Raw genomic sequence first — 71,702 nt, 5'->3', positions numbered from 1 at the left:
GTTATCCACAAACCGTCCTTATTAGGACAAAGGCAAAATGGAAAAAGAATTTAATTAGAAAGTTTCTTTTATTAACTAGTATTAAGTTTGCGCTTGGTAATTCTGTACTTTTACCAGTGAATCATAAGAAAATGTTTTTCCAATCTACAAACCCGAAGGTTTTTGCAAATCCAAGAAAATCAGTGAATCTGGCAACTCTGCCACTAAGCGAAAGCTACACCAAAACGAATGATGAAAATATTTTCATTTATCGAACAAAAGGACGTCCTTCCATCTGCATTGTAAAGTCAATAAATAGGAACAGCTTGATGAAAAGTGTGCTCATTCGGCGTGAGCTGCGAAAGGGGAAAGATCGTACGGATGTACGCAGTAAAAACAATCGTCTGCAAGGTTTGAATTGTTTTAAAAGATTCCCGTCTTGAATCAACATAGTTATCCACAAACCGTCCTTATTAGGACGAAGGCAAAATGGAAAAAGAATTTAATTAGAAAGTTTCTTTTATTAACTAGTATTAAGTTTGCGCTTGGTAATTCTATACTTTTACCAGTGAATCAGAAAATGTTTTTCTAATCTACAAACCCGAAGGTTTTTGCAAATCCTTCCAAAAAAATCAGTGAATGTGGCAACTCTACCACTAAGCGAAAGCTACACCAAAACGAATGATGAAAATATTTTCATTTATCGAACAAAAGGACGTCCTTCCATCTGCATTGTAAAGTCAATAAATAGGAACAGCTTGATGAAAAGTGTGCTCATTCGGCGTGAGCTGCGAAAGGGGAAAGATCGTACGGATGTACGCAGTAAAAACAATCGTCTGCAAGGTTTGAATTTTTTTAAAAGATTCCCGTCTTGAATCAACATAGTTATCCATAAACCGTCCTTATTAGGACAAAGGCAAAATGGAAAAAGAATTTAATTAGAAAGTTTCTTTTATTAACTAGTATTAAGTTTGCGCTTGGTAATTCTGTACTTTTACCAGTGAATCAGAAAATGTTTTTCTAATCTACAAACCCGAAGGTTTTTGCAAATCCTTCCAAAAAAATCAGTGAATGTGGCAACTCTACCACTAAGCGAAAGCTACACCAAAACGAATGATGAAAATATTTTCATTTATCGAACAAAAGGACGTCCTTCCATCTGCATTGTAAAGTCAATAAATAGGAACAGCTTGATGAAAAGTGTGCTCATTCGGCGTGAGCTGCGAAAGGGGAAAGATCGTACGGATGTACGCAGTAAAAACAATCGTCTGCAAGGTTTGAATTTTTTTAAAAGATTCCCGTCTTGAATCAACATAGTTATCCACAAACCGTCCTTATTAGGACAAAGGCAAAATGGAAAAAGAATTTAATTAGAAAGTTTCTTTTATTAACTAGTATTAAGTTTGCGCTTGGTAATTCTGTACTTTTACCAGTGAATCATAAGAAAATGTTTTTCCAATCTACAAACCCGAAGGTTTTTGCAAATCCTTCCAAGAAAATCAGTGAATCTGGCAACTCTGCCACGAATGATGAAAATATTTTCATTTATCGAACAAAAGGACGTCCTTCCATCTGCATTGTAAAGTCAATAAATAGGAACAGCTTGATGAAAATCGTGCTCATTCGGTGTGAGCTGCGAAAGGGGAAAGATCGTACGGATGTACGCAGTAAAAACAATCGTCGGCAAGGTTTGAATTGTTTTAAAAGATTCCCGTCTTGAATCAACATAGTTATCCACAAACCGTCCTTATTAGGACAAAGGCAAAATGGAAAAAGAATTTAATTAGAAAGTTTCTTTTATTAACTAGTATTAAGTTTGCGCTTGGTAATTCTGTACTTTTACCAGTGAATCATAAGAAAATGTTTTTCCAATCTACAAACCCGAAGGTTTTTGCAAATCCAAGAAAATCAGTGAATCTGGCAACTCTGCCACTAAGCGAAAGCTACACCAAAACGAATGATGAAAATATTTTCATTTATCGAACAAAAGGACGTCCTTCCATCTGCATTGTAAAGTCAATAAATAGGAACAGCTTGATGAAAAGTGTGCTCATTCGGCGTGAGCTGCGAAAGGGGAAAGATCGTACGGATGTACGCAGTAAAAACAATCGTCTGCAAGGTTTGAATTTTTTTAAAAGATTCCCGTCTTGAATCAACATAGTTATCCATAAACCGTCCTTATTAGGACAAAGGCAAAATGGAAAAAGAATTTAATTAGAAAGTTTCTTTTATTAACTAGTATTAAGTTTGCGCTTGGTAATTCTGTACTTTTACCAGTGAATCAGAAAATGTTTTTCTAATCTACAAACCCGAAGGTTTTTGCAAATCCTTCCAAAAAAATCAGTGAATGTGGCAACTCTACCACTAAGCGAAAGCTACACCAAAACGAATGATGAAAATATTTTCATTTATCGAACAAAAGGACGTCCTTCCATCTGCATTGTAAAGTCAATAAATAGGAACAGCTTGATGAAAAGTGTGCTCATTCGGCGTGAGCTGCGAAAGGGGAAAGATCGTACGGATGTACGCAGTGAAAACAATCGTCTGCAAGGTTTGAATTGTTTTAAAAGATTCCCGTCTTGTATCAACATAGTTATCTACAAACCGTCCTTATTAGGACGAATACAAAATGGAAAAAGAATTCAATTAGAAAGTTTCTTTTATTAACTGGTATTAAGTTTGCGCTTGGTAATTCTGTACTTTTACCAGTGAATCATAAGAAAATGTTTTTCTAATTTACAAACCCGAAGGTTTTTGCAAATCCTTCCAAAAAAATCAGTGAATGTGGCAACTCTACCACTAAGCGAAAGCTACACCAAAACGAATGATGAAAATATTTTCATTTATCGAACAAAAGGACGTCCTTCCATCTGCATTGTAAAGTCAATAAATAGGAACACCATGATGAAAATCGTGCTCATTCGGTGTGAGCTGCGAAAGGGGAAAGATCGTACGGATGTACGCAGTAAAAACAATCGTCGGCAAGGTTTGAATTGTTTTAAAAGATTCCCGTCTTGAATCAACATAGTTATCCACAAACCGTCCTTATTAGGACAAAGGCAAAATGGAAAAAGAATTTAATTAGAAAGTTTCTTTTATTAACTAGTATTAAGTTTGCGCTTGGTAATTCTGTACTTTTACCAGTGAATCATAAGAAAATGTTTTTCCAATCTACAAACCCGAAGGTTTTTGCAAATCCAAGAAAATCAGTGAATCTGGCAACTCTGCCACTAAGCGAAAGCTACACCAAAACGAATGATGAAAATATTTTCATTTATCGAACAAAAGGACGTCCTTCCATCTGCATTGTAAAGTCAATAAATAGGAACAGCTTGATGAAAAGTGTGCTCATTCGGCGTGAGCTGCGAAAGGGGAAAGATCGTACGGATGTACGCAGTAAAAACAATCGTCTGCAAGGTTTGAATTGTTTTAAAAGATTCCCGTCTTGAATCAACATAGTTATCCACAAACCGTCCTTATTAGGACGAAGGCAAAATGGAAAAAGAATTTAATTAGAAAGTTTCTTTTATTAACTAGTATTAAGTTTGCGCTTGGTAATTCTGTACTTTTACCAGTGAATCATAAGAAAATGTTTTTCCAATTTACAAACCCGAAGGTTTTTGCAAATCCTTCCAAGAAAATCAGTGAATCTGGCAACTCTGCCACGAATGATGAAAATATTTTCATTTATCGAACAAAAGGACGTCCTTCCATCTGCATTGTAAAGTCAATAAATAGGAACAGCTTGATGAAAATCGTGCTCATTCGGTGTGAGCTGCGAAAGGGGAAAGATCGTACGGATGTACGCAGTAAAAACAATCGTCGGCAAGGTTTGAATTGTTTTAAAAGATTCCCGTCTTGAATCAACATAGTTATCCACAAACCGTCCTTATTAGGACAAAGGCAAAATGGAAAAAGAATTTAATTAGAAAGTTTCTTTTATTAACTAGTATTAAGTTTGCGCTTGGTAATTCTGTACTTTTACCAGTGAATCATAAGAAAATGTTTTTCCAATCTACAAACCCGAAGGTTTTTGCAAATCCAAGAAAATCAGTGAATCTGGCAACTCTGCCACTAAGCGAAAGCTACACCAAAACGAATGATGAAAATATTTTCATTTATCGAACAAAAGGACGTCCTTCCATCTGCATTGTAAAGTCAATAAATAGGAACAGCTTGATGAAAAGTGTGCTCATTCGGCGTGAGCTGCGAAAGGGGAAAGATCGTACGGATGTACGCAGTAAAAACAATCGTCTGCAAGGTTTGAATTGTTTTAAAAGATTCCCGTCTTGAATCAACATAGTTATCCACAAACCGTCCTTATTAGGACGAAGGCAAAATGGAAAAAGAATTTAATTAGAAAGTTTCTTTTATTAACTAGTATTAAGTTTGCGCTTGGTAATTCTGTACTTTTACCAGTGAATCAGAAAATGTTTTTCTAATCTACAAACCCGAAGGTTTTTGCAAATCCTTCCAAAAAATCAGTGAATGTGGCAACTCTACCACTAAGCGAAAGCTACACCAAAACGAATGATGAAAATATTTTCATTTATCGAACAAAAGGACGTCCTTCCATCTGCATTGTAAAGTCAATAAATAGGAACAGCTTGATGAAAAGTGTGCTCATTCGGCGTGAGCTGCGAAAGGGGAAAGATCGTACGGATGTACGCAGTGAAAACAATCGTCTGCAAGGTTTGAATTGTTTTAAAAGATTCCCGTCTTGTATCAACATAGTTATCTACAAACCGTCCTTATTAGGACGAATACAAAATGGAAAAAGAATTCAATTAGAAAGTTTCTTTTATTAACTGGTATTAAGTTTGCGCTTGGTAATTCTGTACTTTTACCAGTGAATCATAAGAAAATGTTTTTCTAATTTACAAACCCGAAGGTTTTTGCAAATCCTTCCAAAAAAATCAGTGAATGTGGCAACTCTACCACTAAGCGAAAGCTACACCAAAACGAATGATGAAAATATTTTCATTTATCGAACAAAAGGACGTCCTTCCATCTGCATTGTAAAGTCAATAAATAGGAACACCATGATGAAAATCGTGCTCATTCGGCGTGAGCTGCGAAAGGGGAAAGATCGTACGGATGTACGCAGTAAAAACAATCGTCTGCAAGGTTTGAATTGTTTTAAAAGATTCCCGTCTTGAATCAACATAGTTATCCACAAACCGTCCTTATTAGGACAAAGGCAAAATGGAAAAAGAATTTAATTAGAAAGTTTCTTTTAATAACTAGTATTAAGTTTGCGCTTGGTAATTCTGTACTTTTACCAGTGAATCAGAAAATGTTTTTCTAATCTACAAACCCGAAGGTTTTTGCAAATCCTTCCAAAAAAATCAGTGAATGTGGCAACTCTACCACTAAGCGAAAGCTACACCAAAACGAATGATGAAAATATTTTCATTTATCGAACAAAAGGACGTCCTTCCATCTGCATTGTAAAGTCAATAAATAGGAACACCATGATGAAAATCGTGCTCATTCGGTGTGAGCTGCGAAAGGGGAAAGATCGTATGGATGTACGCAGTAAAAACAATCGTCGGCAAGGTTTGAATTGTTTTAAAAGATTCCCGTCTTGTATCAACATAGTTATCTACAAACCGTCCTTATTAGGACGAATACAAAATGGAAAAAGAATTCAATTAGAAAGTTTCTTTTATTAACTGGTATTAAGTTTGCGCTTGGTAATTCTGTACTTTTACCAGTGAATCATAAGAAAATGTTTTTCTAATTTACAAACCCGAAGGTTTTTGCAAATCCTTCCAAAAAAATCAGTGAATGTGGCAACTCTACCACTAAGCGAAAGCTACACCAAAACGAATGATGAAAATATTTTCATTTATCGAACAAAAGGACGTCCTTCCATCTGCATTGTAAAGTCAATAAATAGGAACACCATGATGAAAATCGTGCTCATTCGGTGTGAGCTGCGAAAGGGGAAAGATCGTACGGATGTACGCAGTAAAAACAATCGTCGGCAAGGTTTGAATTGTTTTAAAAGATTCCCGTCTTGAATCAACATAGTTATCCACAAACCGTCCTTATTAGGACAAAGGCAAAATGGAAAAAGAATTTAATTAGAAAGTTTCTTTTATTAACTAGTATTAAGTTTGCGCTTGGTAATTCTGTACTTTTACCAGTGAATCATAAGAAAATGTTTTTCCAATCTACAAACCCGAAGGTTTTTGCAAATCCAAGAAAATCAGTGAATCTGGCAACTCTGCCACTAAGCGAAAGCTACACCAAAACGAATGATGAAAATATTTTCATTTATCGAACAAAAGGACGTCCTTCCATCTGCATTGTAAAGTCAATAAATAGGAACAGCTTGATGAAAAGTGTGCTCATTCGGCGTGAGCTGCGAAAGGGGAAAGATCGTACGGATGTACGCAGTGAAAACAATCGTCTGCAAGGTTTGAATTGTTTTAAAAGATTCCCGTCTTGAATCAACATAGTTATCCACAAACCGTCCTTATTAGGACAAAGGCAAAATGGAAAAAGAATTTAATTAGAAAGTTTCTTTTATTAACTAGTATTAAGTTTGCGCTTGGTAATTCTGTACTTTTACCAGTGAATCAGAAAATGTTTTTCTAATCTACAAACCCGAAGGTTTTTGCAAATCCTTCCAAAAAAATCAGTGAATGTGGCAACTCTACCACTAAGCGAAAGCTACATCAAAACAAATGATGAAAATATTTTCATTTATCGAACAAAAGGACGTCCTTCCATCTGCATTGTAAAGTCAATAAATAGGAACAGCTTGATGAAAAGTGTGCTCATTCGGCGTGAGCTGCGAAAGGGGAAAGATCGTACGGATGTACGCAGTAAAAACAATCGTCTGCAAGGTTTGAATTGTTTTAAAAGATTCCCGTCTTGAATCAACATAGTTATCCACAAACCGTCCTTATTAGGACAAAGGCAAAATGGAAAAAGAATTTAATTAGAAAGTTTCTTTTATTAACTAGTATTAAGTTTGCGCTTGGTAATTCTGTACTTTTACCAGTGAATCATAAGAAAATGTTTTTCCAATCTACAAACCCGAAGGTTTTTGCAAATCCTTCCAAGAAAATCAGTGAATCTGGCAACTCTGCCACGAATGATGAAAATATTTTCATTTATCGAACAAAAGGACGTCCTTCCATCTGCATTGTAAAGTCAATAAATAGGAACAGCTTGATGAAAATCGTGCTCATTCGGTGTGAGCTGCGAAAGGGGAAAGATCGTACGGATGTACGCAGTAAAAACAATCGTCGGCAAGGTTTGAATTGTTTTAAAAGATTCCCGTCTTGAATCAACATAGTTATCCACAAACCGTCCTTATTAGGACAAAGGCAAAATGGAAAAAGAATTTAATTAGAAAGTTTCTTTTATTAACTAGTATTAAGTTTGCGCTTGGTAATTCTGTACTTTTACCAGTGAATCAGAAAATGTTTTTCTAATCTACAAACCCGAAGGTTTTTGCAAATCCTTCCAAAAAATCAGTGAATGTGGCAACTCTACCACTAAGCGAAAGCTACACCAAAACGAATGATGAAAATATTTTCATTTATCGAACAAAAGGACGTCCTTCCATCTGCATTGTAAAGTCAATAAATAGGAACAGCTTGATGAAAAGTGTGCTCATTCGGCGTGAGCTGCGAAAGGGGAAAGATCGTACGGATGTACGCAGTGAAAACAATCGTCTGCAAGGTTTGAATTGTTTTAAAAGATTCCCGTCTTGTATCAACATAGTTATCTACAAACCGTCCTTATTAGGACGAATACAAAATGGAAAAAGAATTCAATTAGAAAGTTTCTTTTATTAACTGGTATTAAGTTTGCGCTTGGTAATTCTGTACTTTTACCAGTGAATCATAAGAAAATGTTTTTCTAATTTACAAACCCGAAGGTTTTTGCAAATCCTTCCAAAAAAATCAGTGAATGTGGCAACTCTACCACTAAGCGAAAGCTACACCAAAACGAATGATGAAAATATTTTCATTTATCGAACAAAAGGACGTCCTTCCATCTGCATTGTAAAGTCAATAAATAGGAACACCATGATGAAAATCGTGCTCATTCGGCGTGAGCTGCGAAAGGGGAAAGATCGTACGGATGTACGCAGTAAAAACAATCGTCTGCAAGGTTTGAATTGTTTTAAAAGATTCCCGTCTTGAATCAACATAGTTATCCACAAACCGTCCTTATTAGGACAAAGGCAAAATGGAAAAAGAATTTAATTAGAAAGTTTCTTTTAATAACTAGTATTAAGTTTGCGCTTGGTAATTCTGTACTTTTACCAGTGAATCATAAGAAAATGTTTTTCTAATTTACAAACCCGAAGGTTTTTGCAAATCCTTCCAAAAAAATCAGTGAATGTGGCAACTCTACCACTAAGCGAAAGCTACACCAAAACGAATGATGAAAATATTTTCATTTATCGAACAAAAGGACGTCCTTCCATCTGCATTGTAAAGTCAATAAATAGGAACACCATGATGAAAATCGTGCTCATTCGGTGTGAGCTGCGAAAGGGGAAAGATCGTATGGATGTACGCAGTAAAAACAATCGTCGGCAAGGTTTGAATTGTTTTAAAAGATTCCCGTCTTGTATCAACATAGTTATCTACAAACCGTCCTTATTAGGACGAATACAAAATGGAAAAAGAATTCAATTAGAAAGTTTCTTTTATTAACTGGTATTAAGTTTGCGCTTGGTAATTCTGTACTTTTACCAGTGAATCATAAGAAAATGTTTTTCTAATTTACAAACCCGAAGGTTTTTGCAAATCCTTCCAAAAAAATCAGTGAATGTGGCAACTCTACCACTAAGCGAAAGCTACACCAAAACGAATGATGAAAATATTTTCATTTATCGAACAAAAGGACGTCCTTCCATCTGCATTGTAAAGTCAATAAATAGGAACACCATGATGAAAATCGTGCTCATTCGGTGTGAGCTGCGAAAGGGGAAAGATCGTACGGATGTACGCAGTAAAAACAATCGTCGGCAAGGTTTGAATTGTTTTAAAAGATTCCCGTCTTGAATCAACATAGTTATCCACAAACCGTCCTTATTAGGACAAAGGCAAAATGGAAAAAGAATTTAATTAGAAAGTTTCTTTTATTAACTAGTATTAAGTTTGCGCTTGGTAATTCTGTACTTTTACCAGTGAATCATAAGAAAATGTTTTTCCAATCTACAAACCCGAAGGTTTTTGCAAATCCAAGAAAATCAGTGAATCTGGCAACTCTGCCACTAAGCGAAAGCTACACCAAAACGAATGATGAAAATATTTTCATTTATCGAACAAAAGGACGTCCTTCCATCTGCATTGTAAAGTCAATAAATAGGAACAGCTTGATGAAAAGTGTGCTCATTCGGCGTGAGCTGCGAAAGGGGAAAGATCGTACGGATGTACGCAGTAAAAACAATCGTCTGCAAGGTTTGAATTGTTTTAAAAGATTCCCGTCTTGAATCAACATAGTTATCCACAAACCGTCCTTATTAGGACGAAGGCAAAATGGAAAAAGAATTTAATTAGAAAGTTTCTTTTATTAACTAGTATTAAGTTTGCGCTTGGTAATTCTATACTTTTACCAGTGAATCAGAAAATGTTTTTCTAATCTACAAACCCGAAGGTTTTTGCAAATCCTTCCAAAAAAATCAGTGAATGTGGCAACTCTACCACTAAGCGAAAGCTACACCAAAACGAATGATGAAAATATTTTCATTTATCGAACAAAAGGACGTCCTTCCATCTGCATTGTAAAGTCAATAAATAGGAACAGCTTGATGAAAAGTGTGCTCATTCGGCGTGAGCTGCGAAAGGGGAAAGATCGTACGGATGTACGCAGTAAAAACAATCGTCTGCAAGGTTTGAATTTTTTTAAAAGATTCCCGTCTTGAATCAACATAGTTATCCATAAACCGTCCTTATTAGGACAAAGGCAAAATGGAAAAAGAATTTAATTAGAAAGTTTCTTTTATTAACTAGTATTAAGTTTGCGCTTGGTAATTCTGTACTTTTACCAGTGAATCAGAAAATGTTTTTCTAATCTACAAACCCGAAGGTTTTTGCAAATCCTTCCAAAAAAATCAGTGAATGTGGCAACTCTACCACTAAGCGAAAGCTACACCAAAACGAATGATGAAAATATTTTCATTTATCGAACAAAAGGACGTCCTTCCATCTGCATTGTAAAGTCAATAAATAGGAACAGCTTGATGAAAAGTGTGCTCATTCGGCGTGAGCTGCGAAAGGGGAAAGATCGTACGGATGTACGCAGTAAAAACAATCGTCTGCAAGGTTTGAATTTTTTTAAAAGATTCCCGTCTTGAATCAACATAGTTATCCACAAACCGTCCTTATTAGGACAAAGGCAAAATGGAAAAAGAATTTAATTAGAAAGTTTCTTTTATTAACTAGTATTAAGTTTGCGCTTGGTAATTCTGTACTTTTACCAGTGAATCATAAGAAAATGTTTTTCCAATCTACAAACCCGAAGGTTTTTGCAAATCCTTCCAAGAAAATCAGTGAATCTGGCAACTCTGCCACGAATGATGAAAATATTTTCATTTATCGAACAAAAGGACGTCCTTCCATCTGCATTGTAAAGTCAATAAATAGGAGCAGCTTGATGAAAATCGTGCTCATTCGGTGTGAGCTGCGAAAGGGGAAAGATCGTACGGATGTACGCAGTAAAAACAATCGTCGGCAAGGTTTGAATTGTTTTAAAAGATTCCCGTCTTGAATCAACATAGTTATCCACAAACCGTCCTTATTAGGACAAAGGCAAAATGGAAAAAGAATTTAATTAGAAAGTTTCTTTTATTAACTAGTATTAAGTTTGCGCTTGGTAATTCTGTACTTTTACCAGTGAATCATAAGAAAATGTTTTTCCAATCTACAAACCCGAAGGTTTTTGCAAATCCAAGAAAATCAGTGAATCTGGCAACTCTGCCACTAAGCGAAAGCTACACCAAAACGAATGATGAAAATATTTTCATTTATCGAACAAAAGGACGTCCTTCCATCTGCATTGTAAAGTCAATAAATAGGAACAGCTTGATGAAAAGTGTGCTCATTCGGCGTGAGCTGCGAAAGGGGAAAGATCGTACGGATGTACGCAGTAAAAACAATCGTCTGCAAGGTTTGAATTGTTTTAAAAGATTCCCGTCTTGAATCAACATAGTTATCCACAAACCGTCCTTATTAGGACGAAGGCAAAATGGAAAAAGAATTTAATTAGAAAGTTTCTTTTATTAACTAGTATTAAGTTTGCGCTTGGTAATTCTGTACTTTTACCAGTGAATCAGAAAATGTTTTTCTAATCTACAAACCCGAAGGTTTTTGCAAATCCTTCCAAAAAATCAGTGAATGTGGCAACTCTACCACTAAGCGAAAGCTACACCAAAACGAATGATGAAAATATTTTCATTTATCGAACAAAAGGACGTCCTTCCATCTGCATTGTAAAGTCAATAAATAGGAACAGCTTGATGAAAAGTGTGCTCATTCGGCGTGAGCTGCGAAAGGGGAAAGATCGTACGGATGTACGCAGTGAAAACAATCGTCTGCAAGGTTTGAATTGTTTTAAAAGATTCCCGTCTTGTATCAACATAGTTATCTACAAACCGTCCTTATTAGGACGAATACAAAATGGAAAAAGAATTCAATTAGAAAGTTTCTTTTATTAACTGGTATTAAGTTTGCGCTTGGTAATTCTGTACTTTTACCAGTGAATCATAAGAAAATGTTTTTCTAATTTACAAACCCGAAGGTTTTTGCAAATCCTTCCAAAAAAATCAGTGAATGTGGCAACTCTACCACTAAGCGAAAGCTACACCAAAACGAATGATGAAAATATTTTCATTTATCGAACAAAAGGACGTCCTTCCATCTGCATTGTAAAGTCAATAAATAGGAACACCATGATGAAAATCGTGCTCATTCGGTGTGAGCTGCGAAAGGGGAAAGATCGTACGGATGTACGCAGTAAAAACAATCGTCGGCAAGGTTTGAATTGTTTTAAAAGATTCCCGTCTTGAATCAACATAGTTATCCACAAACCGTCCTTATTAGGACAAAGGCAAAATGGAAAAAGAATTTAATTAGAAAGTTTCTTTTATTAACTAGTATTAAGTTTGCGCTTGGTAATTCTGTACTTTTACCAGTGAATCATAAGAAAATGTTTTTCCAATCTACAAACCCGAAGGTTTTTGCAAATCCAAGAAAATCAGTGAATCTGGCAACTCTGCCACTAAGCGAAAGCTACACCAAAACGAATGATGAAAATATTTTCATTTATCGAACAAAAGGACGTCCTTCCATCTGCATTGTAAAGTCAATAAATAGGAACAGCTTGATGAAAAGTGTGCTCATTCGGCGTGAGCTGCGAAAGGGGAAAGATCGTACGGATGTACGCAGTAAAAACAATCGTCTGCAAGGTTTGAATTGTTTTAAAAGATTCCCGTCTTGAATCAACATAGTTATCCACAAACCGTCCTTATTAGGACGAAGGCAAAATGGAAAAAGAATTTAATTAGAAAGTTTCTTTTATTAACTAGTATTAAGTTTGCGCTTGGTAATTCTGTACTTTTACCAGTGAATCATAAGAAAATGTTTTTCCAATCTACAAACCCGAAGGTTTTTGCAAATCCAAGAAAATCAGTGAATCTGGCAACTCTGCCACTAAGCGAAAGCTACACCAAAACGAATGATGAAAATATTTTCATTTATCGAACAAAAGGACGTCCTTCCATCTGCATTGTAAAGTCAATAAATAGGAACAGCTTGATGAAAAGTGTGCTCATTCGGCGTGAGCTGCGAAAGGGGAAAGATCGTACGGATGTACGCAGTAAAAACAATCGTCTGCAAGGTTTGAATTGTTTTAAAAGATTCCCGTCTTGAATCAACATAGTTATCCACAAACCGTCCTTATTAGGACGAAGGCAAAATGGAAAAAGAATTTAATTAGAAAGTTTCTTTTATTAACTAGTATTAAGTTTGCGCTTGGTAATTCTGTACTTTTACCAGTGAATCAGAAAATGTTTTTCTAATCTACAAACCCGAAGGTTTTTGCAAATCCTTCCAAAAAATCAGTGAATGTGGCAACTCTACCACTAAGCGAAAGCTACACCAAAACGAATGATGAAAATATTTTCATTTATCGAACAAAAGGACGTCCTTCCATCTGCATTGTAAAGTCAATAAATAGGAACAGCTTGATGAAAAGTGTGCTCATTCGGCGTGAGCTGCGAAAGGGGAAAGATCGTACGGATGTACGCAGTGAAAACAATCGTCTGCAAGGTTTGAATTGTTTTAAAAGATTCCCGTCTTGTATCAACATAGTTATCTACAAACCGTCCTTATTAGGACGAATACAAAATGGAAAAAGAATTCAATTAGAAAGTTTCTTTTATTAACTGGTATTAAGTTTGCGCTTGGTAATTCTGTACTTTTACCAGTGAATCATAAGAAAATGTTTTTCCAATTTACAAACCCGAAGGTTTTTGCAAATCCTTCCAAGAAAATCAGTGAATCTGGCAACTCTGCCACGAATGATGAAAATATTTTCATTTATCGAACAAAAGGACGTCCTTCCATCTGCATTGTAAAGTCAATAAATAGGAACAGCTTGATGAAAATCGTGCTCATTCGGTTTACGTTCGTCGTGTGGCGCAGACGTCAAGCGCAGTAGTTTAGTTTTCGTTTTAGTTTGCAGTTCCGCGTATTTTTTCTCTCGCGTTATCTTTCCCTCTCCGCAAATGGGAAAGCGGAAAAAACCGGGCCGTAGCCCGAAAATTTACCGTAGGCGATCGGCCAACGCTACCGTCAGCACTGTTAAGTCTGTTAATGTATCTGCTAGCACGCCGGGGCAACCGTCGAAAAAAGCTCGCGAGGATGACGAATCATCATTATTATCGGCCAACCAGTACAGTGTATTAAGTGAACATACAGCTGTCAACGTTAGTGATCTACAAGGATTCGGTCAGGAACAGGATAATTGCCAGGATGGTCCACCAACCAATGTCACTGTCAAATTGCCCCCGCTGATCGTGAAGTCTATTCCGCTGGAGCAGCTGCAGAAGGTCCTGCATGCGAAGGGCATCAGTGCTCAATTTAAGCTTACCAGAATGGGCATCAAGGTGATGCTACAGACAATGGACGAGTTCATTAAAGCCAAAACATATCTGAACCAGCATAAAGCGCAGTTTTTCACCCACGACATGCCTTCAGAAAAACCTTTCAAGGCTGTCGTTAGAGGTCTACCAGTGATGCAACCTGAAGACATCAAATCCGAGCTGGAGGAGCGGTACAAACTACAACCCTTAGCAGTGTATGTAATCGCTAGGAAGAAGAAAGAAAATTACGAGTACAGGGATTGTCTCTACCTCGTACATTTTCGAAAAGGCACAGTGACTCTTGGTGCCCTGAAAGCAGCGAAATTTATCGGCAATGTCGTTGTCTCGTGGGAACCGTACCGTGGCATTTACAAAGATGTCACGCAGTGTATGCGGTGTCTCCACTTCGGACATGGAACACGAAATTGTCACCTGGCAGCTAGGTGCAACTATTGTGCCGGGAAGCACGAATCATCCAGCTGTCCTATTGAAGGAGCGGTGCGGTATAAATGTGCTAACTGTGGAAAGCATCATCGTGCAACGGATCGAATTTGTAAATCACGTGAAGACTATAAGAAAATCCGGAAGGAAGCGTCAACGAAAAATCAACCCGGTCGTCACCCGAATAAGGTTCCAGCGTATACAGCAGCGAACTTTCCAAATCTTCCAACGATCGGAAAAGATCGTGAAGAAGTTCCACGAGTCGGAACACCCCCAGGATTCCAAAGAAATAGCAACGTTGCAGCCCCAGCTTGGAATCAATCTTCCCATCAACCGAATCCGAACCCGGATTGTTCGCAGTCAGCCCCCAAATACTCTTCAGCAGAACTTTTGCCGATTTTCACCACCATGTGGACCCAGCTTCAGCAGTGCAACACACGTGCTGACCAAATACGCGTACTAGGTGAGTTTATTATCCAGTATGGGTAGCTACGAGCTAAAAGTCATGCTCTGGAATGCCCATGCTGTCAAACCAAAACACATGGAATTCATCGATCTGGCATCAAGGGAGGAAGCCGATATACTAGTGGTCACCGAAACCTTTTTAAAACCGCAAACAAACTTCAGTATACCAGGATACAGCTTAGTACGACTCGACCGCACGCACTCCAATGGGGGAGGAGTGGCTATCGCTATCAAAAAGCCCATCAAGTTCAACATACAACCTCACTACCAAACCTCTGTCATCGAAGCGATAGGAGTTGAGATAACAACCAGCAGCGGACCACTGTTAATCATAGCAGCCTACTGTCCTCGACAATGCTACGACGGCAACGGGATGGCCAGAAAATATAAAAATGACTTAGTCAAATTAACACGGCATCGCAAAAAATTCATCATTGCTTGCGATCTCAATGCTCGTCACGAGCTGTGGGGAAACTACCGGCGCAACAAAAATGGGACTATGCTGTTCGACGAAGCACAACTCGGATACTTTGTTATCAACGCTCCTGATCAACCAACATATCTGTCTGCAGCTGGTGTGACCTCTACAATAGACCTCTTTTTGACGAATCTGAATTTGTCGAAACCCATCACCATCACCGAGCTGAGCTCCGACCACTACCCGGTGGTGCAGCGCATCGATGAAACTGCTGTTCGTGGTACCAGACAACTACGAAAAGATTACCATCACGTCAACTGGATTGAATTCCGTCGCAGAGTGGACCATCGACTCAACTTCGAAGCTCCGATTGTGACAACCGAAGATATCGACTATTGCATTGAGCAGCTTCAGCGTGCCATCCTCGCTGCCGAAGACGAGTGCGTCCGCAAGGTACCAGTTGTAGGTAAGGTTATCAATCTCGATCCCACCATACAAAGCATCATTCGTGCAAGGAACGTCTTTCGGAGACAATTCCAACGAACCGGTGACCTGACTAAAAAAAGTGCAGCACAGTATCTCACCAAACTTATAGCTCTTCATGTTACCCAGTTAAAAAATGACAGATTCAGCAATGATATTCAAAATTTAGATCCATACTCTAGACCCTTTTGGAAAGTGGCAAAAATTCTAAAATCTAAACCCCAGCAAATACCCCCACTAAAAACAGACAACACAATTCTAGTTACTCCAGAGGAAAAAGCTAATGCCATAGGAAACCATATCTTGAATTCCCATAATCTTGGTATCTCTATAACTAGCCCTATGGAGGGAGCAGTCCGAGAAACACTAGTCACCTTGAACAATACCTCTTGTTACGTCCCAGCCAACAAAAAAATTACAACCGAGCAAATAACATCTGCCGTCAAACGCTGTAAAAATATGAAGGCTCCGGGGTTCGATTCCATCTTCAACCTCGTGCTAAAAAAGCTGAGCACTGAAGCCTATACTTTCATTGCAAAAGTATTTAACAAATGTCTTGATCTTTTGTATTTCCCGTCTTGTTGGAAAATGGCAAAAGTTATTCCGTTGATAAAACCAGGAAAAGATCCCACCAGCCCCACTAGCTACCGTCCAATAAGCCTGTTGTCGGCGATAAGCAAACTCTTCGAGAGAATGCTGTTGGACAGAATTCTCGAACATGTGAACAACAACAATATCCTTCCTCCTGAGCAGTTCGGATTCCGAGCTGGCCATTCGACAACTCAGCAGCTATATAGAGTCATGCAAATTATTCGAAGAAATAAAGCAGTATCCAAATCCACGGCGATGGCCTTACTGGACATTGAAAAGGCCTTTGATAGCGTCTGGCATGATGGCCTCGTCTATAAGCTCTACCGGTATAATTTCCCAAACTACTTGATCAAGATCATTCAAAGCTACCTCTCAAACCGTACCTTTAAAATCTCGCTGAACGGTGTTCTCTCCGAAGATTTTCGCATTCCTGCAGGAGTTCCGCAGGGCAGCTTGCTGGGCCCAGTGCTATATAATATATACACGGCGGACATCCCACAACTCCCAAACGACTGTTTCCTCTCAGTCTTTGCAGACGACACAGCCATCTTATGCAAGGGAAGATTAACCAGACACATCACCAAAAAACTCCAAAGTTGCCTTGACAATTTCTGTAACTATCTGAACATATGGAAAATCAAAGCTAACTGCAGCAAAACGCAGGTAATACTATTTCCCTACCGTAAATCCCCAAAATTAGCTCCACCAAATGACTGCAAGATTGTGCTGAATGGTACTACCATTGAATGGTCTACCGAAGCGGTATATCTAGGGTTGACTGCCGACTCTAAGTTATTATTCAGAAGCCACATACAAAAAACTTATAATAAATGCTCCATGTTGATAAAACGATTATACCCACTAATTAATAGAAGATCGAAAATGATCACGAAAAACAAAATAGCAATTTACAAGCAAATAATCGCACCAGTAATATGCTATGCAATGCCTGTCTGGGCTACATGTGCAAACACCCATAAAAAGAAACTCCAAGTATTACAAAACAAGTGCTTGAGAATGATTCTTAACCTACCTTGGCGAACACGGATAGCGGATATACACAGATTAGCGAATGTGGAAACGATCGAAGAAACAATAAGAAAATCTTATGAAAATTTTACCACCAAATGTGAAAACTCAGAGTATCGAATGATACAAGACTTAGTATTGTAGTTAGAATAGTAGTTAGATTAGTAGTTAGTTTAGTGTAAGGCACTCTATCATTCAACATAAGTTGAAAATAACCGATTAGGCTATGCTAATAACGAAACCAAATGTAAATAACCAAAAACAAAGATGAAAAAAAAATAGTTATATTTTGAATCACTTGAAATGTAAAATATTCAGATATGTAAAAAGGAATTGAAACAATAAATGATTGAACGTGAAAAAAAAAAAAAAAAAACGAAAATCGTGCTCATTCGGTGTGAGCTGCGAAAGGGGAAAGATCGTACGGATGTACGCAGTAAAAACAATCGTCGGCAAGGTTTGAATTGTTTTAAAAGATTCCCGTCTTGAATCAACATAGTTATCCACAAACCGTCCTTATTAGGACAAAGGCAAAATGGAAAAAGAATTTAATTAGAAAGTTTCTTTTATTAACTAGTATTAAGTTTGCGCTTGGTAATTCTGTACTTTTACCAGTGAATCATAAGAAAATGTTTTTCCAATCTACAAACCCGAAGGTTTTTGCAAATCCAAGAAAATCAGTGAATCTGGCAACTCTGCCACTAAGCGAAAGCTACACCAAAACGAATGATGAAAATATTTTCATTTATCGAACAAAAGGACGTCCTTCCATCTGCATTGTAAAGTCAATAAATAGGAACAGCTTGATGAAAAGTGTGCTCATTCGGCGTGAGCTGCGAAAGGGGAAAGATCGTACGGATGTACGCAGTAAAAACAATCGTCTGCAAGGTTTGAATTGTTTTAAAAGATTCCCGTCTTGAATCAACATAGTTATCCACAAACCGTCCTTATTAGGACGAAGGCAAAATGGAAAAAGAATTTAATTAGAAAGTTTCTTTTATTAACTAGTATTAAGTTTGCGCTTGGTAATTCTGTACTTTTACCAGTGAATCAGAAAATGTTTTTCTAATCTACAAACCCGAAGGTTTTTGCAAATCCTTCCAAAAAATCAGTGAATGTGGCAACTCTACCACTAAGCGAAAGCTACACCAAAACGAATGATGAAAATATTTTCATTTATCGAACAAAAGGACGTCCTTCCATCTGCATTGTAAAGTCAATAAATAGGAACAGCTTGATGAAAAGTGTGCTCATTCGGCGTGAGCTGCGAAAGGGGAAAGATCGTACGGATGTACGCAGTGAAAACAATCGTCTGCAAGGTTTGAATTGTTTTAAAAGATTCCCGTCTTGTATCAACATAGTTATCTACAAACCGTCCTTATTAGGACGAATACAAAATGGAAAAAGAATTCAATTAGAAAGTTTCTTTTATTAACTGGTATTAAGTTTGCGCTTGGTAATTCTGTACTTTTACCAGTGAATCATAAGAAAATGTTTTTCTAATTTACAAACCCGAAGGTTTTTGCAAATCCTTCCAAAAAAATCAGTGAATGTGGCAACTCTACCACTAAGCGAAAGCTACACCAAAACGAATGATGAAAATATTTTCATTTATCGAACAAAAGGACGTCCTTCCATCTGCATTGTAAAGTCAATAAATAGGAACACCATGATGAAAATCGTGCTCATTCGGCGTGAGCTGCGAAAGGGGAAAGATCGTACGGATGTACGCAGTAAAAACAATCGTCTGCAAGGTTTGAATTGTTTTAAAAGATTCCCGTCTTGAATCAACATAGTTATCCACAAACCGTCCTTATTAGGACAAAGGCAAAATGGAAAAAGAATTTAATTAGAAAGTTTCTTTTAATAACTAGTATTAAGTTTGCGCTTGGTAATTCTGTACTTTTACCAGTGAATCAGAAAATGTTTTTCTAATCTACAAACCCGAAGGTTTTTGCAAATCCTTCCAAAAAAATCAGTGAATGTGGCAACTCTACCACTAAGCGAAAGCTACACCAAAACGAATGATGAAAATATTTTCATTTATCGAACAAAAGGACGTCCTTCCATCTGCATTGTAAAGTCAATAAATAGGAACACCATGATGAAAATCGTGCTCATTCGGTGTGAGCTGCGAAAGGGGAAAGATCGTATGGATGTACGCAGTAAAAACAATCGTCGGCAAGGTTTGAATTGTTTTAAAAGATTCCCGTCTTGTATCAACATAGTTATCTACAAACCGTCCTTATTAGGACGAATACAAAATGGAAAAAGAATTCAATTAGAAAGTTTCTTTTATTAACTGGTATTAAGTTTGCGCTTGGTAATTCTGTACTTTTACCAGTGAATCATAAGAAAATGTTTTTCTAATTTACAAACCCGAAGGTTTTTGCAAATCCTTCCAAAAAAATCAGTGAATGTGGCAACTCTACCACTAAGCGAAAGCTACACCAAAACGAATGATGAAAATATTTTCATTTATCGAACAAAAGGACGTCCTTCCATCTGCATTGTAAAGTCAATAAATAGGAACACCATGATGAAAATCGTGCTCATTCGGTGTGAGCTGCGAAAGGGGAAAGATCGTACGGATGTACGCAGTAAAAACAATCGTCGGCAAGGTTTGAATTGTTTTAAAAGATTCCCGTCTTGAATCAACATAGTTATCCACAAACCGTCCTTATTAGGACAAAGGCAAAATGGAAAAAGAATTTAATTAGAAAGTTTCTTTTATTAACTAGTATTAAGTTTGCGCTTGGTAATTCTGTACTTTTACCAGTGAATCATAAGAAAATGTTTTTCCAATCTACAAACCCGAAGGTTTTTGCAAATCCAAGAAAATCAGTGAATCTGGCAACTCTGCCACTAAGCGAAAGCTACACCAAAACGAATGATGAAAATATTTTCATTTATCGAACAAAAGGACGTCCTTCCATCTGCATTGTAAAGTCAATAAATAGGAACAGCTTGATGAAAAGTGTGCTCATTCGGCGTGAGCTGCGAAAGGGGAAAGATCGTACGGATGTACGCAGTAAAAACAATCGTCTGCAAGGTTTGAATTGTTTTAAAAGATTCCCGTCTTGAATCAACATAGTTATCCACAAACCGTCCTTATTAGGACGAAGGCAAAATGGAAAAAGAATTTAATTAGAAAGTTTCTTTTATTAACTAGTATTAAGTTTGCGCTTGGTAATTCTGTACTTTTACCAGTGAATCAGAAAATGTTTTTCTAATCTACAAACCCGAAGGTTTTTGCAAATCCTTCCAAAAAATCAGTGAATGTGGCAACTCTACCACTAAGCGAAAGCTACACCAAAACGAATGATGAAAATATTTTCATTTATCGAACAAAAGGACGTCCTTCCATCTGCATTGTAAAGTCAATAAATAGGAACACCATGATGAAAATCGTGCTCATTCGGTGTGAGCTGCGAAAGGGGAAAGATCGTACGGATGTACGCAGTAAAAACAATCGTCGGCAAGGTTTGATTTGTTTTAAAAGATTCCCGTCTTGAATCAACATAGTTATCCACAAACCGTCCTTATTAGGACAAAGGCAAAATGGAAAAAGATGGATTGGTAATGTATATGACATAACAGGGGTGTCGTGACCACACTTCGAAGCTATTTCAAATCTTGCAAAGCATAAATTGACATAATTTCAATGCTTGTTCCTTTATGAATGAAATGACAAATTTTCAGGTCAACGCGGCAATAACTTTGCAATTTATAGAACAATTTTATATTTTTAGTTATCATATATTAACTGTCATCTCTTCCAAACAACTTAACCCTCTGCTGCCAACCACGTGGTTGTGCAGGGTTAAGGAGAATCATTGTAAAATGTCCAATACATAATTTTATGTTGTTACCTCCACTAAAACCACTTCAGAACACTCCCACCTGTCATACATGTACATTGTCTGCATGTTGAAATCATTATATGAAATTATTGACCTGTATTCAACGCGGAGAACTCGGTAATAAAATTGTTTTGCTGAATATACTAACGAACGGGATCCCCAGGAAAATTTCGCTGAGCCCGGTGAATCGAACTTAATGCGCAAAATTTAGCCATTTGAAGGAGATACAAGCAGAATTTTAAGAATATGAGCATCACGGTTATGTCCCGGACATTACCCGCCCCTAGTTTTTCGCTAAGCGTGTTCATTTCTGTACGGAAAAGATTCCGATGGCTGTTTCGAGAGATTTTAACATTGATATTTCAAAGCAAGAAAATTGTTCATTTCATGAATGAATGTCTCAACGAGCTTAGAATCCAGCGCATCCCCTATCAACGCAGACGCCAACAACAAAGGTTCTTTTCAGAACCACCATAATTATTATAAAGAATAACTTGAAACATTCCCACATATTTCATTGAGTATCATTCGATTTGAATTACAAGTCAAACGAGTAGTCACGACACTCCGGTTATGTCCTAGACATTACCCACCCATCTTTTTTTTCTTTCTCCTGAGCTTGCGTATCATGGGACAAAACTGCTCGTTTCTCGATAGCAACGAACCGCCGACCGACTCTTTTTTTCGCGCGCGCGTTTTAGCTTACCACGCTTTCACCTACCTGTCTACCTATGAATTTGCGTACCTTTAACTGGTCTGAATGATAAAAGTAAAGTTGATGGCTGGTGAGTTAGTACTGTATCAATCAGGAAGCAATTACAACACACACACACACACACAGGAAGAGAGAGATTGAGCAACCGTAAAAAAAGTCCAGCTTGTGATCTGTGTCGGGGGACAATCGTTCCCATCGATGCGTGCGCTGAATGAAGCACCTGGGTGTGATGGTCGACGCGTGCGGTTTATCAGCTCACAGCCATGTCGACGACTATGTATGCGAGAAGTCTGCTACACAACGATGTAGCGAGTTGATCAGTACATACTAAATAATAGAATTTTGAGTTAGCCAAAGCAATTCGAAATAACACTGATGATTAGAGCACTAAAATCCAAATCCGCAACTAAAATGTTGGATTTTTTTCGAGGTATTTCTCTCTGTCTGTCTCTGCCGTCGAAACAAGAAAGCATTTCGCGAGCGCGTTGTACGGTTCTACGAGCAACACAAGAATCTCGGCGAAAAGTGCACGGTACAATATTTCAAAGGGGAAAACGTTGCGCCATCGACTGTTTACAACACCTTTCGACGCTGCAATCTCAATGCCGCTTGCCGGTTGATAAAAATTATTTTGGGTAAATATTTTGTTTTGCACGAAGCAAGTTACTTCCCTCGCAAAAAAAGCAAAAAAAAAAAGAAAAAACACACAATCGTTCCCGAATACCCATTCGATTCCATTTGTACCCTAAAAAGCACAACCCGCTTCACAATTTGCTTCAGTGTTGCCCAATCGCAGATTTCTTCCGGATTTCGTTTTGAGAGCCACGAATTGCAAACAAGTGGACTGGTAGAAGATCACGAAATGTATTAGCAAAGTTGACATAGACGCCGTACTACGCGCCTGTTCCGACATCAAACGGAAGCTTCGCCGAACAGCATCCAATTACGGATCGGTTTGAAATGTTCACTAATTTTTGGCCAACAATGGAGAACGTATCTTCTAATTTCAATCAAATCGTTTGTCTTTTTTTTTTTTTTTGACAGGTTGAGAAAAAAAAATCCAAAATTTGTGTTGCCACCCGTTAACTTTTTGTGTTTTAGTAATTTTAATAACGAAAGTTTTCAGCAAAGGACCAGCCGACCGAAACGTTTTCCGCAGGTCGCCAAATTACGAGCACTTCCGCTCGAGCAAATATGTACAAAAATGAAATAATTTTATATAGAGAGAAGTTTTCTTTCGATTGGATAGCACCGAAAAGGTTTTCCAATTGCTAGAAGGTTCAAATTAACCTATTTTCCACAATTCAATTTGCACGTGCCGCCATAGTCGGATACATGATTTGATAATATTCGGCCATACGCTTAACACAGAATGTTCAGCGGGTGTTAGTTTGGACGGTGCGGACAGTGCAGTAAATTGAATGCAAACTTCCAGTGTACTTTTCACAAGCAGTAATTCAATTTTGGTTGATTTAAAACAACAGTCCGTAAAATTTTACCGGCACCGATCGAATAGTAACTTTCAACCGTCATCTACGCGTTCCCAAACAGAGCCGATGAATACGATCCTAAACAACAGACACCGGACCCCCGGTTATCATATTCGCAGACTTGCATCATCGTGCATCCATCAACTCGTCGTCTACAACTGTGTGTGGAAGAAAACCAAACCAAACGAACGCGCAATGGCTGAAACTGCTATCGACGTTGCTGCCACGGCCCCTGCCGTCGTCGCCTCTCCGCCAGCTGCCAAAGCACCACCGAAGCAGGCGGCCAAGGCTAGCAAGAGTGACGCCAAGAAACCGAAAAAATCTTCAACCCATCCACCAGTGAGTGAGATGGTTCTGGCTGCCATCCGGACCCTGAAGGAACGGAGCGGATCATCACTGCAGGCGATCAAAAAGTACATCGCCGTCAACTACATGTGTGACGTCGCCAGGCTGGCTCCGTTTATCCGGAAGGCTTTGAAAACGGGTGTCGAGAAGGGAAACATCACCCAGACCAAGGGTACCGGTGCTTCCGGATCGTTTAAGGTGACGGTCGAAGCAAAGAAACCGGCTGGCGATAAGAAACCACCATCGGGTGCAGCGAAAAAACCGAAGAAATCGGCTACTAAATCCGGGGAGAAGAAAAATCCGCCGGCTGGTGGTGGTGAGAAGACCAGCAAGCCCAAGGCGGCGATCGCGGCCGCTAAGAAATCGGCTACGAAGAAAGCGAAAGCTGCTGCCCCTGCAAAGGCGGTAACGGCTGCCATTAAACAGAAAGCCACCAAACCATCGAAGGCTGCAGCGAACAAGCCGAAGGCACCTAAGCCAAAGAAGGCCGCCACCGCCCCGAAGAAGGTCACCGCCGGCAAGAAGTAAATTCCCGACAACGTGCGCGTCCTCCCAAAACAACAGTCCTTTTCAGGACTAACAAAATTGTAAAGAATTGATTGATGCTTATTTTCCGTCAATGCTCCGTTCCCCCCATGAGTTTTCTAGCTTGAGCAGCACACCCGCATTCAACTGGCCCGCCGATTGGCAAGATAAATCAGTCGTTAGTTTGATTAAACAAATCACTATAGTAAATAGGCGCGGTTTCTTGCTCAGATAAACGTACGTACAGGTAAATTAATAGCAGGCCGTGGTTTTCTGTTGCCTTAACAAACAAACAAACAAACAGAGCAAGTATAATATTACTCTGATTAGCAAACAACGCGCTTATTTTGGCTATAATAAAACAGAGAAAAATTGGCTGGCACAATAAACAAACGAACGAACGATAATTACCGATTTTTTAGCCTAAATTGGCGAACGTATTGTATTGATCGATCAACTTTGAGATTACAAATTGTGTTGGGTACGGTTTCTACGAAGATCAAAAGTTTGAAGACTGGGAAGTTTATTGTATTAACAAGTATGATCCAGAAGTGTGTTCTTTTTGCGGCAGAATTTTCTCACACGCTGGGGGTCGGTCATATAATGGGCTGTTTTAAACTGAATAGAATAGACGACAAAAAGACCGTTTTCCGTCTTAACGAAAAACAGTCAACTAGCGCGGTAAGGGGAAAGACTACTTCCACAAACTACAGCAAAACACATTTGATTAGAAAAATGGACAGAGAAAAAAATGACAACCTTTTTAGCTCTAATGAAACAAACAAACAACAACAACTAATGTTTATATAAACTATGTGTACATTTCAATTCAACTCTTTACCAGAACGTGTTTTGGTGGCCCTGAAAAGGGCCGATGACGATGGTGTGTGACATCCGGCGGCGGGGCGGGCGACGATTTACTTCGAGCTGGTATACTTGGTAACGGCCTTGGTACCTTCCGATACGGCATGTTTGGCCAGCTCGCCCGGTAACAGCAAACGAACGGCGGTCTGTACCTCGCGGGAGGTGATCGTCGACCGTCGGTTGTAATGGGCCAGACGAGATGCTTCGTTAGCAATACGCTCGAAGATGTCGTTCACGAAGCTATTCATGATGCTCATCGCCTTCGACGAGACACCGGTGTCCGGATGGACCTGCTTCAGCACCTTGTAGATGTAGATAGCGTAGCTTTCCTTGCGGCGTTGCTTTCGCTTCTTCTTCTCTCCTCCTCCTGCTTTTGTGGCGATGTTCTTCTGTGCCTTGCCACCGCCGCCGCCGGATTTTTTCACAGCCTTTCCGCTGGCTTTCGGTGCCATAGTAACGACGTGGTTGTGCTGCTGTTAACGCTCTCGATGCGAACTGCGCTGACTGATTGGTAGCAAAAATCACTACATATCGCTTATATACGATCGTGTAGCGAGACGAAGGTTCGTCCTTTTTTGTGTTTAGCGCGTTTCGTTCGTTCGCTACTCCGCCCCTTTGGCGAACGATGTGCAATGAAGCGAATGCATAACAAGGGGTGCTGTGTGCGCGAGTGGCATCAGTGTTACTCGTATTGTCTACGTGACTACACACGAACGCGCACAGCGATAAACCTACGACAATGTCTGCACGCGGTAAAGGAGGAAAAGTGAAGGGAAAGCCAAAATCCCGCTCAGTTCGTGCCGGTCTCCAGTTCCCTGTTGGCCGAATTCACCGTCTGCTGAGGAAGGGAAATTATGCTGAACGTGTCGGTGCCGGAGCACCCGTCTACTTGGCAGCTGTAATGGAATATCTTGCCGCCGAAGTACTGGAGCTGGCAGGAAACGCTGCCCGCGATAACAAAAAGACCAGAATCATCCCCCGTCATCTGCAGCTGGCCATTCGAAATGACGAAGAGCTGAACAAACTGCTCTCCGGTGTGACCATTGCCCAGGGTGGCGTGTTGCCTAACATACAGGCCGTACTGCTGCCGAAGAAGACTGAAAAGAGGGCCTCCGCAGCAACTTAAATCCCGCTTCGCCCGAGCTGAAAAAAAAAACGCCCTTTTCAGGGCGACTATTTTCTTCTGATAAAAAGAGTTAATTTGATTTTCACTCCGATAATCATCAACGTACATTTCTGTGAGCATTGCACAAGTTTTTGTCGTGACTAACGACTTACCTTTCAATATAGGGGCCCCTTTTCAAAATTTCGGAAGAAAAATGATGTAAGATTTTGAACGCTTATATCTTTTGTTGTACTGAATGGATTTAATCAATTTCTTCGGCATTTTGTCGAAAATATTTGTACCAATGTTGTATTAAATTTTGGAATATGTAGGACATTCATTATCAACGGAAACATAGTGTTTTGAATAATCTTTCGAAAACGACTCGGAAAAGTGAAAATTTTCAGCCCATCCCGCACACAGCCGTCAATATTGTGCAGCAACCGAACAATAAAATAATGAAAAGTTTATATATAGGTCCACTACATGTTTGTTCCTATGATTATTCGTATTGGGTTGCTTGACGAGAGCAGTTGGCGGGGGAAAGCCGGCATATTAGTTTTGGTTATGCCATTAGAAGCCGGACGGAAAGGAAAGGCCCATGCACGCCATGAGAACGAGCGAGACAGCGATAGTAGTGAATATTAGCGAAAGCGTTACGTACAATTTGAACCTTAATAACTTATCTTCTACTAAACGGATTGCCAATCTTGTTTCATAAATCGGAAGGAAAACGTTCAACGCTTGCTACCGATACGTTGTTTGCTATATAAAATTTGTTTAAATAGTTCAAAAACTACTTTAAATGAGAATCAACATTAATGATAAAACCTATAAATAGGGGTGTCGCAGCTTTTCTCAAAGCCAGACGTGTGTAAGACGCAGTGCATAACAGACGTGCGTGGTCGTGAGAAGCTGCATCGGACGACCAATCAAATTGGCTACCACCGGAGAGAGGAAAAACGGTGGTGGCGGTGAGAAGGCCAAAAAGCCAAAGGCTAAGAAACGCAGTCACTGAAAAGGCGGTAGTAACTGCCACTAAAAATGCTACCAAAACATCGAAGGCTGCAAAGCGTACTCATTCGGTGTGAGCTACGAAAGGGGAAAGATCGTATGGATGTACGCAGTAAAAACAATCGTCGGCAAGGTTTGAATTGTTTCAAAAGATTCCCGTCTTGTATCAACATAGTTATCTACAAACCGTCCTTATTAGGACGAATGCAAAATGGAAAAAGAATTTAATTAGAAAGTTTCTTTTATTAACCAGTATTAAGTTTGCGCTTGGTAATTCTGTACTTTTACCAGTGAATCATGATAAAATGTTTTTCTAATCTACAAATCCGAAGGTTTTTGCAAATCCTTCCAAGAAAATCAGTGAATGTGGCAACTCTGCCACTAAGCGAAAGCTACACCAAAACGAATGATGAAAATATTTTCATTTATCGAACAAAAGGACGGCCTTCCATCTGCATTGTAAAGTCTATAAATAGGAACACCATGATGAAAACTGTGCTCATTCGGTGTGAGCTGCGAAAGGGGAAAGATGTATGTACGCAGTAAAAACAATCGTCGGCAAGGTTTGAATTGTTTTAAAAGATTCCCGTCTTGTATCAACATAGACAAACCGTCCTTATTAGGACGAATGCAAAATGGAAAAAGAATTTAATTAGAAAGTTTCTTTTATTAACCAGTATTAAGTTTGCGCTTGGTAATTCTGTACTTTTACCAGTGAATCATGAGAAAATGTTTTTCTAATCTACAAATCCGAAGGTTTTTGCAAATCCTTCCAAGAAAATCAGTGAATGTGGCAACTCTGCCACTAAGCGAAAGCTACACCAAAACGAATGATGAAAATATTTTCATTTATCGAACAAAAGGACGGCCTTCCATCTGCATTGTAAAGTCAATAAATAGGAACACCATGATGAAAACCGTGCTCATTCGGTGTGAGCTGCGAAAGGGGAAAGATGTATGTACGCAGTAAAAACAATCGTCGGCAAGGTTTGAATTGTTTTAAAAGATTCCCGTCTTGTATCAACATAGACAAACCGGCCTTATCAGGACGAAGGCAAAATGGAAAAAGAATTTAATTAGAAAGTTTCTTTTATTAACTAGTATTAAGTTTGCGCTTGGTAATTCTGTACTTTTACCAGTGAATCATGAGAAAATGTTTTTCTAATCTACAAACTCGAAGGTTTTTGCAAATCCTTCCAAGAAAATCAGTGAATGTGGCAACTCTGCTACTAAGCGAAAGCTACACCAAAACGAATGATGAAAATATTTTCATTTATCGAACAAAAGGACGGCCTTCCATCTGCATTGTAAAGTCTATAAATAGGAACACCATGATGAAAACTGTGCTCATTCGGTGTGAGCTGCGAAAGGGGAAAGATGTATGTACGCAGTAAAAACAATCGTCGGCAAGGTTTGAATTGTTTTAAAAGATTCCCGTCTTGTATCAACATAGACAAACCGTCCTTATCAGGACGAAGGCAAAATGGAAAAAGAATTTAATTAGAAAGTTTCTTTTATTAACTAGTATTAAGTTTGCGCTTGGTAATTCTGTACTTTTACCAGTGAATCATGAGAAAATGTTTTTCTAATCTACAAACTCGAAGGTTTTTGCAAATCCTTCCAAGAAAATCAGTGAATGTGGCAACTCTGCTACTAAGCGAAAGCTACACCAAAACGAATGATGAAAATATTTTCATTTATCGAACAAAAGGACGGCCTTCCATCTGCATTGTAAAGTCTATAAATAGGAACACCATGATGAAAACTGTGCTCATTCGGTGTGAGCTGCGAAAGGGGAAAGATGTATGTACGCAGTAAAAACAATCGTCGGCAAGGTTTGAATTGTTTTAAAAGATTCCCGTCTTGTATCAACATAGACAAACCGGCCTTATCAGGACGAAGGCAAAATGGAAAAAGAATTTAATTAGAAAGTTTCTTTTTTAACTAGTATTAAGTTTGCGCTTGGTAATTCTGTACTTTTACCTGTGAATCGTAAGAAAATGTTTTTCTAATCTACAAACCCGAAGGTTTTTGCAAATCCTTCCAAGAAAATCAGTGAATGTGGCAACTCTGCCACTAAGCGAAAGCTACACCAAAACGAATGATGAAAATATTTTCATTTATCGAACAAAAGGACGGCCTTCCATCTGCATTGTAAAGTCTATAAATAGGAACACCTTGATGCGAAGCGTACTCATTCGGAGTGAGCTGCGAAAGGGGAAAGATGTATGTACGCAGTAAAAACAATCGTCGGTAAGGTTTTAATTGTTTTAAAAGATTCCCGTCTTGTATCAACATAGTTATCTACAAACCGTCCTTATTAGGACGAATGTAAAATGGAAAAAGAATTTAATTAGAAAGTTTCTTTTATTAACTAGTATTAAGTTTGCGCTTGAGAATTTTGTACTTTTACCAGTGAATCATAAGAAAATGTTTTTCTAATCTGCAAACTCGAAGGTTTTTGCAAATCCTTTCAAGAAAATCAGTGAATGTCGCAACTCTGCCACTAAGCGAAAGCTACACCAAAACGAATGATGAAAAGATGGGTTGGTGATGTATATGACATAACAGGGGTGTCGTGACCACACTTCGAAGTTATTTCAAATCTTGCAAAGCATAAATTGACATAATTTCAATGATTGTTCCTTTATGAATGAAATGACAAATTTTCAGGTCAACGCGGCAATAACTTTGCAATTTATAGAACAATTTTATATTTTTAGTTATCATATATTAACTGTCATCTCTTCCAAACAACTTAACCCTCTGCTGCCAACCCCGTGGTTTTGCAGGGTTAAGGAGAATCATTGTAAAATGTCCAATACATGATTTTATGTTGTTACCTCCACTAAAACCACTTCAGAACACTCCCACCTGTCATACATGCACATTGTCTGCTTGTTGAAATCATTATATGAAATTATTGACCTGTATTCAATGCGGAGAACTCGGTAATAAAATTGTTTTGCTGAATATACTAACGAACGGGATCCCCAGGAAAATTTCGCTGAGCCCGGTGAATCGAACTTAATGCGTAAAATTTAGCCATTTGAAAGAGATACAAGCAGAATTTTAAGAATATGATCATCGCGGTTATGTCCCGGACATTACCCGCTCCTAGTTTTTTGCTAAGTGTGTTCATTTCTGTACGAAAAAGATTCCGATGGTTGTTTCGAGAGATTTTAACATTGATATTTCAAAGCAAGAAAATTGTTCATTTCATGAATGAATGTCTCAACCAGCTTAGAATCCAGCGCATCCCCTATCAACGCAGACGCCAACAATAAAGGTTCTTTTCAAAACCACCATAATTATTATAAAGAATAACTTGAAACATTCCCACATATTTCATTGAGTATCATTCGATTTGAATTACAAGTCAAACGAGTAGTCACGACACTCCGGTTATGTCCTAGACATTACCCACCCATCTTTTTTTTTGCAATGCTCGTCAGACGCTTAGTAATAGTTTCCCTCATATCATGGCATTGACGATTTCACCCAATCTCTCAAAAGTTCACTCATCGATTTGGTGCTAAATCACAAATCGGCCGCGCAAGATTTCCCTCAATGGGTCTTGTTTTTCACACGCTACTACTGTCGATCGGTACGAGGTGGTGCTGCTGGCAAAAAATCCCCCCATCGGCGTGCTTTCTAACAAACACACACAGCCACCCGCCTGAGCATTTTTGGAGGGAAACGGAAAATTTCTGCTAATAATTCTTAGTAAAATATGATTGGTTGTGGTCCTGAAAAGGACCGTTTGTTGCTGTTTCGTTCTGGGGGGTGATGGGCACACACCAAATTTAGGCCCGCTCCCCACGGATCCGGCGAGCCAGTTGGATGTCTTTCGGCATGATGGTCACTCGCTTGGCATGGATAGCGCACAGATTGGTATCCTCGAACAAACCAACCAGGTAAGCCTCGCTGGCTTCTTGAAGGGCCATGACGGCTGAGCTCTGGAAGCGCAGATCGGTTTTGAAGTCCTGCGCGATCTCACGAACCAGACGCTGGAAGGGCAGCTTGCGGATTAGTAGCTCTGTCGACTTCTGATAGCGACGAATTTCTCGCAGCGCGACAGTTCCTGGTCTGTAGCGATGGGGCTTCTTAACGCCACCCGTAGCTGGGGCACTTTTACGGGCAGCCTTCGTTGCCAACTGTTTGCGGGGAGCTTTCCCTCCGGTGGACTTGCGGGCGGTCTGTTTCGTACGGGCCATGGCGCGAAAATGCTGCTCTACTACTGCTACCACTGTGGTGCTGTTCAAACGACGAATGATGACCAAAACAGACCGACCGATTTTTTGTCGTGACTAACGACTTACCTTTCAATATAGGGGCCCCTTTTCAAAATTTCGGAAGAAAAATGATGTAAGATTTTGAACGCTTATATCTTTTGTTGTACTGAATGGATTTAATCAATTTCTTCGGCATTTTGTCGAAAATATTTGTACCAATGTTGTATTAAATTTTGGAATATGTAGGATATTCATTATCAACGGAAAAATAGTGTTTTGAAAAATCTTTCGAAAACGACTCGGAAAAGTGAAAATTTTCAGCCCATCCCGCACAGAGCCGTCAAAATGGTGCAGCGAATGAACAATAAAATAATGAAAAGTTTATATAAAGGTCCACTACATGTTTGTTCCTATGATTATTCGTATTGGGTTGCTTGACGAGAGCAGTTGGTGGGGGAAAGCCGGGATATTAATTTTGGTTAAGCCATTAGAAGTCGGACGGAAAGGAAAGGCTCATGCACGCCACGAGAACGAGCGAGAAAGCGATAGTAGTGCATATTAGCGAAAGCGTTACGTACATTTTGAACCTTATTAACTTTTCTTCTACAAAACGGATTGCCAATCTTGTTTCATAAATCGGAAGGAAAACGTTCAATGCTTGCTACCGATACGTTCTTTGCTATATAAAATTTGGTATAAAATTTGTTTAAATAGTAAAACTACTTTAAATGATGATTTCATTAATCAATTCAATAATCATTCATTAATGATAAAACCTATAAATAGGGGTGTCGCAGCTTTTCTCAAAGCCAGACGTGTGTAAGACGCAGTGCATAACAGACGTGCGTGGTCGTGAGAAGCTGCATCGGACGACCAATCAAATCAGCTACCATCGGAGAGAAGAAGAAAAACGTTGGTAGAGGTGGTGGCGGTGAGAAGTCCAAAAAGCCAAAGGCTAAGAAACGCAGTCACTGAAAAGGCGGTAGTAACTGCCACTAAAAATGCCACCAAAACATCGAAGGCTGCAAAGCGTACTCATTCGGTGTGAGCTGCGAAAGGGGAAAGATCGTATGGATGTACGCAGTAAAAACAATCGTCGGCAAGGTTTGAATTGTTTTAAAAGATTCCCGTCTTGTATCAACATAGTTATCTACAAACCGTCCTTATTAGGACGAATACAAAATGGAAAAAGAATTCAATTAGAAAGTTTCTTTTATTAACTGGTATTAAATTTGCGCTTGGTAATTCTGTACTTTTACCAGTGAATCATAAGAAAATGTTTTTCTGATTTACAAACCCGAAGGTTTTTGCAAATCCTTCCAAAAAAATCAGTGAATGTGGCAACTCTACCCAGGGTGGCCAAATAGAATTCCTTAATATCGGTAGGGTCACTAAAAGTTTATCGGTAGTTATCGGTAGGCCGGGTTGTTGTCCCAAAAACGTAGTATTGACATAGAATTGTAAAATACTGACAACACAGATCTCAGACCAAATCCAACCCAAAAAATGAATGTTGGATGTGTCCACAATCAATAAAAATCGGTAGTTTTCGGTAGGAATAACAAAATATCGGTAGTTTTACCTTGGTCGTCTGTGAATCGGTAGGGAAGACCAAAATCGGTAGGACTACCGATAAATCGGTAGGTCTGGCCACCCTGACTCTACCACTAAGCGAAAGCTACACCAAAACGAATGATGAAAATATTTTCATTTATCGAACAAAAGGACGTCCTTCCATCTGCATTGTAAAGTCAATAAATAGGAACACCATGATGAAAATCGTGCTCATTCGGTGTGAGCTGCGAAAGGGGAAAGATCGTACGGATGTACGCAGTAAAAACAATCGTCGGCAAGGTTTGAATTGTTTTAAAAGATTCCCGTCTTGAATCAACATAGTTATCCACAAACCGTCCTTATTAGGACAAAGGCAAAATGGAAAAAGAATTTAATTAGAAAGTTTCTTTTATTAACTAGTATTAAGTTTGCGCTTGGTAATTCTGTACTTTTACCAGTGAATCATAAGAAAATGTTTTTCCAATCTACAAACCCGAAGGTTTTTGCAAATCCAAGAAAATCAGTGAATCTGGCAACTCTGCCACTAAGCGAAAGCTACACCAAAACGAATGATGAAAATATTTTCATTTATCGAACAAAAGGACGTCCTTCCATCTGCATTGTAAAGTCAATAAATAGGAACAGCTTGATGAAAAGTGTGCTCATTCGGCGTGAGCTGCAAAAGGGGAAAGATCGTACGGATGTACGCAGTAAAAACAATCGTCTGCAAGGTTTGAATTGTTTTAAAAGATTCCCGTCTTGAATCAACATAGTTATCCACAAACCGTCCTTATTAGGACGAAGGCAAAATGGAAAAAGAATTTAATTAGAAAGTTTCTTTTATTAACTAGTATTAAGTTTGCGCTTGGTAATTCTATACTTTTACCAGTGAATCAGAAAATGTTTTTCTAATCTACAAACCCGAAGGTTTTTGCAAATCCTTCCAAAAAAATCAGTGAATGTGGCAACTCTACCACTAAGCGAAAGCTACACCAAAACGAATGATGAAAATATTTTCATTTATCGAACAAAAGGACGTCCTTCCATCTGCATTGTAAAGTCAATAAATAGGAACAGCTTGATGAAAAGTGTGCTCATTCGGCGTGAGCTGCGAAAGGGGAAAGATCGTACGGATGTACGCAGTAAAAACAATCGTCTGCAAGGTTTGAATTTTTTTAAAAGATTCCCGTCTTGAATCAACATAGTTATCCATAAACCGTCCTTATTAGGACAAAGGCAAAATGGAAAAAGAATTTAATTAGAAAGTTTCTTTTATTAACTAGTATTAAGTTTGCGCTTGGTAATTCTGTACTTTTACCAGTGAATCAGAAAATGTTTTTCTAATCTACAAACCCGAAGGTTTTTGCAAATCCTTCCAAAAAAATCAGTGAATGTGGCAACTCTACCACTAAGCGAAAGCTACACCAAAACGAATGATGAAAATATTTTCATTTATCGAACAAAAGGACGTCCTTCCATCTGCATTGTAAAGTCAATAAATAGGAACAGCTTGATGAAAAGTGTGCTCATTCGGCGTGAGCTGCGAAAGGGGAAAGATCGTACGGATGTACGCAGTAAAAACAATCGTCTGCAAGGTTTGAATTGTTTTAAAAGATTCCCGTCTTGAATCAACATAGTTATCCACAAACCGTCCTTATTAGGACAAAGGCAAAATGGAAAAAGAATTTAATTAGAAAGTTTCTTTTATTAACTAGTATTAAGTTTGCGCTTGGTAATTCTGTACTTTTACCAGTGAATCATAAGAAAATGTTTTTCCAATCTACAAACCCGAAGGTTTTTGCAAATCCTTCCAAGAAAATCAGTGAATCTGGCAACTCTGCCACGAATGATGAAAATATTTTCATTTATCGAACAAAAGGACGTCCTTCCATCTGCATTGTAAAGTCAATAAATAGGAACAGCTTGATGAAAATCGTGCTCATTCGGTGTGAGCTGCGAAAGGGGAAAGATCGTACGGATGTACGCAGTAAAAACAATCGTCGGCAAGGTTTGAATTGTTTTAAAAGATTCCCGTCTTGAATCAACATAGTTATCCACAAACCGTCCTTATTAGGACAAAGGCAAAATGGAAAAAGAATTTAATTAGAAAGTTTCTTTTATTAACTAGTATTAAGTTTGCGCTTGGTAATTCTGTACTTTTACCAGTGAATCATAAGAAAATGTTTTTCCAATCTACAAACCCGAAGGTTTTTGCAAATCCAAGAAAATCAGTGAATCTGGCAACTCTGCCACTAAGCGAAAGCTACACCAAAACGAATGATGAAAATATTTTCATTTATCGAACAAAAGGACGTCCTTCCATCTGCATTGTAAAGTCAATAAATAGGAACAGCTTGATGAAAAGTGTGCTCATTCGGCGTGAGCTGCGAAAGGGGAAAGATCGTACGGATGTACGCAGTAAAAACAATCGTCTGCAAGGTTTGAATTGTTTTAAAAGATTCCCGTCTTGAATCAACATAGTTATCCACAAACCGTCCTTATTAGGACGAAGGCAAAATGGAAAAAGAATTTAATTAGAAAGTTTCTTTTATTAACTAGTATTAAGTTTGCGCTTGGTAATTCTGTACTTTTACCAGTGAATCAGAAAATGTTTTTCTAATCTACAAACCCGAAGGTTTTTGCAAATCCTTCCAAAAAATCAGTGAATGTGGCAACTCTACCACTAAGCGAAAGCTACACCAAAACGAATGATGAAAATATTTTCATTTATCGAACAAAAGGACGTCCTTCCATCTGCATTGTAAAGTCAATAAATAGGAACAGCTTGATGAAAAGTGTGCTCATTCGGCGTGAGCTGCGAAAGGGGAAAGATCGTACGGATGTACGCAGTGAAAACAATCGTCTGCAAGGTTTGAATTGTTTTAAAAGATTCCCGTCTTGTATCAACATAGTTATCTACAAACCGTCCTTATTAGGACGAATACAAAATGGAAAAAGAATTCAATTAGAAAGTTTCTTTTATTAACTGGTATTAAGTTTGCGCTTGGTAATTCTGTACTTTTACCAGTGAATCATAAGAAAATGTTTTTCTAATTTACAAACCCGAAGGTTTTTGCAAATCCTTCCAAAAAAATCAGTGAATGTGGCAACTCTACCACTAAGCGAAAGCTACACCAAAACGAATGATGAAAATATTTTCATTTATCGAACAAAAGGACGTCCTTCCATCTGCATTGTAAAGTCAATAAATAGGAACACCATGATGAAAATCGTGCTCATTCGGCGTGAGCTGCGAAAGGGGAAAGATCGTACGGATGTACGCAGTAAAAACAATCGTCTGCAAGGTTTGAATTGTTTTAAAAGATTCCCGTCTTGAATCAACATAGTTATCCACAAACCGTCCTTATTAGGACAAAGGCAAAATGGAAAAAGAATTTAATTAGAAAGTTTCTTTTAATAACTAGTATTAAGTTTGCGCTTGGTAATTCTGTACTTTTACCAGTGAATCAGAAAATGTTTTTCTAATCTACAAACCCGAAGGTTTTTGCAAATCCTTCCAAAAAAATCAGTGAATGTGGCAACTCTACCACTAAGCGAAAGCTACACCAAAACGAATGATGAAAATATTTTCATTTATCGAACAAAAGGACGTCCTTCCATCTGCATTGTAAAGTCAATAAATAGGAACACCATGATGAAAATCGTGCTCATTCGGTGTGAGCTGCGAAAGGGGAAAGATCGTATGGATGTACGCAGTAAAAACAATCGTCGGCAAGGTTTGAATTGTTTTAAAAGATTCCCGTCTTGTATCAACATAGTTATCTACAAACCGTCCTTATTAGGACGAATACAAAATGGAAAAAGAATTCAATTAGAAAGTTTCTTTTATTAACTGGTATTAAGTTTGCGCTTGGTAATTCTGTACTTTTACCAGTGAATCATAAGAAAATGTTTTTCTAATTTACAAACCCGAAGGTTTTTGCAAATCCTTCCAAAAAAATCAGTGAATGTGGCAACTCTACCACTAAGCGAAAGCTACACCAAAACGAATGATGAAAATATTTTCATTTATCGAACAAAAGGACGTCCTTCCATCTGCATTGTAAAGTCAATAAATAGGAACACCATGATGAAAATCGTGCTCATTCGGTGTGAGCTGCGAAAGGGGAAAGATCGTACGGATGTACGCAGTAAAAACAATCGTCGGCAAGGTTTGAATTGTTTTAAAAGATTCCCGTCTTGAATCAACATAGTTATCCACAAACCGTCCTTATTAGGACAAAGGCAAAATGGAAAAAGAATTTAATTAGAAAGTTTCTTTTATTAACTAGTATTAAGTTTGCGCTTGGTAATTCTGTACTTTTACCAGTGAATCATAAGAAAATGTTTTTCCAATCTACAAACCCGAAGGTTTTTGCAAATCCAAGAAAATCAGTGAATCTGGCAACTCTGCCACTAAGCGAAAGCTACACCAAAACGAATGATGAAAATATTTTCATTTATCGAACAAAAGGACGTCCTTCCATCTGCATTGTAAAGTCAATAAATAGGAACAGCTTGATGAAAAGTGTGCTCATTCGGCGTGAGCTGCGAAAGGGGAAAGATCGTACGGATGTACGCAGTAAAAACAATCGTCTGCAAGGTTTGAATTGTTTTAAAAGATTCCCGTCTTGAATCAACATAGTTATCCACAAACCGTCCTTATTAGGACGAAGGCAAAATGGAAAAAGAATTTAATTAGAAAGTTTCTTTTATTAACTAGTATTAAGTTTGCGCTTGGTAATTCTGTACTTTTACCAGTGAATCAGAAAATGTTTTTCTAATCTACAAACCCGAAGGTTTTTGCAAATCCTTCCAAAAAATCAGTGAATGTGGCAACTCTACCACTAAGCGAAAGCTACACCAAAACGAATGATGAAAATATTTTCATTTATCGAACAAAAGGACGTCCTTCCATCTGCATTGTAAAGTCAATAAATAGGAACAGCTTGATGAAAAGTGTGCTCATTCGGCGTGAGCTGCGAAAGGGGAAAGATCGTACGGATGTACGCAGTGAAAACAATCGTCTGCAAGGTTTGAATTGTTTTAAAAGATTCCCGTCTTGTATCAACATAGTTATCTACAAACCGTCCTTATTAGGACGAATACAAAATGGAAAAAGAATTCAATTAGAAAGTTTCTTTTATTAACTGGTATTAAGTTTGCGCTTGGTAATTCTGTACTTTTACCAGTGAATCATAAGAAAATGTTTTTCTAATTTACAAACCCGAAGGTTTTTGCAAATCCTTCCAAAAAAATCAGTGAATGTGGCAACTCTACCACTAAGCGAAAGCTACACCAAAACGAATGATGAAAATATTTTCATTTATCGAACAAAAGGACGTCCTTCCATCTGCATTGTAAAGTCAATAAATAGGAACACCATGATGAAAATCGTGCTCATTCGGCGTGAGCTGCGAAAGGGGAAAGATCGTACGGATGTACGCAGTAAAAACAATCGTCTGCAAGGTTTGAATTGTTTTAAAAGATTCCCGTCTTGAATCAACATAGTTATCCACAAACCGTCCTTATTAGGACAAAGGCAAAATGGAAAAAGAATTTAATTAGAAAGTTTCTTTTAATAACTAGTATTAAGTTTGCGCTTGGTAATTCTGTACTTTTACCAGTGAATCAGAAAATGTTTTTCTAATCTACAAACCCGAAGGTTTTTGCAAATCCTTCCAAAAAAATCAGTGAATGTGGCAACTCTACCACTAAGCGAAAGCTACACCAAAACGAATGATGAAAATATTTTCATTTATCGAACAAAAGGACGTCCTTCCATCTGCATTGTAAAGTCAATAAATAGGAACAGCTTGATGAAAAGTGTGCTCATTCGGCGTGAGCTGCGAAAGGGGAAAGATCGTACGGATGTACGCAGTGAAAACAATCGTCTGCAAGGTTTGAATTGTTTTAAAAGATTCCCGTCTTGAATCAACATAGTTATCCACAAACCGTCCTTATTAGGACAAAGGCAAAATGGAAAAAGAATTTAATTAGAAAGTTTCTTTTATTAACTAGTATTAAGTTTGCGCTTGGTAATTCTGTACTTTTACCAGTGAATCAGAAAATGTTTTTCTAATCTACAAACCCGAAGGTTTTTGCAAATCCTTCCAAAAAAATCAGTGAATGTGGCAACTCTACCACTAAGCGAAAGCTACATCAAAACAAATGATGAAAATATTTTCATTTATCGAACAAAAGGACGTCCTTCCATCTGCATTGTAAAGTCAATAAATAGGAACACCATGATGAAAATCGTGCTCATTCGGTGTGAGCTGCGAAAGGGGAAAGATCGTACGGATGTACGCAGTAAAAACAATCGTCGGCAAGGTTTGATTTGTTTTAAAAGATTCCCGTCTTGAATCAACATAGTTATCCACAAACCGTCCTTATTAGGACAAAGGCAAAATGGAAAAAGATGGGTTGGTAATGTATATGACATAACAGGGGTGTCGTGACCACACTTCGAAGCTATTTCAAATCTTGCAAAGCATAAATTGACATAATTTCAATGCTTGTTCCTTTATGAATGAAATGACAAATTTTCAGGTCAACGCGGCAATAACTTTGCAATTTATAGAACAATTTTATATTTTTAGTTATCATATATTAACTGTCATCTCTTCCAAACAACTTAACCCTCTGCTGCCAACCACGTGGTTGTGCAGGGTTAAGGAGAATCATTGTAAAATGTCCAATACATAATTTTATGTTGTTACCTCCACTAAAACCACTTCAGAACACTCCCACCTGTCATACATGTACATTGTCTGCATGTTGAAATCATTATATGAAATTATTGACCTGTATTCAACGCGGAGAACTCGGTAATAAAATTGTTTTGCTGAATATACTAACGAACGGGATCCCCAGGAAAATTTCGCTGAGCCCGGTGAATCGAACTTAATGCGCAAAATTTAGCCATTTGAAGGAGATACAAGCAGAATTTTAAGAATATGAGCATCACGGTTATGTCCCGGACATTACCCGCCCCTAGTTTTTCGCTAAGCGTGTTCATTTCTGTACGGAAAAGATTCCGATGGCTGTTTCGAGAGATTTTAACATTGATATTTCAAAGCAAGAAAATTGTTCATTTCATGAATGAATGTCTCAACGAGCTTAGAATCCAGCGCATCCCCTATCAACGCAGACGCCAACAACAAAGGTTCTTTTCAGAACCACCATAATTATTATAAAGAATAACTTGAAACATTCCCACATATTTCATTGAGTATCATTCGATTTGAATTACAAGTCAAACGAGTAGTCACGACACTCCGGTTATGTCCTAGACATTACCCACCCATCTTTTTTTTCTTTCTCCTGAGCTTGCGTATCATGGGACAAAACTGCTCGTTTCTCGATAGCAACGAACCGCCGACCGACTCTTTTTTTCGCGCGCGCGTTTTAGCTTACCACGCTTTCACCTACCTGTCTACCTATGAATTTGCGTACCTTTAACTGGTCTGAATGATAAAAGTAAAGTTGATGGCTGGTGAGTTAGTACTGTATCAATCAGGAAGCAATTACAACACACACACACACACACACACACACACAGGAAGAGAGAGATTGAGCAACCGTAAAAAAAGTCCAGCTTGTGATCTGTGTCGGGGGACAATCGTTCCCATCGATGCGTGCGCTGAATGAAGCACCTGGGTGTGATGGTCGACGCGTGCGGTTTATCAGCTCACAGCCATGTCGACGACTATGTATGCGAGAAGTCTGCTACACAACGATGTAGCGAGTTGATCAGTACATACTAAATAATAGAATTTTGAGTTAGCCAAAGCAATTCGAAATAACACTGATGATTAGAGCACTAAAATCCAAATCCGCAACTAAAATGTTGGATTTTTTTCGAGGTATTTCTCTCTGTCTGTCTCTGCCGTCGAAACAAGAAAGCATTTCGCGAGCGCGTTGTACGGTTCTACGAGCAACACAAGAATCTCGGCGAAAAGTGCACGGTACAATATTTCAAAGGGGAAAACGTTGCGCCATCGACTGTTTACAACACCTTTCGACGCTGCAATCTCAATGCCGCTTGCCGGTTGATAAAAATTATTTTGGGTAAATATTTTGTTTTGCACGAAGCAAGTTACTTCCCTCGCAAAAAAAGCAAAAAAAAAAAAGAAAAAACACACAATCGTTCCCGAATACCCATTCGATTCCATTTGTACCCTAAAAAGCACAACCCGCTTCACAATTTGCTTCAGTGTTGCCCAATCGCAGATTTCTTCCGGATTTCGTTTTGAGAGCCACGAATTGCAAACAAGTGGACTGGTAGAAGATCACGAAATGTATTAGCAAAGTTGACATAGACGCCGTACTACGCGCCTGTTCCGACATCAAACGGAAGCTTCGCCGAACAGCATCCAATTACGGATCGGTTTGAAATGTTCACTAATTTTTGGCCAACAATGGAGAACGTATCTTCTAATTTCAATCAAATCGTTTGTCTTTTTTTTTTTTTGACAGGTTGAGAAAAAAAAATCCAAAATTTGTGTTGCCACCCGTTAACTTTTTGTGTTTTAGTAATTTTAATAACGAAAGTTTTCAGCAAAGGACCAGCCGACCGAAACGTTTTCCGCAGGTCGCCAAATTACGAGCACTTCCGCTCGAGCAAATATGTACAAAAATGAAATAATTTTATATAGAGAGAAGTTTTCTTTCGATTGGATAGCACCGAAAAGGTTTTCCAATTGCTAGAAGGTTCAAATTAACCTATTTTCCACAATTCAATTTGCACGTGCCGCCATAGTCGGATACATGATTTGATAATATTCGGCCATACGCTTAACACAGAATGTTCAGCGGGTGTTAGTTTGGACGGTGCGGACAGTGCAGTAAATTGAATGCAAACTTCCAGTGTACTTTTCACAAGCAGTAATTCAATTTTGGTTGATTTAAAACAACAGTCCGTAAAATTTTACCGGCACCGATCGAATAGTAACTTTCAACCGTCATCTACGCGTTCCCAAACAGAGCCGATGAATACGATCCTAAACAACAGACACCGGACCCCCGGTTATCATATTCGCAGACTTGCATCATCGTGCATCCATCAACTCGTCGTCTACAACTGTGTGTGGAAGAAAACCAAACCAAACGAACGCGCAATGGCTGAAACTGCTATCGACGTTGCTGCCACGGCCCCTGCCGTCGTCGCCTCTCCGCCAGCTGCCAAAGCACCACCGAAGCAGGCGGCCAAGGCTAGCAAGAGTGACGCCAAGAAACCGAAAAAATCTTCAACCCATCCACCAGTGAGTGAGATGGTTCTGGCTGCCATCCGGACCCTGAAGGAACGGAGCGGATCATCACTGCAGGCGATCAAAAAGTACATCGCCGTCAACTACATGTGTGACGTCGCCAGGCTGGCTCCGTTTATCCGGAAGGCTTTGAAAACGGGTGTCGAGAAGGGAAACATCACCCAGACCAAGGGTACCGGTGCTTCCGGATCGTTTAAGGTGACGGTCGAAGCAAAGAAACCGGCTGGCGATAAGAAACCACCATCGGGTGCAGCGAAAAAACCGAAGAAATCGGCTACTAAATCCGGGGAGAAGAAAAATCCGCCGGCTGGTGGTGGTGAGAAGACCAGCAAGCCCAAGGCGGCGATCGCGGCCGCTAAGAAATCGGCTACGAAGAAAGCGAAAGCTGCTGCCCCTGCAAAGGCGGTAACGGCTGCCACTAAACAGAAAGCCACCAAACCATCGAAGGCTGCAGCGAACAAGCCGAAGGCACCTAAGCCAAAGAAGGCCGCCACCGCCCCGAAGAAGGTCACCGCCGGCAAGAAGTAAATTCCCGACAACGTGCGCGTCCTCCCAAAACAACAGTCCTTTTCAGGACTAACAAAATTGTAAAGAATTGATTGATGCTTATTTTCCGTCAATGCTCCGTTCCCCCCATGAGTTTTCTAGCTTGAGCAGCACACCCGCATTCAACTGGCCCGCCGATTGGCAAGATAAATCAGTCGTTAGTTTGATTAAACAAATCACTATAGTAAATAGGCGCGGTTTCTTGCTCAGATAAACGTACGTACAGGTAAATTAATAGCAGGCCGTGGTTTTCTGTTGCCTTAACAAACAAACAAACAAACAGAGCAAGTATAATATTACTCTGATTAGCAAACAACGCGCTTATTTTGGCTATAATAAAACAGAGAAAAATTGGCTGGCACAATAAACAAACGAACGAACGATAATTACCGATTTTTTAGCCTAAATTGGCGAACGTATTGTATTGATCGATCAACTTTGAGATTACAAATTGTGTTGGGTACGGTTTCTACGAAGATCAAAAGTTTGAAGACTGGGAAGTTTATTGTATTAACAAGTATGATCCAGAAGTGTGTTCTTTTTGCGGCAGAATTTTCTCACACGCTGGGGGTCGGTCATATAATGGGCTGTTTTAAACTGAATAGAATAGACGACAAAAAGACCGTTTTCCGTCTTAACGAAAAACAGTCAACTAGCGCGGTAAGGGGAAAGACTACTTCCACAAACTACAGCAAAACACATTTGATTAGAAAAATGGACAGAGAAAAAAATGACAACCTTTTTAGCTCTAATGAAACAAACAAACAACAACAACTAATGTTTATATAAACTATGTGTACATTTCAATTCAACTCTTTACCAGAACGTGTTTTGGTGGCCCTGAAAAGGGCCGATGACGATGGTGTGTGACATCCGGCGGCGGGGCGGGCGACGATTTACTTCGAGCTGGTATACTTGGTAACGGCCTTGGTACCTTCCGATACGGCATGTTTGGCCAGCTCGCCCGGTAACAGCAAACGAACGGCGGTCTGTACCTCGCGGGAGGTGATCGTCGACCGTCGGTTGTAATGGGCCAGACGAGATGCTTCGTTAGCAATACGCTCGAAGATGTCGTTCACGAAGCTATTCATGATGCTCATCGCCTTCGACGAGACACCGGTGTCCGGATGGACCTGCTTCAGCACCTTGTAGATGTAGATAGCGTAGCTTTCCTTGCGGCGTTGCTTTCGCTTCTTCTTCTCTCCTCCTCCTGCTTTTGTGGCGATGTTCTTCTGTGCCTTGCCACCGCCGCCGCCGGATTTTTTCACAGCCTTTCCGCTGGCTTTCGGTGCCATAGTAACGACGTGGTTGTGCTGCTGTTAACGCTCTCGATGCGAACTGCGCTGACTGATTGGTAGCAAAAATCACTACATATCGCTTATATACGATCGTGTAGCGAGACGAAGGTTCGTCCTTTTTTGTGTTTAGCGCGTTTCGTTCGTTCGCTACTCCGCCCCTTTGGCGAACGATGTGCAATGAAGCGAATGCATAACAAGGGGTGCTGTGTGCGCGAGTGGCATCAGTGTTACTCGTATTGTCTACGTGACTACACACGAACGCGCACAGCGATAAACCTACGACAATGTCTGCACGCGGTAAAGGAGGAAAAGTGAAGGGAAAGCCAAAATCCCGCTCAGTTCGTGCCGGTCTCCAGTTCCCTGTTGGCCGAATTCACCGTCTGCTGAGGAAGGGAAATTATGCTGAACGTGTCGGTGCCGGAGCACCCGTCTACTTGGCAGCTGTAATGGAATATCTTGCCGCCGAAGTACTGGAGCTGGCAGGAAACGCTGCCCGCGATAACAAAAAGACCAGAATCATCCCCCGTCATCTGCAGCTGGCCATTCGAAATGACGAAGAGCTGAACAAACTGCTCTCCGGTGTGACCATTGCCCAGGGTGGCGTGTTGCCTAACATACAGGCCGTACTGCTGCCGAAGAAGACTGAAAAGAGGGCCTCCGCAGCAACTTAAATCCCGCTTCGCCCGAGCTGAAAAAAAAACGCCCTTTTCAGGGCGACTATTTTCTTCTGATAAAAAGAGTTAATTTGATTTTCACTCCGATAATCATCAACGTACATTTCTGTGAGCATTGCACAAGTTTTTTTTTTGCAATGCTCGTCAGACGCTTAATAATAGTTTCCCTCATATCATGGCATTGACGATTTCACCCAATCTCTCAAAAGTTCACTCATCGATTTGGTGCTAAATCACAAATCGGCCGCGCAAGATTTCCCTCAATGGGTCTTGTTTTTCACACGCTACTACTGTCGATCGGTACGAGGTGGTGCTGCTGGCAAAAAATCCCCCCATCGGCGTGCTTTCTAACAAACACACACAGCCACCCGCCTGAGCATTTTTGGAGGGAAACGGAAAATTTCTGCTAATAATTCTTAGTAAAATATGATTGGTTGTGGTCCTGAAAAGGACCGTTTGTTGCTGTTTCGTTCTGGGGGGTGATGGGCACACACCAAATTTAGGCCCGCTCCCCACGGATCCGGCGAGCCAGTTGGATGTCTTTCGGCATGATGGTCACTCGCTTGGCATGGATAGCGCACAGATTGGTATCCTCGAACAAACCAACCAGGTAAGCCTCGCTGGCTTCTTGAAGGGCCATGACGGCTGAGCTCTGGAAGCGCAGATCGGTTTTGAAGTCCTGCGCGATCTCACGAACCAGACGCTGGAAGGGCAGCTTGCGGATTAGTAGCTCTGTCGACTTCTGATAGCGACGAATTTCTCGCAGCGCGACAGTTCCTGGTCTGTAGCGATGGGGCTTCTTAACGCCACCCGTAGCTGGGGCACTTTTACGGGCAGCCTTCGTTGCCAACTGTTTGCGGGGAGCTTTCCCTCCGGTGGACTTGCGGGCGGTCTGTTTCGTACGGGCCATGGCGCGAAAATGCTGCTCTACTACTGCTACCACTGTGGTGCTGTTCAAACGACGAATGATGACCAAAACAGACCGACCGATTTTTTGTCGTGACTAACGACTTACCTTTCAATATAGGGGCCCCTTTTCAAAATTTCGGAAGAAAAATGATGTAAGATTTTGAACGCTTATATCTTTTGTTGTACTGAATGGATTTAATCAATTTCTTCGGCATTTTGTCGAAAATATTTGTACCAATGTTGTATTAAATTTTGGAATATGTAGGATATTCATTATCAACGGAAAAATAGTGTTTTGAAAAATCTTTCGAAAACGACTCGGAAAAGTGAAAATTTTCAGCCCATCCCGCACAGAGCCGTCAAAATGGTGCAGCGAATGAACAATAAAATAATGAAAAGTTTATATAAAGGTCCACTACATGTTTGTTCCTATGATTATTCGTATTGGGTTGCTTGACGAGAGCAGTTGGTGGGGGAAAGCCGGGATATTAATTTTGGTTAAGCCATTAGAAGTCGGACGGAAAGGAAAGGCTCATGCACGCCACGAGAACGAGCGAGAAAGCGATAGTAGTGCATATTAGCGAAAGCGTTACGTACATTTTGAACCTTATTAACTTTTCTTCTACAAAACGGATTGCCAATCTTGTTTCATAAATCGGAAGGAAAACGTTCAATGCTTGCTACCGATACGTTCTTTGCTATATAAAATTTGGTATAAAATTTGTTTAAATAGTAAAACTACTTTAAATGAAATCAACATTAATGATAAAACCTATAAATAGGGGTGTCGCAGCTTTTCTCAAAGCCAGACGTGTGTAAGACGCAGTGCATAACAGACGTGCGTGGTCGTGAGAAGCTGCATCGGACGACCAATCAAATCAGCTACCATCGGAGAGAAGAAGAAAAACGTTGGTAGAGGTGGTGGCGGTGAGAAGTCCAAAAAGCCAAAGGCTAAGAAACGCAGTCACTGAAAAGGCGGTAGTAACTGCCACTAAAAATGCCACCAAAACATCGAAGGCTGCAAAGCGTACTCATTCGGTGTGAGCTGCGAAAGGGGAAAGATCGTATGGATGTACGCAGTAAAAACAATCGTCGGCAAGGTTTGAATTGTTTTAAAAGATTCCCGTCTTGTATCAACATAGTTATCTACAAACCGTCCTTATTAGGACGAATACAAAATGGAAAAAGAATTCAATTAGAAAGTTTCTTTTATTAACTGGTATTAAATTTGCGCTTGGTAATTCTGTACTTTTACCAGTGAATCATAAGAAAATGTTTTTCTGATTTACAAACCCGAAGGTTTTTGCAAATCCTTCCAAAAAAATCAGTGAATGTGGCAACTCTACCCAGGGTGGCCAAATAGAATTCCTTAATATCGGTAGGGTCACTAAAAGTTTATCGGTAGGCCGGGTTGTTGTCCCAAAAACGTAGTATTGACATAGAATTGTAAAATACTGACAACACAGATCTCAGACCAAATCCAACCCAAAAAATGAATGTTGGATGTGTCCACAATCAATAAAAATCGGTAGTTTTCGGTAGGAATAACAAAATATCGGTAGTTTTACCTTGGTCGTCTGTGAATCGGTAGGGAAGACCAAAATCGGTAGGACTACCGATAAATCGGTAGGTCTGGCCACCCTGACTCTACCACTAAGCGAAAGCTACACCAAAACGAATGATGAAAATATTTTCATTTATCGAACAAAAGGACGTCCTTCCATCTGCATTGTAAAGTCAATAAATAGGAACACCATGATGAAAATCGTGCTCATTCGGTGTGAGCTGCGAAAGGGGAAAGATCGTACGGATGTACGCAGTAAAAACAATCGTCGGCAAGGTTTGAATTGTTTTAAAAGATTCCCGTCTTGAATCAACATAGTTATCCACAAACCGTCCTTATTAGGACAAAGGCAAAATGGAAAAAGAATTTAATTAGAAAGTTTCTTTTATTAACTAGTATTAAGTTTGCGCTTGGTAATTCTGTACTTTTACCAGTGAATCATAAGAAAATGTTTTTCCAATCTACAAACCCGAAGGTTTTTGCAAATCCAAGAAAATCAGTGAATCTGGCAACTCTGCCACTAAGCGAAAGCTACACCAAAACGAATGATGAAAATATTTTCATTTATCGAACAAAAGGACGTCCTTCCATCTGCATTGTAAAGTCAATAAATAGGAACAGCTTGATGAAAAGTGTGCTCATTCGGCGTGAGCTGCAAAAGGGGAAAGATCGTACGGATGTACGCAGTAAAAACAATCGTCTGCAAGGTTTGAATTGTTTTAAAAGATTCCCGTCTTGAATCAACATAGTTATCCACAAACCGTCCTTATTAGGACGAAGGCAAAATGGAAAAAGAATTTAATTAGAAAGTTTCTTTTATTAACTAGTATTAAGTTTGCGCTTGGTAATTCTATACTTTTACCAGTGAATCAGAAAATGTTTTTCTAATCTACAAACCCGAAGGTTTTTGCAAATCCTTCCAAAAAAATCAGTGAATGTGGCAACTCTACCACTAAGCGAAAGCTACACCAAAACGAATGATGAAAATATTTTCATTTATCGAACAAAAGGACGTCCTTCCATCTGCATTGTAAAGTCAATAAATAGGAACAGCTTGATGAAAAGTGTGCTCATTCGGCGTGAGCTGCGAAAGGGGAAAGATCGTACGGATGTACGCAGTAAAAACAATCGTCTGCAAGGTTTGAATTTTTTTAAAAGATTCCCGTCTTGAATCAACATAGTTATCCATAAACCGTCCTTATTAGGACAAAGGCAAAATGGAAAAAGAATTTAATTAGAAAGTTTCTTTTATTAACTAGTATTAAGTTTGCGCTTGGTAATTCTGTACTTTTACCAGTGAATCAGAAAATGTTTTTCTAATCTACAAACCCGAAGGTTTTTGCAAATCCTTCCAAAAAAATCAGTGAATGTGGCAACTCTACCACTAAGCGAAAGCTACACCAAAACGAATGATGAAAATATTTTCATTTATCGAACAAAAGGACGTCCTTCCATCTGCATTGTAAAGTCAATAAATAGGAACAGCTTGATGAAAAGTGTGCTCATTCGGCGTGAGCTGCGAAAGGGGAAAGATCGTACGGATGTACGCAGTAAAAACAATCGTCTGCAAGGTTTGAATTTTTTTAAAAGATTCCCGTCTTGAATCAACATAGTTATCCACAAACCGTCCTTATTAGGACAAAGGCAAAATGGAAAAAGAATTTAATTAGAAAGTTTCTTTTATTAACTAGTATTAAGTTTGCGCTTGGTAATTCTGTACTTTTACCAGTGAATCATAAGAAAATGTTTTTCCAATCTACAAACCCGAAGGTTTTTGCAAATCCTTCCAAGAAAATCAGTGAATCTGGCAACTCTGCCACGAATGATGAAAATATTTTCATTTATCGAACAAAAGGACGTCCTTCCATCTGCATTGTAAAGTCAATAAATAGGAACAGCTTGATGAAAATCGTGCTCATTCGGTGTGAGCTGCGAAAGGGGAAAGATCGTACGGATGTACGCAGTAAAAACAATCGTCGGCAAGGTTTGAATTGTTTTAAAAGATTCCCGTCTTGAATCAACATAGTTATCCACAAACCGTCCTTATTAGGACAAAGGCAAAATGGAAAAAGAATTTAATTAGAAAGTTTCTTTTATTAACTAGTATTAAGTTTGCGCTTGGTAATTCTGTACTTTTACCAGTGAATCATAAGAAAATGTTTTTCCAATCTACAAACCCGAAGGTTTTTGCAAATCCAAGAAAATCAGTGAATCTGGCAACTCTGCCACTAAGCGAAAGCTACACCAAAACGAATGATGAAAATATTTTCATTTATCGAACAAAAGGACGTCCTTCCATCTGCATTGTAAAGTCAATAAATAGGAACAGCTTGATGAAAAGTGTGCTCATTCGGCGTGAGCTGCGAAAGGGGAAAGATCGTACGGATGTACGCAGTAAAAACAATCGTCTGCAAGGTTTGAATTGTTTTAAAAGATTCCCGTCTTGAATCAACATAGTTATCCACAAACCGTCCTTATTAGGACGAAGGCAAAATGGAAAAAGAATTTAATTAGAAAGTTTCTTTTATTAACTAGTATTAAGTTTGCGCTTGGTAATTCTGTACTTTTACCAGTGAATCAGAAAATGTTTTTCTAATCTACAAACCCGAAGGTTTTTGCAAATCCTTCCAAAAAATCAGTGAATGTGGCAACTCTACCACTAAGCGAAAGCTACACCAAAACGAATGATGAAAATATTTTCATTTATCGAACAAAAGGACGTCCTTCCATCTGCATTGTAAAGTCAATAAATAGGAACAGCTTGATGAAAAGTGTGCTCATTCGGCGTGAGCTGCGAAAGGGGAAAGATCGTACGGATGTACGCAGTGAAAACAATCGTCTGCAAGGTTTGAATTGTTTTAAAAGATTCCCGTCTTGTATCAACATAGTTATCTACAAACCGTCCTTATTAGGACGAATACAAAATGGAAAAAGAATTCAATTAGAAAGTTTCTTTTATTAACTGGTATTAAGTTTGCGCTTGGTAATTCTGTACTTTTACCAGTGAATCATAAGAAAATGTTTTTCTAATTTACAAACCCGAAGGTTTTTGCAAATCCTTCCAAAAAAATCAGTGAATGTGGCAACTCTACCACTAAGCGAAAGCTACACCAAAACGAATGATGAAAATATTTTCATTTATCGAACAAAAGGACGTCCTTCCATCTGCATTGTAAAGTCAATAAATAGGAACACCATGATGAAAATCGTGCTCATTCGGCGTGAGCTGCGAAAGGGGAAAGATCGTACGGATGTACGCAGTAAAAACAATCGTCTGCAAGGTTTGAATTGTTTTAAAAGATTCCCGTCTTGAATCAACATAGTTATCCACAAACCGTCCTTATTAGGACAAAGGCAAAATGGAAAAAGAATTTAATTAGAAAGTTTCTTTTAATAACTAGTATTAAGTTTGCGCTTGGTAATTCTGTACTTTTACCAGTGAATCAGAAAATGTTTTTCTAATCTACAAACCCGAAGGTTTTTGCAAATCCTTCCAAAAAAATCAGTGAATGTGGCAACTCTACCACTAAGCGAAAGCTACACCAAAACGAATGATGAAAATATTTTCATTTATCGAACAAAAGGACGTCCTTCCATCTGCATTGTAAAGTCAATAAATAGGAACACCATGATGAAAATCGTGCTCATTCGGTGTGAGCTGCGAAAGGGGAAAGATCGTATGGATGTACGCAGTAAAAACAATCGTCGGCAAGGTTTGAATTGTTTTAAAAGATTCCCGTCTTGTATCAACATAGTTATCTACAAACCGTCCTTATTAGGACGAATACAAAATGGAAAAAGAATTCAATTAGAAAGTTTCTTTTATTAACTGGTATTAAGTTTGCGCTTGGTAATTCTGTACTTTTACCAGTGAATCATAAGAAAATGTTTTTCTAATTTACAAACCCGAAGGTTTTTGCAAATCCTTCCAAAAAAATCAGTGAATGTGGCAACTCTACCACTAAGCGAAAGCTACACCAAAACGAATGATGAAAATATTTTCATTTATCGAACAAAAGGACGTCCTTCCATCTGCATTGTAAAGTCAATAAATAGGAACACCATGATGAAAATCGTGCTCATTCGGTGTGAGCTGCGAAAGGGGAAAGATCGTACGGATGTACGCAGTAAAAACAATCGTCGGCAAGGTTTGAATTGTTTTAAAAGATTCCCGTCTTGAATCAACATAGTTATCCACAAACCGTCCTTATTAGGACAAAGGCAAAATGGAAAAAGAATTTAATTAGAAAGTTTCTTTTATTAACTAGTATTAAGTTTGCGCTTGGTAATTCTGTACTTTTACCAGTGAATCATAAGAAAATGTTTTTCCAATCTACAAACCCGAAGGTTTTTGCAAATCCAAGAAAATCAGTGAATCTGGCAACTCTGCCACTAAGCGAAAGCTACACCAAAACGAATGATGAAAATATTTTCATTTATCGAACAAAAGGACGTCCTTCCATCTGCATTGTAAAGTCAATAAATAGGAACAGCTTGATGAAAAGTGTGCTCATTCGGCGTGAGCTGCGAAAGGGGAAAGATCGTACGGATGTACGCAGTAAAAACAATCGTCTGCAAGGTTTGAATTGTTTTAAAAGATTCCCGTCTTGAATCAACATAGTTATCCACAAACCGTCCTTATTAGGACGAAGGCAAAATGGAAAAAGAATTTAATTAGAAAGTTTCTTTTATTAACTAGTATTAAGTTTGCGCTTGGTAATTCTGTACTTTTACCAGTGAATCATAAGAAAATGTTTTTCCAATTTACAAACCCGAAGGTTTTTGCAAATCCTTCCAAGAAAATCAGTGAATCTGGCAACTCTGCCACGAATGATGAAAATATTTTCATTTATCGAACAAAAGGACGTCCTTCCATCTGCATTGTAAAGTCAATAAATAGGAACAGCTTGATGAAAATCGTGCTCATTCGGTGTGAGCTGCGAAAGGGGAAAGATCGTACGGATGTACGCAGTAAAAACAATCGTCGGCAAGGTTTGAATTGTTTTAAAAGATTCCCGTCTTGAATCAACATAGTTATCCACAAACCGTCCTTATTAGGACAAAGGCAAAATGGAAAAAGAATTTAATTAGAAAGTTTCTTTTATTAACTAGTATTAAGTTTGCGCTTGGTAATTCTGTACTTTTACCAGTGAATCATAAGAAAATGTTTTTCCAATCTACAAACCCGAAGGTTTTTGCAAATCCAAGAAAATCAGTGAATCTGGCAACTCTGCCACTAAGCGAAAGCTACACCAAAACGAATGATGAAAATATTTTCATTTATCGAACAAAAGGACGTCCTTCCATCTGCATTGTAAAGTCAATAAATAGGAACAGCTTGATGAAAAGTGTGCTCATTCGGCGTGAGCTGCGAAAGGGGAAAGATCGTACGGATGTACGCAGTAAAAACAATCGTCTGCAAGGTTTGAATTGTTTTAAAAGATTCCCGTCTTGAATCAACATAGTTATCCACAAACCGTCCTTATTAGGACGAAGGCAAAATGGAAAAAGAATTTAATTAGAAAGTTTCTTTTATTAACTAGTATTAAGTTTGCGCTTGGTAATTCTGTACTTTTACCAGTGAATCAGAAAATGTTTTTCTAATCTACAAACCCGAAGGTTTTTGCAAATCCTTCCAAAAAATCAGTGAATGTGGCAACTCTACCACTAAGCGAAAGCTACACCAAAACGAATGATGAAAATATTTTCATTTATCGAACAAAAGGACGTCCTTCCATCTGCATTGTAAAGTCAATAAATAGGAACAGCTTGATGAAAAGTGTGCTCATTCGGCGTGAGCTGCGAAAGGGGAAAGATCGTACGGATGTACGCAGTGAAAACAATCGTCTGCAAGGTTTGAATTGTTTTAAAAGATTCCCGTCTTGTATCAACATAGTTATCTACAAACCGTCCTTATTAGGACGAATACAAAATGGAAAAAGAATTCAATTAGAAAGTTTCTTTTATTAACTGGTATTAAGTTTGCGCTTGGTAATTCTGTACTTTTACCAGTGAATCATAAGAAAATGTTTTTCTAATTTACAAACCCGAAGGTTTTTGCAAATCCTTCCAAAAAAATCAGTGAATGTGGCAACTCTACCACTAAGCGAAAGCTACACCAAAACGAATGATGAAAATATTTTCATTTATCGAACAAAAGGACGTCCTTCCATCTGCATTGTAAAGTCAATAAATAGGAACACCATGATGAAAATCGTGCTCATTCGGCGTGAGCTGCGAAAGGGGAAAGATCGTACGGATGTACGCAGTAAAAACAATCGTCTGCAAGGTTTGAATTGTTTTAAAAGATTCCCGTCTTGAATCAACATAGTTATCCACAAACCGTCCTTATTAGGACAAAGGCAAAATGGAAAAAGAATTTAATTAGAAAGTTTCTTTTATTAACTAGTATTAAGTTTGCGCTTGGTAATTCTGTACTTTTACCAGTGAATCATAAGAAAATGTTTTTCCAATCTACAAACCCGAAGGTTTTTGCAAATCCAAGAAAATCAGTGAATCTGGCAACTCTGCCACTAAGCGAAAGCTACACCAAAACGAATGATGAAAATATTTTCATTTATCGAACAAAAGGACGTCCTTCCATCTGCATTGTAAAGTCAATAAATAGGAACAGCTTGATGAAAAGTGTGCTCATTCGGCGTGAGCTGCGAAAGGGGAAAGATCGTACGGATGTACGCAGTAAAAACAATCGTCTGCAAGGTTTGAATTGTTTTAAAAGATTCCCGTCTTGAATCAACATAGTTATCCACAAACCGTCCTTATTAGGACGAAGGCAAAATGGAAAAAGAATTTAATTAGAAAGTTTCTTTTATTAACTAGTATTAAGTTTGCGCTTGGTAATTCTGTACTTTTACCAGTGAATCAGAAAATGTTTTTCTAATCTACAAACCCGAAGGTTTTTGCAAATCCTTCCAAAAAATCAGTGAATGTGGCAACTCTACCACTAAGCGAAAGCTACACCAAAACGAATGATGAAAATATTTTCATTTATCGAACAAAAGGACGTCCTTCCATCTGCATTGTAAAGTCAATAAATAGGAACAGCTTGATGAAAAGTGTGCTCATTCGGCGTGAGCTGCGAAAGGGGAAAGATCGTACGGATGTACGCAGTGAAAACAATCGTCTGCAAGGTTTGAATTGTTTTAAAAGATTCCCGTCTTGAATCAACATAGTTATCCACAAACCGTCCTTATTAGGACAAAGGCAAAATGGAAAAAGAATTTAATTAGAAAGTTTCTTTTATTAACTAGTATTAAGTTTGCGCTTGGTAATTCTGTACTTTTACCAGTGAATCAGAAAATGTTTTTCTAATCTACAAACCCGAAGGTTTTTGCAAATCCTTCCAAAAAAATCAGTGAATGTGGCAACTCTACCACTAAGCGAAAGCTACATCAAAACAAATGATGAAAATATTTTCATTTATCGAACAAAAGGACGTCCTTCCATCTGCATTGTAAAGTCAATAAATAGGAACACCATGATGAAAATCGTGCTCATTCGGTGTGAGCTGCGAAAGGGGAAAGATCGTACGGATGTACGCAGTAAAAACAATCGTCGGCAAGGTTTGATTTGTTTTAAAAGATTCCCGTCTTGAATCAACATAGTTATCCACAAACCGTCCTTATTAGGACAAAGGCAAAATGGAAAAAGATGGGTTGGTAATGTATATGACATAACAGGGGTGTCGTGACCACACTTCGAAGCTATTTCAAATCTTGCAAAGCATAAATTGACATAATTTCAATGCTTGTTCCTTTATGAATGAAATGACAAATTTTCAGGTCAACGCGGCAATAACTTTGCAATTTATAGAACAATTTTATATTTTTAGTTATCATATATTAACTGTCATCTCTTCCAAACCACTTAACCCTCTGCTGCCAACCACGTGGTTGTGCAGGGTTAAGGAGAATCATTGTAAAATGTCCAATACATAATTTTATGTTGTTACCTCCACTAAAACCACTTCAGAACGCTCCCACCTGTCATACATGTACATTGTCTGCATGTTGAAATCATTATATGAAATTATTGACCTGTATTCAACGCGGAGAACTCGGTAATAAAATTGTTTTGCTGAATATACTAACGAACGGGATCCCCAGGAAAATTTCGCTGAGCCCGGTGAATCGAACTTAATGCGCAAAATTTAGCCATTTGAAGGAGATACAAGCAGAATTTTAAGAATATGAGCATCACGGTTATGTCCCGGACATTACCCGCCCCTAGTTTTTCGCTAAGCGTGTTCATTTCTGTACGGAAAAGATTCCGATGGCTGTTTCGAGAGATTTTAACATTGATATTTCAAAGCAAGAAAATTGTTCATTTCATGAATGAATGTCTCAACGAGCTTAGAATCCAGCGCATCCCCTATCAACGCAGACGCCAACAACAAAGGTTCTTTTCAGAACCACCATAATTATTATAAAGAATAACTTGAAACATTCCCACATATTTCATTGAGTATCATTCGATTTGAATTACAAGTCAAACGAGTAGTCACGACACTCCGGTTATGTCCTAGACATTACCCACCCATCTTTTTTTATAGTCGCGAATAAACACTACTATATCGCCTGTCTCGCTCGTGTACGTGCCATGTGCCTTTTCGTTCTGTATACGGTTCGATTCGGCTACTATACTTCCCCCACCATTTCCATTCCGGAGCCAGTGTTGCCAGACTTGATTTTTTCAGCTTTTCATTAGATTTGCAAAAAAATATTCCTAAAAAGAAAAACTATGTATGAGCAAAAAAAATCGCCTAGAAATCAATAAAATTCCAACAGTAGAAGAATATCAAACAGAAATAGTTTGTTCATCAGTAACAATTTGTTCCATCATAGATCAGTATCAGATATCGATATTTAAGTACCATAGAAGCCAATATAACGTACCATGTAGACGGATGTATAGAAAATCTTTATAAGTTAAAAAAAAAAAACCCGTTTGTTTTTCGATTTACTTTTTCTTTCTTTCTTTTTCAGGAGAATCAATTTCCGGGCAATCGTTTTCCAGGGAAAATGCTACCATGTCAGCATTAGTCCGGATAAAGCAGATTTCGGCAATCCCAAGCTACTAAAACAGTGGCAACAGTGAACTTCGTGTTCGCGCTATTTCCCCTTCAAACCAACACATCACGAGTAAGCATATAGATAGCAAAATGGTAATCTACCTAGGCGGCGGCGACTGAGAATGTGTGTGCATCAGTATAAAAGCGCTACTCAATGGGCCGAATTGCAACATTCGGTATTGGAATCTCGCTGCTGCAGGTGTGCTGCGCTAGCCTACTAAGCTATTACCTACAACAACCAAGAAGATGACTGGCCGTGGCAAAGGGCTCGGCAAGGGAGGCGCTAAGCGGCACCGCAAGGTGCTTCGTGACAATATCCAGGGCATCACCAAACCCGCCATTCGTCGTCTGGCTCGACGTGGAGGAGTGAAGCGAATCTCCGGTTTGATATACGAGGAAACCCGTGGTGTGCTGAAGATTTTTCTGGAAAACGTTATCCGGGACGCTGTGACGTACACTGAACATGCCAAACGGAAGACCGTCACTGCGATGGATGTCGTCTATGCGCTTAAACGCCAGGGACGCACATTGTACGGTTTTGGTGGTTAAGCCCTACCACGACGTTCACGACAACACAAAAGGCCCTTTTCAGGGCCACCAAATGTTTAGAAAAAAGAATTAGTTTGAAATGTATCCTTCATATTTTCATTCATGTTGCAGGGGCGTACTGTTTAGTGTGCGATTTTGATTGATATGCGAGAGACCAGTGTTACGACAACGCGCTCAGTCGCTGGGTTTCCCTTTTTTGTCGTGACTAACGACTTACCTTTCAATATAGGGGCCCCTTTTCAAAATTTCGGAAGAAAAATGATGTAAGATTTTGAACGCTTATATCTTTTGTTGTACTGAATGGATTTAATCAATTTCTTCGGCATTTTGTCGAAAATATTTGTACCAATGTTGTATTAAATTTTGGAATATGTAGGATATTCATTATCAACGGAAAAATAGTGTTTTGAAAAATCTTTCGAAAACGACTCGGAAAAGTGAAAATTTTCAGCCCATCCCGCACAGAGCCGTCAAAATGGTGCAGCGAATGAACAATAAAATAATGAAAAGTTTATATAAAGGTCCACTACATGTTTGTTCCTATGATTATTCGTATTGGGTTGCTTGACGAGAGCAGTTGGTGGGGGAAAGCCGGGATATTAATTTTGGTTAAGCCATTAGAAGTCGGACGGAAAGGAAAGGCTCATGCACGCCACGAGAACGAGCGAGAAAGCGATAGTAGTGCATATTAGCGAAAGCGTTACGTACATTTTGAACCTTATTAACTTTTCTTCTACAAAACGGATTGCCAATCTTGTTTCATAAATCGGAAGGAAAACGTTCAATGCTTGCTACCGATACGTTCTTTGCTATATAAAATTTGGTATAAAATTTGTTTAAATAGTAAAACTACTTTAAATGAAATCAACATTAATGATAAAACCTATAAATAGGGGTGTCGCAGCTTTTCTCAAAGCCAGACGTGTGTAAGACGCAGTGCATAACAGACGTGCGTAGTCGTGAGAAGCTGCATCGGACGACCAATCAAATCAGCTACCATCGGAGAGAAGAAGAAAAACGTTGGTAGAGGTGGTGGCGGTGAGAAGTCCAAAAAGCCAAAGGCTAAGAAACGCAGTCACTGAAAAGGCGGTAGTAACTGCCACTAAAAATGCCACCAAAACATCGAAGGCTGCAAAGCGTACTCATTCGGTGTGAGCTGCGAAAGGGGAAAGATCGTATGGATGTACGCAGTAAAAACAATCGTCGGCAAGGTTTGAATTGTTTTAAAAGATTCCCGTCTTGTATCAACATAGTTATCTACAAACCGTCCTTATTAGGACGAATACAAAATGGAAAAAGAATTCAATTAGAAAGTTTCTTTTATTAACTGGTATTAAATTTGCGCTTGGTAATTCTGTACTTTTACCAGTGAATCATAAGAAAATGTTTTTCTAATTTACAAACCCGAAGGTTTTTGCAAATCCTTCCAAAAAAATCAGTGAATGTGGCAACTCTACCCAGGGTGGCCAAATAGAATTCCTTAATATCGGTAGGGTCACTAAAAGTTTATCGGTAGTTATCGGTAGGCCGGGTTGTTGTCCCAAAAACGTAGTATTGACATAGAATTGTAAAATACTGACAACACAGATCTCAGACCAAATCCAACCCAAAAAATGAATGTTGGATGTGTCCACAATCAATAAAAATCGGTAGTTTTCGGTAGGAATAACAAAATATCGGTAGTTTTACCTTGGTCGTCTGTGAATCGGTAGGGAAGACCAAAATCGGTAGGACTACCGATAAATCGGTAGGTCTGGCCACCCTGACTCTACCACTAAGCGAAAGCTACACCAAAACGAATGATGAAAATATTTTCATTTATCGAACAAAAGGACGTCCTTCCATCTGCATTGTAAAGTCAATAAATAGGAACACCATGATGAAAATCGTGCTCATTCGGTGTGAGCTGCGAAAGGGGAAAGATCGTACGGATGTACGCAGTAAAAACAATCGTCGGCAAGGTTTGAATTGTTTTAAAAGATTCCCGTCTTGAATCAACATAGTTATCCACAAACCGTCCTTATTAGGACAAAGGCAAAATGGAAAAAGAATTTAATTAGAAAGTTTCTTTTATTAACTAGTATTAAGTTTGCGCTTGGTAATTCTGTACTTTTACCAGTGAATCATAAGAAAATGTTTTTCCAATCTACAAACCCGAAGGTTTTTGCAAATCCAAGAAAATCAGTGAATCTGGCAACTCTGCCACTAAGCGAAAGCTACACCAAAACGAATGATGAAAATATTTTCATTTATCGAACAAAAGGACGTCCTTCCATCTGCATTGTAAAGTCAATAAATAGGAACAGCTTGATGAAAAGTGTGCTCATTCGGCGTGAGCTGCAAAAGGGGAAAGATCGTACGGATGTACGCAGTAAAAACAATCGTCTGCAAGGTTTGAATTGTTTTAAAAGATTCCCGTCTTGAATCAACATAGTTATCCACAAACCGTCCTTATTAGGACGAAGGCAAAATGGAAAAAGAATTTAATTAGAAAGTTTCTTTTATTAACTAGTATTAAGTTTGCGCTTGGTAATTCTATACTTTTACCAGTGAATCAGAAAATGTTTTTCTAATCTACAAACCCGAAGGTTTTTGCAAATCCTTCCAAAAAAATCAGTGAATGTGGCAACTCTACCACTAAGCGAAAGCTACACCAAAACGAATGATGAAAATATTTTCATTTATCGAACAAAAGGACGTCCTTCCATCTGCATTGTAAAGTCAATAAATAGGAACAGCTTGATGAAAAGTGTGCTCATTCGGCGTGAGCTGCGAAAGGGGAAAGATCGTACGGATGTACGCAGTAAAAACAATCGTCTGCAAGGTTTGAATTTTTTTAAAAGATTCCCGTCTTGAATCAACATAGTTATCCACAAACCGTCCTTATTAGGACAAAGGCAAAATGGAAAAAGAATTTAATTAGAAAGTTTCTTTTATTAACTAGTATTAAGTTTGCGCTTGGTAATTCTGTACTTTTACCAGTGAATCATAAGAAAATGTTTTTCCAATCTACAAACCCGAAGGTTTTTGCAAATCCTTCCAAGAAAATCAGTGAATCTGGCAACTCTGCCACGAATGATGAAAATATTTTCATTTATCGAACAAAAGGACGTCCTTCCATCTGCATTGTAAAGTCAATAAATAGGAACAGCTTGATGAAAATCGTGCTCATTCGGTGTGAGCTGCGAAAGGGGAAAGATCGTACGGATGTACGCAGTAAAAACAATCGTCGGCAAGGTTTGAATTGTTTTAAAAGATTCCCGTCTTGAATCAACATAGTTATCCACAAACCGTCCTTATTAGGACAAAGGCAAAATGGAAAAAGAATTTAATTAGAAAGTTTCTTTTATTAACTAGTATTAAGTTTGCGCTTGGTAATTCTGTACTTTTACCAGTGAATCATAAGAAAATGTTTTTCCAATCTACAAACCCGAAGGTTTTTGCAAATCCAAGAAAATCAGTGAATCTGGCAACTCTGCCACTAAGCGAAAGCTACACCAAAACGAATGATGAAAATATTTTCATTTATCGAACAAAAGGACGTCCTTCCATCTGCATTGTAAAGTCAATAAATAGGAACAGCTTGATGAAAAGTGTGCTCATTCGGCGTGAGCTGCGAAAGGGGAAAGATCGTACGGATGTACGCAGTAAAAACAATCGTCTGCAAGGTTTGAATTGTTTTAAAAGATTCCCGTCTTGAATCAACATAGTTATCCACAAACCGTCCTTATTAGGACGAAGGCAAAATGGAAAAAGAATTTAATTAGAAAGTTTCTTTTATTAACTAGTATTAAGTTTGCGCTTGGTAATTCTGTACTTTTACCAGTGAATCAGAAAATGTTTTTCTAATCTACAAACCCGAAGGTTTTTGCAAATCCTTCCAAAAAATCAGTGAATGTGGCAACTCTACCACTAAGCGAAAGCTACACCAAAACGAATGATGAAAATATTTTCATTTATCGAACAAAAGGACGTCCTTCCATCTGCATTGTAAAGTCAATAAATAGGAACAGCTTGATGAAAAGTGTGCTCATTCGGCGTGAGCTGCGAAAGGGGAAAGATCGTACGGATGTACGCAGTGAAAACAATCGTCTGCAAGGTTTGAATTGTTTTAAAAGATTCCCGTCTTGTATCAACATAGTTATCTACAAACCGTCCTTATTAGGACGAATACAAAATGGAAAAAGAATTCAATTAGAAAGTTTCTTTTATTAACTGGTATTAAGTTTGCGCTTGGTAATTCTGTACTTTTACCAGTGAATCATAAGAAAATGTTTTTCTAATTTACAAACCCGAAGGTTTTTGCAAATCCTTCCAAAAAAATCAGTGAATGTGGCAACTCTACCACTAAGCGAAAGCTACACCAAAACGAATGATGAAAATATTTTCATTTATCGAACAAAAGGACGTCCTTCCATCTGCATTGTAAAGTCAATAAATAGGAACACCATGATGAAAATCGTGCTCATTCGGCGTGAGCTGCGAAAGGGGAAAGATCGTACGGATGTACGCAGTAAAAACAATCGTCTGCAAGGTTTGAATTGTTTTAAAAGATTCCCGTCTTGAATCAACATAGTTATCCACAAACCGTCCTTATTAGGACAAAGGCAAAATGGAAAAAGAATTTAATTAGAAAGTTTCTTTTAATAACTAGTATTAAGTTTGCGCTTGGTAATTCTGTACTTTTACCAGTGAATCAGAAAATGTTTTTCTAATCTACAAACCCGAAGGTTTTTGCAAATCCTTCCAAAAAAATCAGTGAATGTGGCAACTCTACCACTAAGCGAAAGCTACACCAAAACGAATGATGAAAATATTTTCATTTATCGAACAAAAGGACGTCCTTCCATCTGCATTGTAAAGTCAATAAATAGGAACACCATGATGAAAATCGTGCTCATTCGGTGTGAGCTGCGAAAGGGGAAAGATCGTATGGATGTACGCAGTAAAAACAATCGTCGGCAAGGTTTGAATTGTTTTAAAAGATTCCCGTCTTGTATCAACATAGTTATCTACAAACCGTCCTTATTAGGACGAATACAAAATGGAAAAAGAATTCAATTAGAAAGTTTCTTTTATTAACTGGTATTAAGTTTGCGCTTGGTAATTCTGTACTTTTACCAGTGAATCATAAGAAAATGTTTTTCTAATTTACAAACCCGAAGGTTTTTGCAAATCCTTCCAAAAAAATCAGTGAATGTGGCAACTCTACCACTAAGCGAAAGCTACACCAAAACGAATGATGAAAATATTTTCATTTATCGAACAAAAGGACGTCCTTCCATCTGCATTGTAAAGTCAATAAATAGGAACACCATGATGAAAATCGTGCTCATTCGGTGTGAGCTGCGAAAGGGGAAAGATCGTACGGATGTACGCAGTAAAAACAATCGTCGGCAAGGTTTGAATTGTTTTAAAAGATTCCCGTCTTGAATCAACATAGTTATCCACAAACCGTCCTTATTAGGACAAAGGCAAAATGGAAAAAGAATTTAATTAGAAAGTTTCTTTTATTAACTAGTATTAAGTTTGCGCTTGGTAATTCTGTACTTTTACCAGTGAATCATAAGAAAATGTTTTTCCAATCTACAAACCCGAAGGTTTTTGCAAATCCAAGAAAATCAGTGAATCTGGCAACTCTGCCACTAAGCGAAAGCTACACCAAAACGAATGATGAAAATATTTTCATTTATCGAACAAAAGGACGTCCTTCCATCTGCATTGTAAAGTCAATAAATAGGAACAGCTTGATGAAAAGTGTGCTCATTCGGCGTGAGCTGCGAAAGGGGAAAGATCGTACGGATGTACGCAGTAAAAACAATCGTCTGCAAGGTTTGAATTGTTTTAAAAGATTCCCGTCTTGAATCAACATAGTTATCCACAAACCGTCCTTATTAGGACGAAGGCAAAATGGAAAAAGAATTTAATTAGAAAGTTTCTTTTATTAACTAGTATTAAGTTTGCGCTTGGTAATTCTGTACTTTTACCAGTGAATCATAAGAAAATGTTTTTCCAATTTACAAACCCGAAGGTTTTTGCAAATCCTTCCAAGAAAATCAGTGAATCTGGCAACTCTGCCACGAATGATGAAAATATTTTCATTTATCGAACAAAAGGACGTCCTTCCATCTGCATTGTAAAGTCAATAAATAGGAACAGCTTGATGAAAATCGTGCTCATTCGGTGTGAGCTGCGAAAGGGGAAAGATCGTACGGATGTACGCAGTAAAAACAATCGTCGGCAAGGTTTGAATTGTTTTAAAAGATTCCCGTCTTGAATCAACATAGTTATCCACAAACCGTCCTTATTAGGACAAAGGCAAAATGGAAAAAGAATTTAATTAGAAAGTTTCTTTTATTAACTAGTATTAAGTTTGCGCTTGGTAATTCTGTACTTTTACCAGTGAATCATAAGAAAATGTTTTTCCAATCTACAAACCCGAAGGTTTTTGCAAATCCAAGAAAATCAGTGAATCTGGCAACTCTGCCACTAAGCGAAAGCTACACCAAAACGAATGATGAAAATATTTTCATTTATCGAACAAAAGGACGTCCTTCCATCTGCATTGTAAAGTCAATAAATAGGAACAGCTTGATGAAAAGTGTGCTCATTCGGCGTGAGCTGCGAAAGGGGAAAGATCGTACGGATGTACGCAGTAAAAACAATCGTCTGCAAGGTTTGAATTGTTTTAAAAGATTCCCGTCTTGAATCAACATAGTTATCCACAAACCGTCCTTATTAGGACGAAGGCAAAATGGAAAAAGAATTTAATTAGAAAGTTTCTTTTATTAACTAGTATTAAGTTTGCGCTTGGTAATTCTGTACTTTTACCAGTGAATCAGAAAATGTTTTTCTAATCTACAAACCCGAAGGTTTTTGCAAATCCTTCCAAAAAATCAGTGAATGTGGCAACTCTACCACTAAGCGAAAGCTACACCAAAACGAATGATGAAAATATTTTCATTTATCGAACAAAAGGACGTCCTTCCATCTGCATTGTAAAGTCAATAAATAGGAACAGCTTGATGAAAAGTGTGCTCATTCGGCGTGAGCTGCGAAAGGGGAAAGATCGTACGGATGTACGCAGTGAAAACAATCGTCTGCAAGGTTTGAATTGTTTTAAAAGATTCCCGTCTTGTATCAACATAGTTATCTACAAACCGTCCTTATTAGGACGAATACAAAATGGAAAAAGAATTCAATTAGAAAGTTTCTTTTATTAACTGGTATTAAGTTTGCGCTTGGTAATTCTGTACTTTTACCAGTGAATCATAAGAAAATGTTTTTCTAATTTACAAACCCGAAGGTTTTTGCAAATCCTTCCAAAAAAATCAGTGAATGTGGCAACTCTACCACTAAGCGAAAGCTACACCAAAACGAATGATGAAAATATTTTCATTTATCGAACAAAAGGACGTCCTTCCATCTGCATTGTAAAGTCAATAAATAGGAACACCATGATGAAAATCGTGCTCATTCGGCGTGAGCTGCGAAAGGGGAAAGATCGTACGGATGTACGCAGTAAAAACAATCGTCTGCAAGGTTTGCATTGTTTTAAAAGATTCCCGTCTTGAATCAACATAGTTATCCACAAACCGTCCTTATTAGGACAAAGGCAAAATGGAAAAAGAATTTAATTAGAAAGTTTCTTTTATTAACTAGTATTAAGTTTGCGCTTGGTAATTCTGTACTTTTACCAGTGAATCATAAGAAAATGTTTTTCCAATCTACAAACCCGAAGGTTTTTGCAAATCCAAGAAAATCAGTGAATCTGGCAACTCTGCCACTAAGCGAAAGCTACACCAAAACGAATGATGAAAATATTTTCATTTATCGAACAAAAGGACGTCCTTCCATCTGCATTGTAAAGTCAATAAATAGGAACAGCTTGATGAAAAGTGTGCTCATTCGGCGTGAGCTGCGAAAGGGGAAAGATCGTACGGATGTACGCAGTAAAAACAATCGTCTGCAAGGTTTGAATTGTTTTAAAAGATTCCCGTCTTGAATCAACATAGTTATCCACAAACCGTCCTTATTAGGACGAAGGCAAAATGGAAAAAGAATTTAATTAGAAAGTTTCTTTTATTAACTAGTATTAAGTTTGCGCTTGGTAATTCTGTACTTTTACCAGTGAATCAGAAAATGTTTTTCTAATCTACAAACCCGAAGGTTTTTGCAAATCCTTCCAAAAAATCAGTGAATGTGGCAACTCTACCACTAAGCGAAAGCTACACCAAAACGAATGATGAAAATATTTTCATTTATCGAACAAAAGGACGTCCTTCCATCTGCATTGTAAAGTCAATAAATAGGAACAGCTTGATGAAAAGTGTGCTCATTCGGCGTGAGCTGCGAAAGGGGAAAGATCGTACGGATGTACGCAGTGAAAACAATCGTCTGCAAGGTTTGAATTGTTTTAAAAGATTCCCGTCTTGAATCAACATAGTTATCCACAAACCGTCCTTATTAGGACAAAGGCAAAATGGAAAAAGAATTTAATTAGAAAGTTTCTTTTATTAACTAGTATTAAGTTTGCGCTTGGTAATTCTGTACTTTTACCAGTGAATCAGAAAATGTTTTTCTAATCTACAAACCCGAAGGTTTTTGCAAATCCTTCCAAAAAAATCAGTGAATGTGGCAACTCTACCACTAAGCGAAAGCTACATCAAAACAAATGATGAAAATATTTTCATTTATCGAACAAAAGGACGTCCTTCCATCTGCATTGTAAAGTCAATAAATAGGAACACCATGATGAAAATCGTGCTCATTCGGTGTGAGCTGCGAAAGGGGAAAGATCGTACGGATGTACGCAGTAAAAACAATCGTCGGCAAGGTTTGATTTGTTTTAAAAGATTCCCGTCTTGAATCAACATAGTTATCCACAAACCGTCCTTATTAGGACAAAGGCAAAATGGAAAAAGATGGGTTGGTAATGTATATGACATAACAGGGGTGTCGTGACCACACTTCGAAGCTATTTCAAATCTTGCAAAGCATAAATTGACATAATTTCAATGCTTGTTCCTTTATGAATGAAATGACAAATTTTCAGGTCAACGCGGCAATAACTTTGCAATTTATAGAACAATTTTATATTTTTAGTTATCATATATTAACTGTCATCTCTTCCAAACCACTTAACCCTCTGCTGCCAACCACGTGGTTGTGCAGGGTTAAGGAGAATCATTGTAAAATGTCCAATACATAATTTTATGTTGTTACCTCCACTAAAACCACTTCAGAACGCTCCCACCTGTCATACATGTACATTGTCTGCATGTTGAAATCATTATATGAAATTATTGACCTGTATTCAACGCGGAGAACTCGGTAATAAAATTGTTTTGCTGAATATACTAACGAACGGGATCCCCAGGAAAATTTCGCTGAGCCCGGTGAATCGAACTTAATGCGCAAAATTTAGCCATTTGAAGGAGATACAAGCAGAATTTTAAGAATATGAGCATCACGGTTATGTCCCGGACATTACCCGCCCCTAGTTTTTCGCTAAGCGTGTTCATTTCTGTACGGAAAAGATTCCGATGGCTGTTTCGAGAGATTTTAACATTGATATTTCAAAGCAAGAAAATTGTTCATTTCATGAATGAATGTCTCAACGAGCTTAGAATCCAGCGCATCCCCTATCAACGCAGACGCCAACAACAAAGGTTCTTTTCAGAACCACCATAATTATTATAAAGAATAACTTGAAACATTCCCACATATTTCATTGAGTATCATTCGATTTGAATTACAAGTCAAACGAGTAGTCACGACACTCCGGTTATGTCCTAGACATTACCCACCCATCTTTTTTTATAGTCGCGAATAAACACTACTATATCGCCTGTCTCGCTCGTGTACGTGCCATGTGCCTTTTCGTTCTGTATACGGTTCGATTCGGCTACTATACTTCCCCCACCATTTCCATTCCGGAGCCAGTGTTGCCAGACTTGATTTTTTCAGCTTTTCATTAGATTTGCAAAAAAATATTCCTAAAAAGAAAAACTATGTATGAGCAAAAAAAATCGCCTAGAAATCAATAAAATTCCAACAGTAGAAGAATATCAAACAGAAATAGTTTGTTCATCAGTAACAATTTGTTCCATCATAGATCAGTATCAGATATCGATATTTAAGTACCATAGAAGCCAATATAACGTACCATGTAGACGGATGTATAGAAAATCTTTATAAGTTAAAAAAAAAAAACCCGTTTGTTTTTCGATTTACTTTTTCTTTCTTTCTTTTTCAGGAGAATCAATTTCCGGGCAATCGTTTTCCAGGGAAAATGCTACCATGTCAGCATTAGTCCGGATAAAGCAGATTTCGGCAATCCCAAGCTACTAAAACAGTGGCAACAGTGAACTTCGTGTTCGCGCTATTTCCCCTTCAAACCAACACATCACGAGTAAGCATATAGATAGCAAAATGGTAATCTACCTAGGCGGCGGCGACTGAGAATGTGTGTGCATCAGTATAAAAGCGCTACTCAATGGGCCGAATTGCAACATTCGGTATTGGAATCTCGCTGCTGCAGGTGTGCTGCGCTAGCCTACTAAGCTATTACCTACAACAACCAAGAAGATGACTGGCCGTGGCAAAGGGCTCGGCAAGGGAGGCGCTAAGCGGCACCGCAAGGTGCTTCGTGACAATATCCAGGGCATCACCAAACCCGCCATTCGTCGTCTGGCTCGACGTGGAGGAGTGAAGCGAATCTCCGGTTTGATATACGAGGAAACCCGTGGTGTGCTGAAGATTTTTCTGGAAAACGTTATCCGGGACGCTGTGACGTACACTGAACATGCCAAACGGAAGACCGTCACTGCGATGGATGTCGTCTATGCGCTTAAACGCCAGGGACGCACATTGTACGGTTTTGGTGGTTAAGCCCTACCACGACGTTCACGACAACACAAAAGGCCCTTTTCAGGGCCACCAAATGTTTAGAAAAAAGAATTAGTTTGAAATGTATCCTTCATATTTTCATTCATGTTGCAGGGGCGTACTGTTTAGTGTGCGATTTTGATTGATATGCGAGAGACCAGTGTTACGACAACGCGCTCAGTCGCTGGGTTTCCCTTTTTTGTCGTGACTAACGACTTACCTTTCAATATAGGGGCCCCTTTTCAAAATTTCGGAAGAAAAATGATGTAAGATTTTGAACGCTTATATCTTTTGTTGTACTGAATGGATTTAATCAATTTCTTCGGCATTTTGTCGAAAATATTTGTACCAATGTTGTATTAAATTTTGGAATATGTAGGATATTCATTATCAACGGAAAAATAGTGTTTTGAAAAATCTTTCGAAAACGACTCGGAAAAGTGAAAATTTTCAGCCCATCCCGCACAGAGCCGTCAAAATGGTGCAGCGAATGAACAATAAAATAATGAAAAGTTTATATAAAGGTCCACTACATGTTTGTTCCTATGATTATTCGTATTGGGTTGCTTGACGAGAGCAGTTGGTGGGGGAAAGCCGGGATATTAATTTTGGTTAAGCCATTAGAAGTCGGACGGAAAGGAAAGGCTCATGCACGCCACGAGAACGAGCGAGAAAGCGATAGTAGTGCATATTAGCGAAAGCGTTACGTACATTTTGAACCTTATTAACTTTTCTTCTACAAAACGGATTGCCAATCTTGTTTCATAAATCGGAAGGAAAACGTTCAATGCTTGCTACCGATACGTTCTTTGCTATATAAAATTTGGTATAAAATTTGTTTAAATAGTAAAACTACTTTAAATGAAATCAACATTAATGATAAAACCTATAAATAGGGGTGTCGCAGCTTTTCTCAAAGCCAGACGTGTGTAAGACGCAGTGCATAACAGACGTGCGTGGTCGTGAGAAGCTGCATCGGACGACCAATCAAATCAGCTACCATCGGAGAGAAGAAGAAAAACGTTGGTAGAGGTGGTGGCGGTGAGAAGTCCAAAAAGCCAAAGGCTAAGAAACGCAGTCACTGAAAAGGCGGTAGTAACTGCCACTAAAAATGCCACCAAAACATCGAAGGCTGCAAAGCGTACTCATTCGGTGTGAGCTGCGAAAGGGGAAAGATCGTATGGATGTACGCAGTAAAAACAATCGTCGGCAAGGTTTGAATTGTTTTAAAAGATTCCCGTCTTGTATCAACATAGTTATCTACAAACCGTCCTTATTAGGACGAATACAAAATGGAAAAAGAATTCAATTAGAAAGTTTCTTTTATTAACTGGTATTAAATTTGCGCTTGGTAATTCTGTACTTTTACCAGTGAATCATAAGAAAATGTTTTTCTAATTTACAAACCCGAAGGTTTTTGCAAATCCTTCCAAAAAAATCAGTGAATGTGGCAACTCTACCCAGGGTGGCCAAATAGAATTCCTTAATATCGGTAGGGTCACTAAAAGTTTATCGGTAGTTATCGGTAGGCCGGGTTGTTGTCCCAAAAACGTAGTATTGACATAGAATTGTAAAATACTGACAACACAGATCTCAGACCAAATCCAACCCAAAAAATGAATGTTGGATGTGTCCACAATCAATAAAAATCGGTAGTTTTCGGTAGGAATAACAAAATATCGGTAGTTTTACCTTGGTCGTCTGTGAATCGGTAGGGAAGACCAAAATCGGTAGGACTACCGATAAATCGGTAGGTCTGGCCACCCTGACTCTACCACTAAGCGAAAGCTACACCAAAACGAATGATGAAAATATTTTCATTTATCGAACAAAAGGACGTCCTTCCATCTGCATTGTAAAGTCAATAAATAGGAACACCATGATGAAAATCGTGCTCATTCGGTGTGAGCTGCGAAAGGGGAAAGATCGTACGGATGTACGCAGTAAAAACAATCGTCGGCAAGGTTTGAATTGTTTTAAAAGATTCCCGTCTTGAATCAACATAGTTATCCACAAACCGTCCTTATTAGGACAAAGGCAAAATGGAAAAAGAATTTAATTAGAAAGTTTCTTTTATTAACTAGTATTAAGTTTGCGCTTGGTAATTCTGTACTTTTACCAGTGAATCATAAGAAAATGTTTTTCCAATCTACAAACCCGAAGGTTTTTGCAAATCCAAGAAAATCAGTGAATCTGGCAACTCTGCCACTAAGCGAAAGCTACACCAAAACGAATGATGAAAATATTTTCATTTATCGAACAAAAGGACGTCCTTCCATCTGCATTGTAAAGTCAATAAATAGGAACAGCTTGATGAAAAGTGTGCTCATTCGGCGTGAGCTGCAAAAGGGGAAAGATCGTACGGATGTACGCAGTAAAAACAATCGTCTGCAAGGTTTGAATTGTTTTAAAAGATTCCCGTCTTGAATCAACATAGTTATCCACAAACCGTCCTTATTAGGACGAAGGCAAAATGGAAAAAGAATTTAATTAGAAAGTTTCTTTTATTAACTAGTATTAAGTTTGCGCTTGGTAATTCTATACTTTTACCAGTGAATCAGAAAATGTTTTTCTAATCTACAAACCCGAAGGTTTTTGCAAATCCTTCCAAAAAAATCAGTGAATGTGGCAACTCTACCACTAAGCGAAAGCTACACCAAAACGAATGATGAAAATATTTTCATTTATCGAACAAAAGGACGTCCTTCCATCTGCATTGTAAAGTCAATAAATAGGAACAGCTTGATGAAAAGTGTGCTCATTCGGCGTGAGCTGCGAAAGGGGAAAGATCGTACGGATGTACGCAGTAAAAACAATCGTCTGCAAGGTTTGAATTTTTTTAAAAGATTCCCGTCTTGAATCAACATAGTTATCCACAAACCGTCCTTATTAGGACAAAGGCAAAATGGAAAAAGAATTTAATTAGAAAGTTTCTTTTATTAACTAGTATTAAGTTTGCGCTTGGTAATTCTGTACTTTTACCAGTGAATCATAAGAAAATGTTTTTCCAATCTACAAACCCGAAGGTTTTTGCAAATCCTTCCAAGAAAATCAGTGAATCTGGCAACTCTGCCACGAATGATGAAAATATTTTCATTTATCGAACAAAAGGACGTCCTTCCATCTGCATTGTAAAGTCAATAAATAGGAACAGCTTGATGAAAATCGTGCTCATTCGGTGTGAGCTGCGAAAGGGGAAAGATCGTACGGATGTACGCAGTAAAAACAATCGTCGGCAAGGTTTGAATTGTTTTAAAAGATTCCCGTCTTGAATCAACATAGTTATCCACAAACCGTCCTTATTAGGACAAAGGCAAAATGGAAAAAGAATTTAATTAGAAAGTTTCTTTTATTAACTAGTATTAAGTTTGCGCTTGGTAATTCTGTACTTTTACCAGTGAATCATAAGAAAATGTTTTTCCAATCTACAAACCCGAAGGTTTTTGCAAATCCAAGAAAATCAGTGAATCTGGCAACTCTGCCACTAAGCGAAAGCTACACCAAAACGAATGATGAAAATATTTTCATTTATCGAACAAAAGGACGTCCTTCCATCTGCATTGTAAAGTCAATAAATAGGAACAGCTTGATGAAAAGTGTGCTCATTCGGCGTGAGCTGCGAAAGGGGAAAGATCGTACGGATGTACGCAGTAAAAACAATCGTCTGCAAGGTT

General features: G+C 38.6%; 7 protein-coding genes across 7 annotated transcripts; 5 read left to right on the top strand and 2 right to left on the bottom strand.

Moving 5' to 3' along the window:
- The first annotated feature begins 23,788 nt into the window (after positions 1-23,788).
- On the top strand, positions 23,789-24,634 carry LOC131694696 (histone H1A, sperm-like). The gene is made up of 2 exons (XM_058983175.1): positions 23,789-24,385; positions 24,587-24,634. The coding sequence occupies exons 1-2, from the start codon at positions 23,789-23,791 to the stop codon at positions 24,632-24,634; spliced, it is 645 nt and encodes a 214-aa protein (XP_058839158.1).
- Positions 24,635-25,350: 716 nt separating this feature from the next.
- On the bottom strand, positions 25,351-25,719 carry LOC131694643 (histone H2B 1/2-like; the record flags this gene model as incomplete). Its single annotated transcript, XM_058983122.1, has 1 exon — positions 25,351-25,719. A coding segment is annotated over one exon (339 nt), but the record flags the coding sequence as incomplete, so codon positions are not given.
- Positions 25,720-26,066: 347 nt separating this feature from the next.
- On the top strand, positions 26,067-43,203 carry LOC131694695 (histone H1-like). Its single transcript, XM_058983174.1, has 3 exons — positions 26,067-26,317; positions 42,282-42,954; positions 43,156-43,203. Exons 1-3 carry the CDS (start codon positions 26,067-26,069, stop codon positions 43,201-43,203), a joined length of 972 nt encoding a protein of 323 aa, XP_058839157.1.
- A 716-nt stretch (positions 43,204-43,919) lies between these two features.
- Positions 43,920-44,288, bottom strand: LOC131694647 (histone H2B 1/2-like; the record flags this gene model as incomplete). Its single annotated transcript, XM_058983127.1, has 1 exon — positions 43,920-44,288. A coding segment is annotated over one exon (339 nt), but the record flags the coding sequence as incomplete, so codon positions are not given.
- Positions 44,289-44,635: 347 nt separating this feature from the next.
- LOC131694694 (histone H2A-beta, sperm-like) lies at positions 44,636-56,615 on the top strand. Its single transcript, XM_058983173.1, has 2 exons — positions 44,636-44,886; positions 56,504-56,615. Exons 1-2 carry the CDS (start codon positions 44,636-44,638, stop codon positions 56,613-56,615), a joined length of 363 nt encoding a protein of 120 aa, XP_058839156.1.
- A 220-nt stretch (positions 56,616-56,835) lies between these two features.
- LOC131694664 (histone H4-like) lies at positions 56,836-57,138 on the top strand. The gene has a single exon (XM_058983143.1). The coding sequence runs from the start codon at positions 56,836-56,838 to the stop codon at positions 57,136-57,138; it is 303 nt and encodes a 100-aa protein (XP_058839126.1).
- Positions 57,139-67,728: 10,590 nt separating this feature from the next.
- LOC131694665 (histone H4-like) lies at positions 67,729-68,031 on the top strand. Its single transcript, XM_058983144.1, has one exon. It carries the CDS (start codon positions 67,729-67,731, stop codon positions 68,029-68,031), a length of 303 nt encoding a protein of 100 aa, XP_058839127.1.
- Positions 68,032-71,702: the final 3,671 nt, after the last annotated feature.

This window comes from Topomyia yanbarensis, unplaced genomic scaffold (genome assembly GCF_030247195.1).
Source record: "Topomyia yanbarensis strain Yona2022 unplaced genomic scaffold, ASM3024719v1 HiC_scaffold_12, whole genome shotgun sequence".
Lineage (NCBI taxonomy): Eukaryota > Metazoa > Arthropoda > Insecta > Diptera > Culicidae > Topomyia > Topomyia yanbarensis.
This window is presented reverse-complemented; position numbering and strand designations above follow the sequence as displayed.

Bases quoted from the DNA above. Each gene is read 5' to 3' on its own strand.
- LOC131694696 (XM_058983175.1), top strand. From the start codon at position 23,789: ATGGCTGAAACTGCTATCGACGTTGCTGCCACGGCCCCTGCCGTCGTC. The intron at 24,386-24,586 runs GCTGCAGCGAAC...TGAGTTTTCTAG, and splicing joins AAGCCACCAAACCATCGAAG to CTTGAGCAGCACACCCGCAT.
- LOC131694695 (XM_058983174.1), top strand. From the start codon at position 26,067: ATGTCTGCACGCGGTAAAGGAGGAAAAGTGAAGGGAAAGCCAAAATCC. The intron at 26,318-42,281 runs GCTGGCCATTCG...TCATATTCGCAG, and splicing joins ATCATCCCCCGTCATCTGCA to ACTTGCATCATCGTGCATCC. The intron at 42,955-43,155 runs GCTGCAGCGAAC...TGAGTTTTCTAG, and splicing joins AAGCCACCAAACCATCGAAG to CTTGAGCAGCACACCCGCAT.
- LOC131694664 (XM_058983143.1), top strand. From the start codon at position 56,836: ATGACTGGCCGTGGCAAAGGGCTCGGCAAGGGAGGCGCTAAGCGGCAC.
- LOC131694694 (XM_058983173.1), top strand. From the start codon at position 44,636: ATGTCTGCACGCGGTAAAGGAGGAAAAGTGAAGGGAAAGCCAAAATCC. The intron at 44,887-56,503 runs GCTGGCCATTCG...TTTCTTTTTCAG, and splicing joins ATCATCCCCCGTCATCTGCA to GAGAATCAATTTCCGGGCAA.
- LOC131694665 (XM_058983144.1), top strand. From the start codon at position 67,729: ATGACTGGCCGTGGCAAAGGGCTCGGCAAGGGAGGCGCTAAGCGGCAC.